The 72,089-nt window shown below is 43.4% G+C and overlaps 3 protein-coding genes and 1 pseudogene across 7 annotated transcripts; 2 read left to right on the plus strand and 2 right to left on the minus strand.

The window, feature by feature from the left end:
• Nucleotides 1–23,087: 23,087 nt before the first annotated feature.
• LOC311358573 lies at nt 23,088–25,362 on the minus strand (annotated as a pseudogene). Its single transcript has 3 exons — nt 25,262–25,362; nt 24,885–24,923; nt 23,088–24,372 (listed from the first exon to the last, which is right to left on the minus strand). The product of its transcript is annotated as an uncharacterized misc_RNA (transcript).
• A 1,065-nt stretch (nt 25,363–26,427) lies between these two features.
• On the plus strand, nt 26,428–35,211 carry LOC311358572 (uncharacterized protein). 4 transcript variants are annotated; one of them, XM_084478654.1, is made up of 4 exons: nt 26,428–26,833; nt 30,054–30,126; nt 30,389–30,461; nt 31,394–35,211. In XM_084478654.1, exon 4 carries the CDS (start codon nt 31,894–31,896, stop codon nt 34,006–34,008), a length of 2,115 nt encoding a protein of 704 aa, XP_084334780.1. In that variant the 5' UTR covers nt 26,428–26,833; nt 30,054–30,126; nt 30,389–30,461; nt 31,394–31,893; the 3' UTR covers nt 34,009–35,211. The 4 variants fall into 4 exon arrangements, with proteins under 4 accessions (XP_084334780.1, XP_084334779.1, XP_084334781.1 ...); XM_084478653.1 differs by lacking the exon at nt 30,389–30,461; XM_084478655.1 differs by lacking the exon at nt 30,054–30,126.
• Nucleotides 31,059–40,499, plus strand: LOC311358574 (uncharacterized protein). Its single transcript, XM_084478656.1, has 10 exons — nt 31,059–31,131; nt 35,461–35,651; nt 35,869–35,989; nt 36,133–36,239; nt 36,354–36,419; nt 36,774–36,854; nt 36,960–37,085; nt 37,259–37,479; nt 37,811–37,970; nt 40,315–40,499. The coding sequence occupies exons 2-10, from the start codon at nt 35,462–35,464 to the stop codon at nt 40,452–40,454; spliced, it is 1,212 nt and encodes a 403-aa protein (XP_084334782.1). The 5' UTR covers nt 31,059–31,131; nt 35,461; the 3' UTR covers nt 40,455–40,499.
• Nucleotides 40,500–41,084: 585 nt separating this feature from the next.
• LOC311358231 (G2/M phase-specific E3 ubiquitin-protein ligase-like) lies at nt 41,085–43,471 on the minus strand (the record flags this gene model as incomplete). The annotated part of the gene is made up of 6 exons (XM_084478234.1): nt 41,085–41,249; nt 42,172–42,372; nt 42,483–42,706; nt 42,809–43,098; nt 43,135–43,196; nt 43,463–43,471. The coding sequence occupies 6 exons, from the start codon at nt 43,469–43,471 to the stop codon at nt 41,085–41,087; spliced, it is 951 nt and encodes a 316-aa protein (XP_084334360.1).
• Between the last annotated feature and the right edge of the window lie 28,618 nt (nt 43,472–72,089).

Below are 72,089 nucleotides of genomic sequence, written 5' to 3' on the forward strand. Positions count from 1 at the left end.
AACGTGAAATGTCAGTTGAAATCAGAGGCGACGCTGCGTGAGGTAAATTGCGTTGAAGGGAGACACCGTCGGCCGTAGCCTAATCTACATTTCAACTGGTAAGTTGATGATCATTGAGGGACTGATGAACTAATAAGGAGATAGCAAATTAAATGCCTACCTTGGTCATAGTAGATGTATGATGTGTGTATGTATGTATAGCCTACTACATTCATTCGTAAATGAACTTCATCCTACCATTAAGTAGTTATTTCAGTGACTGTTGCTGTTTGACTTACAATCTGTTAGGCTATGGTATATGGTCTATTCCTCTGTTATCTAACTAAAAATGCTCATAATCAGTCATCCATCAGCTTAGCCTACAACTATGTTTTGCTTTTCCTGTTTCTTCCATTGACATTTGATCAGTATAGCCTACATGGCACTAGAAGTTCTGACTCTTCCTTAATAATACTTTTACCTTGACTGCAGTGACTGGCAATGAGTAAAAGTAGTAAAAGCAAAGATAAGATAATGTGTGCCTTACAGCCATGAACGTGAAGAGAGATCTTCAAAAGAGACCTTAAGTTCACTACCAGCTGAAGATACCTACTCTGCTATGATTTTGTAGATGGACAGTTTTGAGATTACTGGAAGCAGAGTTGAAGAGCAAGCAAGGTTGGCAGCAGAAAGGTAATCGTTGGATGAATCGTATCATTTAGATCATTAAGATTTCCTCTAAGCAGTTTTAATATTGGTTGTTTTCATATTCTTCCAGTCACTCTGCAATTTAACAAAACCACTTTTTTTGACAGTGAACACTAGGGATCTGACAGCAAAGCAGAGTAGAGAAGTGACTGCAAGGAGAGGGAGTCCAAAGACAGGCAGGAGCATCCAGACAGAAAGAAGACAGGCAGGAGCTTTCAGACTGAGGGAGAGACAGAAAATTTTCACTTTAATCATGTCTTATCTTTCTGAATATGTTCTTCAGTTGGACAAACCTGATTTAAATAGGTACATTAGTAAACTCTCGTTTGATGATAAGATTCTGCCAGATCCATACAATATAAATGATGGATGGTATGCTGCTGATGCAGATAAATTGCCCCCTGTACAGTATCTTGACCTGTATAGCTACCTGATTACCACCCCAGGGCCTTGTACAGGTGAGGCTTTGCGAGCCTATAGGTCACTAGAGGCCTACAATTATTTTGTTTGGGGTCATGTCCAGAACATCATGCAGCATGATCTGTCAGAAACAAGTCCTGTTGTTTTTGTCGCTGCCACAGTGGCCCCAGGACAGCGGATCAAAGAAGAAAAATACAAACCCTGGGTTTGTGTTAATAGAAATGGCTGTATTGTTGCAACCCACTGCACTTGTGCAGCAGGTTTAGGAGAGGCCTGCAGTCACATTGCTGCTCTACTGTTTGCCATTGAAAGCATTACACAAAGCAGAGACAGAACTGAAGTGTCATGTACTGATATCCCATGTCAATGGAAGAAATGTGAAAAGCAAAACCTAGCTAGTTGTACTGCTGAAAATCTTGATATGTCACATCCAAAGCATGGTAAGGTATTGAACGGCAGACAGAAGAAAAAAAAGAAGGAAGTACCAGGGTTATCTATCCAGGAGCAACAGCAAGCCTTTGCAGAGCTGAGAGAGATCCTGCCCACTGCAGCAGTTTTAGTCAGGGACAGCAGTGACACCGACACCGCTTCAGAATCAGAGGATGCTGTAGACTACCCACAACTCCCATACAGATTAGCGAGACTAACTAATGTTGACAATTGCTCTCCACAGACTATAATTGATGATGCCATTCCCACCAAGGCACAGATTGACAATCTGTCTCAAGCAACTGTTGCTCAGTCCCAGTCACACCTTTGGAGTGCTCAGAGAAGAGGAAGAGTGACTGCCAGCAACATCCACAGGGTCATCAATCACAAAGCAGATGGAGCTTCAGCTGTAAGGACCATCATGCAGTACGATATCAAGAGCATCTCTCACATCCCCGCCATAAAATGGGGTGCTGAGCACGAAGACACTGCAAGAGACGAGTTTTATCGGCACATGACAGCAGTACACACAAACTTTGTTTTGAAACGCACAGGCCTTGTCATCTACCAGCCTTTCCCATTCCTTGCAGCATCACCTGATGGGATCTCAAAATGTGACTGTCATGGAGAAGCAGTTCTGGAAATTAAATGCCCTTTCAAATACAAGGACTTGTTCTCTATGGAGATCCTACAAATTCAAGATCCAACGTTTTGCGTTTTGTCACGTTCCATGTTCCAGGAACTGGACAAAAGGTGGAGAGACAACTGAGTTTTGCAATTTTAACAAAAATAATTTATTAATGAACTTAAAGACAACTCGAACCAAGACAAAACAAACCAACAAAACAAAGAAACAAAGAAACAAAAGAGTCCACAGGTGGAGCAGGGCTTCCACCCCAGCCGGAGTCTAGAGGGAGCATGAATGTTCCAGTGCTGAGCCTTTTGCTCCGGCCAGGCCACACCCCACCAGGTGCCATTCATCAGCCTGATGAACTGGCTGATGAGCTGCTGCAGGAACTCCTCCAGCCATCACACCCCCCCGGCTAAGACAGAGGTACCACCTCTGACCTCCGACCCTGCAAGACACATACCAGAGACAAAAAAAACACAACTTCCAATCCAATATACTCTACCTACATCTAGGCAAATCTATAACCCAACTGCCAGATCATAGTCCAGGTAAGCACCTTATTAAATAACATGCAATGCAGAACCCCTCCCTCCTCCCCATTACCTCACCAACACCCCCAAACCCCATGACTCCGCAACTGTGGATCCAGAAGAAGCATCTTTAAGAGCACATACGGATGGGAGCCCGGCCTGGATAGAAGCAGAGAGAAAAGTACATAGCACAACAACCAGGACTCACTGTCACCCACTGAACCTCGTCACACAGACGATGGTATCACAACCAGGACTCACTGTCACCCACTGAACCTCGTCACACAGACGATGGTATCACAACCAGGACTCACTGTCACCCACTGAACCTCGTCACACAGACGATGGTATCACAACCAGGACTCACTGTCACCCACTGAACCTCGTCACACAGACGATGGTATCACAACCAGGACTCACTGTCACCCACTGAACCTCGTCACACAGACGATGGTATCACAACCAGGACTCACTGTCACCCACTGAAATCAGACCCAATTTATTCTGCTCCACTTCCAGTTTCATTTGTTCCATCTTGTACTTCATTTTTTCTAACTCCTTTTCATGTTCAAATTTCAACATTAACAATTCCTTTTGCTGTTCAAAGGTTAACCCCGGCACAGAAGTAGTAACACCACTCTTACCATCATCGACCATCAGGACTCCTTCCTCCTGCAGATTTGCCTGTACAATACTCATGATGGTCTCCCTTGTACGTCTGGCATCCACAGCAACCGAATAATGATGTGCCACCTTGAGAAGCTGCTCCTTCGTATATTGCTCTAGTAACTCATAAGAGGGACATTTAATGAAATCTTCAACCCTGGCAGCCATACCTGAACCCAACCCAACAGTCTAGATAAACAATACAGAATGTGGCGCCCCCACTGGGTCCCCCCTACTATCTGCCTAACCAAAACCTACTTAAACTCAACCCTAGTCTTCAGTGGCATTGCTGAGTTCGCCAAGGGCCCTCCCAGGATACCACCCAAAACAGTAAAGGCAAAAAAAACTGCAGCAGAGCCTCTATTAGGGACTGCTGCTACGCCTAACAGAGGGGAACACCAGTGAAACAATTTGCCACACTTACTTTATCTCCAAACTCTGTACTTACCAACTCAGTATACGTCTCCACCAACCTGCATCAGCAGACCAACAATTCCTACCCAAAACACTGGCTTTAGACGAGCCCCCATTTTGTCATGTTCCAGGAACTGGACAAAAGGTGGAGAGACAACTGAGTTTTGCAATTTTAACAAAAATAATTTATTAATGAACTTAAAGACAACTCGAACCAAGACAAAACAAACCAACAAAACAAAGAAACAAAGAAACAAAAGAGTCCACAGGTGGAGCAGGGCTTCCACCCCAGCCGGAGTCTAGAGGGAGCATGAATGTTCCAGTGCTGAGCCTTTTGCTCCGGCCAGGCCACACCCCACCAGGTGCCATTCATCAGCCTGATGAACTGGCTGATGAGCTGCTGCAGGAACTCCTCCAGCCATCACAATACCTGTGGTAATCTGAAGAAGGCACACCAGTATTATGATCAGGTTCAAACACAAATGCTAGTGACCAACTGTACCCAGTGCAACTTTGTTATTTGGACAGAGCCTGGCCTTGTCATCGTCAATGTGTCACGAGATGAAGCTCATATCACCAATCTGTTACACCACACTAAAGTTTTTGTTGAAACACACCTTATCCCAGAACTCCTTACGAAGAAAATGGAAACAAGTCAGGATGATGATGCTGTCATTTGCACTTGCAGCAGACCAAAGTTTGGAAGGACCATAATCTGCTCTAATGAAAACTGCAGTGTGAAAATGTACCACTACAGTTGTGTAGGCATCAGAAGAAAGACAAAACAGTGGCTATGTGGCAGATGTAGATAATTCAGGCATAAATATGTATAGCACTTTTTCAATGTAAACACATTTTTACATTTTATATTAGTAGTATAGTTGATCTATTCTTGCCTCTTTCTCATCTAGTAAATATTGTAAATATATATATTTTAAAATTGTGCTTTCATGAAATATTTTAACTTGTGCTGAAAAGAATTGAAAAGAGAAAAAGAGAACATTTACCTAATAAATGTTTATTGAATGTTTCAAAAATCTTTGTGTACCTCTATGCTCCAAGAATGAATAATACCTTACTAGTTATGTTAGGAGAGGTGCTGTTTATCTAGTTGTGGTTTAGACCAGTTCTAGGTAGGGCATTAAAGGGGGAAATAAATGACAATGAAACCAAGTAAAATTGTATACAAAGATAATGGACATTTATTAAAGACGTACATACATATTTATCTTAAAAGAGAAAAGAAGAAAGAATAACAAGAAAAATACAATAATAAATAAAATAATCCAAAAATATAAGTATTCACAAGAGATGCAGGCGTATGACAAAGAGTGAGAGGAAAGTAATATAATTATTTTTTATTCAAAGATCTTTTCTCAAGAGTAATCACAAAATATTCTAGCTGATCAATTTGTTAAAGAGTGAGAGGAAAGTAATCGAAGTCCAGTAGCAGTATTATTTAATGAGTTTAGGTCTAAGATTACTTAGAGCACAACAGACGGTCAATATGTCACTGGAGAGAGGAACAAGGGTCAGAGGGAGCGTGTTTTTTAGAATCCTAAAGATCTTGATCCGTTCAATAGCTCACTCCACATGAATACGCAATGCTGAAAGTTGGCGGGCCCTCCCAACATGTAGCCCAGGTAGCTGCTTTCTCCCCTTCAAGAATGGAGGCATGACCAGTGTGGCACCAAGCCTAGCCAAGTCGTCGCTAATCAGAAAACCTCGATCTGCCATCACCTGATTGCCTGGATTAATGTTACTGTAAAAGCCAGACTTACCACTGATCTCTTTATCTGATATCCTCCCTCCCCACATTTTGGAAATAAATTATATTGAGCCATAGGGCGTGATACCTATTAGAGCCTTAAGAGTATTGTGGTGTTTATAATTCGACCAGGTCTGGGCTCTAGCCCTGAGATTGAATGGCCTGTCAATGAAAAACTCTGTACAGTCAATGATAACTACGCATTTCTTAAACCTCTTATTGAACTTCTGTGGCATGTTTCTCAGAAGAACCTCTGCAGATGGCCAGGAGATTAAAATTTGGAGACGCTTTGCAAGGACAGGTATGACTTCATTGATAACATTTGAAACACATGCAGAGGACACACCAAACCGGAAACTAAGGTCTAAATGGGCAAGTCCGTGTCGGAGCTTCATCAAAGTTAAAAGAAGTTGATTCTCCTTGGAGATAACCCTTCTTTCTGAAATAAATGGTGCAATTAAATTCAAAATCCAAATAAACGCAGCAAACGATGGCAGTCCAAAATAAAATGAAAAGAATTTCTGTTTGCGCTTAATTTGAATAGCTGCATCATTCTCTGTGACAATGAAATTTTCTGAAGAGATGGACAATTTTGACAGCTTGTCTTTGTAAGAGTCCCTCTCTAAACGCAACCTATGTACCTCTTGCTGTAGCATTTCACACAGATTACATTGTCCCCCCCTGTCTTGGTTGTCCCCTTCTTCTTCCTGGTTGTCTTCTATGTCAGGAACAATCTCTGGTTCGGGTGGTTCAGGTACTGGTGAAGCTGCAGAATAAAGCAGTCTCCTTCTCACTGCTCGATGGTACCGACCCTGTTTATCTGCTGCTCTCTTAGCAGATGTGGTTGGATTGGCTGACTCCAGTCCCAGGTGTTGTGAAGGAGAAAAGTCAGGGTGGTCGGGGTCAGGATTCGGACAACCTGCATAATAAACATAAAGACATAGACCATTTAAGCATGTGCTCTTAAGTGACTATATTTGACCAAATATTTAGAGAGAGTTCAAGTTTGGCCTTGCAAAGCAAGCTTTACAATGAACACTGCTGTTTGTTAGCCTGGGCCTAGACCTTAATTGTAGAAAATGTCCCCTCTATAATGTAGGCTACAGCATTTCATTTTAATGGAGTAGGGCAGTTCAGGTTTCATCCTTTTTAAAGTGTAAACAAACACTTGACGAAACGTTAGTCAAATTTTAGTTTGCTTCCACTACATCAAAAAAAAGATTGCACGCTTCCAGTGTGTTACAGCTCCTACTTTTGCCCTTACAATAACACATTTACCTTGATCTTGTACTGTGTAAGTTGTTAAGCATATCGATGGAGCCAAGTCAGACGGTGACAGCTAGTTTATGCCATCAGTAGATCTAGCTGTTGGCGGTTATTTACAGTTGGGCACTCAAAACTAGAGCTGACGTTAACAGTTTTGCTAAATTACTAAAAGACAACCAAACATTTTATACATTACCTGTGAGAAAATGTCTTCCACAAACACGATGATTGAGGTTTGGTTTCCAGTCTGGTCCGCTAGAAGTGGCTACTCCTCCACCAGGCAGCCTTGCTATCTTCTCTGTATCCACTCGCTTTAACCTCCTCACCCACAGGTTCCGCTGGATACATTTCGTTTTTTCTGAAGGAAATCGATAAAACCCTACACCGTTTGCTGTATACCTGGCAGCGCAACCCCACACACAACACGTTTTCGTCATCTTCAGATGAACAACAATGTTTCTAACTGTAATGAGGCATGTAATGTAACAATGTTTACAGTAGCCGCGCTTCAGGTCAGTTGTAGCCGTTTGCGTTCTGCCACCCGGAAGTGTCGTTACGGCTATTGTTTACTAACATTGTGAAATGCCGTATAGAGTTGCTCCTACCATGCCAGTGACGTCACCGAAAATGGCGGCATTCTAATACTAATAAACACATTTTTTGTGTTGCTTAAAAAAGCTATGTAGGCCTATTGATTTTTTTAAATATTTTTTTTGTGTCGTTTTTTTATAATGGTCATAACTAACAAGTTATCAATGTTGATTATTTCAGTTCAGTTCATCTTTAAGATCCTCGCTTAAGGAACTGCGGCCGCCATCTTGGATGCCCATCCTCCGAGTTGCGTAGCGGCAGAAGACACAAGATGGTGGAGCACCGTGCAGCATATTCCTGCCTGGGGGATTACTTTTCAGGAGGAGACACGGTTTGGCATCGACAACCAGACTTGTTGTCATTGGTTGTGTCTGTGTTTCACAAGTTAAGGCTGCACCACATTGCCAAACTCGCCTCTCTTGAACTGCAGAAAAGGAGCACGAGAATGATGCTCTGCAAAACAGTCCTCTTTCAGGAGTTTTAGCTCATAAAAAAAACTTTTGTTCTTATATATATATAGTTTATGTAGGCTATGTATATATTTACATATAGCCTAATCATATATTAATTGTTTCTTCAACATATTAAAATAGCTGAATTTACTGCCCCAGTTTCTGTTTCTCTATCATATTTATAGTGTGTGATTTGCAAAATACCTATCATCATAGACAAAGAGTAGACGCAGCATTGGCTCATAGATGTATATACTGACTAGATATCACATTCGGCTTCTAAGCATGCGTCAACAATGCCGCCATCTCGAGGCAGGGTAACCACCCACCTGACTGAATGAACGTCGATGGGGCAGAGGTCCTTTCCCAGTCTAAATCACTCTAAAACGCCTTATTAAGGCAATATTCAAGCCGGTTGGTTTCTGACATTGGTCAGACGTGTAATGTCGGACGTGTAATATATATATATTTACTAGCATTACCATTAACACACGTTTGACCCGACCCGATTGAAGATTTCCTTTAAAAAAAGCGTTTTAGAGTGTGAAAGGACTTCTGTCCCATCGACATTCAGGTGGGTGGTTACCCCGCCGCAAGATGGCGGTGGCATTGACGTACTATGTTCCACTGAACAGCGCAGCTCAGGCGACATCTAGTCAGGCTGCTTAGACGCAAGAAATACGGCTGCCACCTTAGACCGGCCATACTCCCGAGTTGCGTAGCAGCAAAAGCAACCATGCTGCTAATTCAGTGCACCTGCCACCTGCTGGCAATCTATGGGCAAGACACCTTCACACCAACACTGTACTCAACCCAAAAACAACGATTCAACATTTGGAAAATGTATACACTACATTAAATTAAAGAAATACTGTTATATGAGTCAGACTTATTGCGCCTCATTAACATTTTCCCTGTGGAAGAACCTCAATCTAATAACTAAGGCACTAAGAAATATTTCTGGAGATTAAAATTAAGTTCTAAATTATAAAAATGTCTTTTCTACTGATATTATGTTAAGAAATGAAAATCTCAACAATTCATATATTTCTACACATCCACTTTTACATAACTACAACACACAAATAGGCCACACTAAAAAAGTTTATTAAATAAAATATGTACAAGAACGGCAGGGTCCTCTGAGCCCTTACGGCTCCAGGGTAGCGTCAACGTCGTCGGGTTCTTCCTCCCACTCCCCTTGAGGGTCCTGCCATTGACCTGCACACATACAAACAAAATATATATTCTCAATTGTGACAGTAAAGGATTTATTACATCTAATGTCTTGTTCAAAAAAATTCACCAACACACATTAATAAAACATAACAAACATACCATCTCTAGTAAAGAGGAGCTCCAACTCTAACTCCCCATTCTTTTTAGTGAGGTCTTCTGTGGTTGATCGCATGGCCTCGAGCTGCTGCCGTAGCGCCGACACTTGAGTAAAGTCTTTAATAATCCAACTCTTTCCTTTTTACCTACAATCATATTTTTACACCAATATTTATAATTAATAATAATAATTAATTGAATTTATATAGCGCTTTTCAAGACACTCAAAGCGCTTTACAGTGAAGGGGGGACCTCACTAACCACCACCAATGTGTATTTACCCAAATACAAATCAAAGCAGATAAATCACTAAAACTTCACTAATGTAGCACTAAACATAGGCTATATGGAAAATGTAGCGACATCATTGTACACATTGCTGTTGAGAACAACTGCAAACAAACAATATAGTTGTTTAAACACTGTCATAATAAAACCCCTATAAAACAGAAACACATTTAATACTTACAGAAGACAACTGGAGCTCTCGCCTGACGTCATCTACAATATTTCCGGCCATGGCGGGAAATTTGGTTGGGGAGTCGTATTTTTGCCATTTTCTGTAAAACATAAAACCGTAAATAGGTTAACCCACCAATGCATACTACTTGTAATGAAGAACTTGTGTGAAGGCATTGTGGTGACTGTCTTGTGTGGGGGGGGGAGGGTCAGAAGAGCCGGTTGCGTTCATTAATTGGTCGCACCTGATCACTGATGAGGGGGAAGGAGCAGGTGAGCAGGTGATGGTGATTGAGGAATTTAAGGAAGGGCACAGCGACGGGTGGTTGAATCTGGGAAGGACGTGTTAACGCTAACGCCGAGCTGCACTGCACTGGGGTGGGTGCCGTTCGCATGCTGATAGGGCTGTCGGCGGTAGTGATGGCAAAACGAGGCTTCATGAACCAATGAGGCTTTCCCGTAGCCTGGCTCCGCCCGCCCACCTACTTCCGCCCAAATTTCATTTTCCCTTCAGTAGTCAGTCTGGGGCTGGGGCTTGTTAGTGGGATTTTGCCCAAACAAATTTCTGTGTGACCAATCAGCGAACAGAGGAAGTGGCTGAGAACGATGACGTCGAAGTAGCGACGTATTGTCAATGACAAGACCCAGCCTCGACAGTTGACTGCAAACATTATCTCTGTCCTTACTATCGAATATTAATGTAGAATTTGTAATTGTTCCTTGAACTCTAAAATTAGATGAACAAAACCTGCAGCTATCGTTGACAGACATCTTCACGCTTCATCTTTTGTTTGTGTACACAGCCTGCGCATGCGCGCAACGTAGTTTCCGGCCGGTCCCGGCGCATGACAAACGTCACGACCAAACGCTATTGCGATTGGTTATGGCAGATCCAGAGTGGCACTGGGCAGATCCAATAGTTTTAAACTTCAACAGACACCCGCCTCCAAGTGAGTGAACGTTTGCCAATTACAGCAGTTCCAGACCTTCTGTACAAATGAAATGAAGTACGATGGTCTGGTAGCACCAGGCTAGCTTTCCAGCCCAAAGGTTCACCAAAAGGTTCATTACCCGAAGCCTCATTGAATCGTTCTCTCTAGTGACACCTGCTGTGCAATATGTATATGACAGACTAAATTAAGCCTGAGTCAAAGTATCCTGCAATGTCTATAAAATAATTTTTTTTGCCACTGCTACTCAATGAATATAAAGCGTTTGTATGGAAATATAATTTTTTTGAGTGCTGTGACATTGATCACTCAAAATAAATACATCAATGATGTACACTGACACTGAATGCAATAGTGGTTATAAAACTGGGAGTGCAAAAGTGCTTATGGAACTGGGAGTGCAAAAGTGCTTATGGAACTGGGAGTGCAAAAGTGCTTATGGAACTGGGAGTGAGGAACAAACTGCAACAACGCAGAATCGGCAAATAAAAGTTATTGGTTTTTATTCAAAAAAATAAGCTTTTTCACAGTGTTGGGGTTTAGCCGATTTCTTTTCTTTGACACAATCTCCCCAGCTTTAAAAAATACCCTTTCACATGGCACTGAGGATGCTGGAGTGCATAAATATGTCAGTGCCAGCTGATATAAATTGGGATACTGGTGCTTTTGTTTGCTCCAGTATAAGAGCGGATCCTCATGTCTTTCCAGGTTAACTTCTCTCAAGTAGCGGTCTACTTCGATTGTTGCATTCGCTGTTGCACTTGAGCTCTGTCTGCTCTGTCCCACCGTGGTATCCAGCAGATGCCAAAGGTCACCTATAAGAGTAAAAGGGGAAAAAAAAAAACTATTAATGACTGACATTACATAATATTACTACCTTGAATTAACACAATTAACACTTACTATTGTCAGTAGATTGTAAAGTCTCTGGTTACTGAGGAGGGGTTGAAGAGGGAGTATTCCTAATGATCTCAGCACAATTCCCTTTCAGCCTGGTTACTGCCTCATCCAATTTTGAGGGCCTCAAGAATCCCAGCTTTTTAAACCTCGGGTCAAGGAGAGTGGGCATGGTGGTCATCACTGTTATTGCCTCTGCTTTGATGGATCGGTCTATGACCCGGCACCAGATTGGCACCTAGTTGCCTTGCCATGTGAGTTGTTAGGCTCTCAGTCTTGGTCTGGGTTGTGTGGCTAAGCATCTTGAGCAATGGAATGACTTTAGATGCACTCACCCATTTCTCCCCTGAGAGCTCTACAGTAGCCTGCTGAAATGGAGCTAGAACCTGAATGGCCTCTTTTATGGTGGCATATTCCAATGATGTTGGTGGTGTGATATCAGTCCTCAGAGAGGCCAGAGCTGCTCCAACTGGCTCTCTTACCTCATAGAGGCGCTGCAGCATACTGAATGTGCTGTTCCATCTGGTGTCCACCTCTATTATCATCTTCAGAACCGGTCTTCCCATCTGCTTCTGTTCAGCAAGTGTTTATTTTGCCGTGGTGCTTGTTCGAAAATACGTCACCATCTTGCAGCATTTGGCTCGCAACTCAGCCAGACCTGGCACTTCATCAAATGACTTTCTCACTATCAAATTTAGTGAATGGGCAATGCAAAGTGCATGTCTGACATTCAGAAGATTAACACATGCAATCATGTTGGCAGCAGCATCTGTTACTAGGCACTTTGCTTTGTCTTGAATGCCCCACTCCTCCATTAACTTTGTGTGTGCCAAAGCCAAGTTCTCAGCAGTATGGGTGGTGGGAAAATGCTCTACGCCAATAGTCCCAAGCTTGTCCTCTCCATCAATGTAATGACAGGTCACTGCAAGGTAGGCTTCCATGTTGATAGATGTCCACATGTCTGAGGTGAGGCTTACAGACACAACCTGTTGGAGTTTCTCCTTGGCCTTCTCCTTAGCTTCCTCATACCGTTTGCCCACCATTGTAACCTGTAAACTGTAAACACAAATATGCATAGCCTATATTCATTTAATGTTCAAGTAGCAAATTAAATGTAATCCATATACCATGCATACCTGTCTGGTTGGTAGAATGTATGTGGGATCCAGTGCATGAATGAGCTCCTTAAAACCTACATCTTCCACAATGGAAAATGGTTGGGAGTCTTTGACAACCATATTTACCAGAGCTTCATCCACCATTGTCTTTCTGAAACCTGAAACAAAATGTAATGGAGGGTATTAGGCCTATAGGGGCCAACCACATGATATAAATAATTCAATAAAGATGATCTATTACTTTGACTGGTGTCTGGACCACTGGACCAAACAAAAGAAAACTAACAAAGAAATTAAATCAAAAGTAATGGAGATTTATCCAAACTGATAAATCCAAATAAGTAAGTAAAGCAATTAAGCCAAACCAAAATAACTAAGAAAACTAATTAAACCAAAACAAACATGCAAAGCAACCCACAAAACACAAATAATATCATCAATAAGATCAGTTAGAAGTCGGCTAAATTAATAGATTAAGATAATGAGACTGAGGCTGAGGCAGCAATCACCATACTCGGTGGCAGGTACAGCACAGTAGGAGATGCAGAGTAGGATGGATGTGTTGGCTATATAAACCAGTGGACAAAACAGCAGCCGGCCAACAGCAGCCAGCCCACAGCAGCCGGCCAACAGCAGCGTGAAGAGGGGGGGGAACGTGCTGGCAGAAACCGCCCACACACACGTCAACCCTGCCATAGAAAAATACATTTGTTCTAGAAGCTGAACAACTGTAATAACTTGAGTTAGCGTCATCTTATCCACATACAGTCAGTTGAATGAACATCACTAAAGGGGATCACTTGATCACTCAGCTGAAGTGCAACTCGATCACTCAGCTGATCGCTCCCCGCTGCAACAGGTGGAGGGGGAAAACACTCGCACGCCCTACAACTGCAGCCGATACGGGAGAGGGAAGACCCGGCCAATGAACTGCCTGAGGGATGGAAGCCAATGTTGAGGACTTGTGCAAAGTTTAGAAGGTACACAGATGCACACAACTACTACATACCAACCAACGGCGAGCTGCGCGATCCAGCCACAAGGCGATCAGGTGAGGCGGCCAGGTGCGGTGATAACAGGAGGCGGGGCAGCCAGGAGCTCCCAGACAAGAGGGCTCCCAGTGCACCACCACTCACCTTTATAGGCAGCGCACCCAACAGTAATAGGCCGGTACTGCAGCACTAATTAAAGGCCCATACTGCTACATTCTACCCTTGTGGAGAGTGCGATTAAAGCGTTCACATTGGCCGTTACCGGCGGGATGGTATGGAGTGGTGCGTGATTTTTCAATACCGTAAAGTACACAGAGCTGTTGAATGAGGGAACTTTCAAAGTTGCGGCCCTGATCAGAATGGATACGGGCAGGAACGCCAAACTTATAGAACCACTCAGAGACCAAAGTCTGAGCAACAACTGGGGCTCGTTGATCTCGGGTAGGAACAGCCAAGGTGTATTTACTGAAAACGTCTGTCATGACTAAGACATTCTCCAACCCGTTGTGGCTGGGTTCCAGCAAGGTAAAATCAATGGCCAAGATTTCATTGGGACGCGAAGCCAACAAATGCCCCATGAAACTGGGAGGCGGTCTGGGTGTGTCCTTAGCAACTTGACACCTCTCACACTCTCTGCACCACTGTGCCACCTCTGAGGACATACCTGGCCAGTAGCACCTTTGCCGCACTAGCTCCAATGTCCTCTCCACACCCTGGTGCCCATGCCCTTGATGAACCTGAGCCAGCACCTCTTGCTTTAACGTGGCAGGCAGCAGAAGCTGAAGCACCACTTCGGCGCCATCAGGACGGAAGATGCGCCGGAAGAGAACACCCTCCTGCTCAACCAGCCGGTTCCACTGACCTATGATGGTCAGTGCAGGAGGAGACAAGTGCTTCCGCTCCTGATAGTTGGGACTCTGCTGCCGCCCCCAGAATGCTAAAACCTCCTGAAGGACAGGATCAGCTTGTTGAAGTGCCTGGAGGTCAGAAGGTGCATGATGGGGCAAAGCAACAATAGCAGCTTGATTGGCGGGAGCGGTTTCACGCTGCAGGACCTGCCGCAAGGGCTCAGGGACTGAGGTACCGGGAATCATCACCTCTAGGTCCTGTGGCCCAGGTGGATGCTTCCGAGATAAAGCGTCAGCATTTTTATTGCTCCTCCCAGAGCGGTACTTTATTTCAAAATCAAAAGCTGCCAATTGTGCTGCCCAACACTGTTCGGTGGCACAGAGTTTGGCAGAAGACAAGTGACTGAGGGGATTATTGTCGGTGTAAACAATGCATTTATAACCAAGCAAGTACTCCCTGAATTTTTCTGACATAGCCCACTTGAGAGCTAAAAACTCCAATTTCATGGAGCTGTAGTTCGACATATTTCGCTCTGTGGGCCTCAACCCCCTGCTAGCATAAGCTATAGGTCTGACCTTCCCATTCTGTTCCTGTGAGAGCACAGCTCCAAGGCCACCATAGCTCGCATCAACCTCCAGGATGAAAGGTAAGGAGAAGTCGGCGTAGGCGAGCACAGGTGCAGTGGTAAGTTTGGTCTTCAATGCTTCAAAATTGCGATGGCACTCATCCGACCAATGCTCCGCCACTATTCGCACCACACCCCTAGACTTCCTACCAGCTAGTTCTGCTACCAGCTTGTGTAGAGGGGCCGCCAACTTGGCAAACCCCTCCACAAAGCGGCGGTAATAGCTGGCGAAGCCAAGGAATGAGCGTAGGTCAGCGATGGTGGTGGGAGGCTGCCAGTTGGCAACTACCTCTTGCTTGCTGGGATCGGTGGAGACTCCCTGGTCAGAGACCACATGGCCCAAGTACCGCACCTCCGGCTGGAAGAACGCGCATTTGCTTAGCTTAGCCTTCAGGCCTTGTTCCTGCAACCGCCCCAGTACAATCTCCAGCCGCTCCAGGTGTTGTTCCACCGTGGAGGAGAAGACCACGATGTCATCCAGATACAGGAGCAACGATTGACATTGTTGGTCACCGAACAGTCGCTGCATCAGCCTCTGGAAAGTGCTGGGGGCGTTGCAAAGCCCAAAGGGCATGCGGTTCCATTCGAATAAGCCGAACGGGGTGCAAAAGGCGGTTTTGGGCCTGTCTGCATCTGTGACCGGGACCTGGTTGTACCCGCTGGCCAAGTCAAGAGTAGAGAACCAGCGGGCACCTGTCAGGGCGTCCAAAGATTCCTCGATGCGTGGAAGGGGAAAAGCATCCTTCCGCCTTTTGTTGTTAAGCTGGTGGTAGTCCACGCACATGCGTAAACTGCCGTCTTTCTTTTTCACAAGCACAATCGGGGAACCACCTCCCGCCCCCAGGGAACCCCTCCCGTTCCCACCGGATCGCCTCACCCCGGACAGCAAGCAAAGTAGCAGTAGCCTGCCTCCTGACCAACTGCTTCAGCTCGCGACGCAAGGCACCATCCAAAACATGCTCGACAAATTGGTCGCGCAGCAAAACGTCTGCATTCGTCATCCCACCAGGTGCACTTACTTTCACCGACTCCATCAAGCTCAACAACGCGAGGGAGAACTCGTGCAGTGTCTCCCCTTCTTGTTGTCGTCGGGAGAAGAATGCCTCCTGTAAGGCTACATAAGACTTTGAGCACCCATACAGTTCCTGTAACACAGAGATGATTTTAGCTGAGTCTTCCCTCTCCACAACAGACCGATATTTGATCTCCTCTCGAGCCTCACCCTCAAGATGATCAAACAAGAAAAAGGCTTGCTCAGATGTGGATAAGTGACGCGCCCGCATGCAGGCTTGAACCTCCTCAAGCCACTCAGTCAACCCCATACCTGATTTTCCCCTGAACATAGGACACTTTCTATCCCTTGGCACAAAAACCAGCCTCTCTGCTATGGGGTTCCTAGTAGTAACAGGGGCCACAGGTGGCACAGAAGAAGTGGAGGATTCAGAACTAGGACCGGGCACGGCCACAGCCTGCTCCTGCCGCAACCTCTCATTATCCACCTTTAACTGCGCCACCAGCTCCCTCAACTCCTGTAGGCCGGTACTGCAGCACTAATTAAAGGCCCATACTGCTACATCATGTATAGCTCTGTAATGCCTGATCATGGAGGTGTTGTTGCTGTAAGTGAGCTCCTTGTGACACAGCAAGCACTTTACCTTCATTATGACAATAAAACACGTAAGGAAAGATTATATATAGGCTATGGAGGAGATCATAATGCCTTTATGAAAATCAAATACAATTATGACCTACCTTGTTTTGAGCAACCAATTTGAAATGTTCCCAGACAGGAGAAGTCCTCCTCTTTCTGGGTGGCTCCATGGTGACAGGCAGAAACCTACCTAGCCTACAAGTAGCCTACACTCTATAATAATAATATAGATAACAATATAGACAATAATATATACTGATACTAATAGATAACAATATAGCCAATAATATAGATAGCCTATGTATAGCCTATAGGCCTAAGCTTAGGCTATATCATACTAATACTATGCTAATAATATAATATTAATAGATAATGATATAGATTATATAGATATGTATAGCCTATAAAATAATAATATAATATGTAATACTAACCCTAAACTCAACTAGCCTACAACTAACACTATTCTAGTATCTATCTATCTATCTATTCTAACCTAATATAATATAGTCTAATGCAGTATAATAATAAGAATAATAATAATAGCTGATATAATCTATGATACAATGACTGAACTTAACCACTAACTCTGACACTTAACCAACGCACACTCTATCTGATCACCAATACCAAACGCCAACTCAAAACCCACAAAGTGCCGCGAGGTTCAAACCCTTTTTATGCAGTAGCGACACTCAAAATGAATCAGTGACGTGTACACTGAATCCGAGGCCTCGTTTGTCATCAGTCACGTGATTTTTACGGAAACGATACAAGCCTCGAATCGAGGTTTCATCTGGAACGCCTTTTTTTGCTCGACACATGCTCCGACGCCTCGCTTCAAACGTCACATCACTAGCCGGCGGCGAAGATAGATTAGCGGGCTGCACTAGAGCTAGGGCCGGGGAGTAGGAGTGCGTAGGCGGTGCGGCTTCCCAGCGAGGGGTGCTCTGGTTCCGTCACTAATCGGAGGCCTCAAGAGTGCTGGACTGGCGTCTCCCTTCTCCTGTTGGCCTACCAGCACCGAAGCCTAGACCCCGGGGGAGGGTCCCGTATCCCGGGAGAGTTAAGTTGGAAACCACTGTTCTGTCTGTCTGTCTGTCTGTCTGTCTGTCTGTCTGTCTGTCTGTCTGTCTGTCTGTCTGTCTGTCTGTCTGTCTGTCTGTCTGTCTGTCTGTCTGTCTGTCTGTCTGTCTGTCTGTCTGTCTGTCTGTCTGTCTGTCTGTCTGTCTGTCTGTCTGTCTGTGTGTGTGTGTGTGTGTGTGTGTGTGTGTGTGTGCGCCGTGTGATTCCTTGACGTGGTGGGTTAGGGGGTCGCTTAGGCCGGTGGGGTAGCTCAGGAGCCTGACCCAGTCTGAGCTGTTTGGTAGTGGAACTACTTATCGTATCAAATAAATATCATTGTTTGTATCTTGATGGTGCTGCCGTGGTTGTTTGTCATATTCCTCCAGCCGCAACAATCTGACCTTGCGTTCTAGGTTTATTACACTATCAACAACACTGAATACAGAGGAAAAAACTTTGCAAATTACTTTCTCACACAAACATAAAATACAAATCATGGAAAACACAAATGCGTCTTACCGGTGAGAAAAAAAAAAAGCTGTGAGTCTTTACCTGTGTGTTTGGCGGTCTCGCAGTACTTGGCGAATACACATTTCGGTTACAACCATTGGCTGCTTAGACTGTGACTAATATCAGCACTAGGAAGTAATATCCTCACATAGCCACAAGAGGTCAGCACCAGCACACATAATGAACTAAGAGGCGGGCGCTCAACACCATGGCCAATAAGAGCACATTATACGTCATACAGGCCACACCTGCCAAAACACTAGAGAGAGCCCACAAGTGAGAAGAGTCAGAAACTCTACATGCAGCGTATCGATCAGATATCCAGCTAAGAGTTGCTCCACGCGTGAATTATACAATTCCTCTCCTTTTGCTTCATAGATAATAGACCAAAACCTAGACCAAATAAAGTGAGTTAAAAGCGATCCTGTTTCGGCTGCCTTTTTTGAAAAAGAACACAAGACGCAAGAAATGCGGCCGCCATCTTGGATGGCCATCCTCCGTGTTGCGTAGCGGCAGAAGACACAAGATGGCGGAGCACCGTGCAGCATATTCCTGCCTGGGGGATTACTTTTCAGGAGGAGACACGGTTTGGCATCAACAACCAGACTTGTTGTCATTGGTTGTGTCTGTGTTTCACAAGTTAAGGCTGCACCACATTGCCAAACTCGCCTCTCTTCAACTGCAGAAAAGGAGCACGAGAATGATGCTCTGCAAAAACAGTCCTCTTTCAGGAGTTTTAGCTCATAAAAAAACCCTTTTGTGTTCATATATATATATATATATATATATATATATATATATATATATAGATAGTTTATGTAGGCTATGTATATATTTATATATAGCCTAATCATATATTAATTGTTTCTTAAACATTAAAATAGCTGAATTTACTGCCCGTTTCTGCTTCTCTATCATATTTATAGTGTGTGATTTGGAAAATACCTATCATCAAGACATTATAAAGAGTAGACGCCGCATTGGCTCATAGATGTATATACTGACTAGATATCGCATTCGGCTTCTAAGCATGCGTCAACAATGCCGCCATCTTGCCGTGGGGTAACCACCCACCTGAATGAATGAACGTCGATGGGGCAGAGGTGCTTTCCAAGTCTAAATCACTCTAAAATGCCTTAAGGCAATATTCAAGCCGGTTGGTTTCTGACATAGGTCAGACGTGTAATCATAGTAAAAATATATATATTTTTAATAGCATTACCATAAACACACGTTTGACCCAACCGATTGAAGATTTCCTTTAAAAAAGCGTTTTAGAGTGATTTAGACTGGGAAAGGACTTCTGTCCCATCGACATTCATTCATTCAGGTGGGTGGTTACCCCACGGCAAGATGGCGGTGGCATTGATGTATTATGTTCCATTGAACAGCGCAGCTCAGGCGATATCTCTATGGCAGTATAGTATACACATCTATGGCATTCCTTGGACGCTAGAAATGTGGCCACCATCTTGGACCAGCTATCCTCCGAGTTGCGGAGCAGCATAAGACACAAGATGGCGGAGCACTGTGCACACAACTTGTTTCCAGGTGTTTGTGTTGATGCCCCGCCCACTTCCATCCCTGTGTTGTGATTGGCTGAATTCAATCTGTGTGGCGGCAAGGGTATAAAAGAATTGTTCAAAGTACAAATCTGGTCTTGCTTTCAAACTGTGTTTGCATTTGCAAGGCTTAGAGAGAGTGTGCGAGATATATTTCAACCCTTTTCAAGTATTGGAACTACGTGTTCTTTCTCATACTTCATTTATCATTCCATTTAAACTTGTAATGAGGTCTAAACTGTTGTCAGTAGTTGATTATATGTGAACTGTTGTGTATTAAATAATAAACAGCAGCTGTTTTTGTCATTGTTGGTTACTAGCACTGTATGTACTCAGCACATTGTCTGATAATCTGAGAAGAATGCAGTTATTTATAAATATCTAACTGTATCTGGTATAGTGTATAGTCAGGGGTGCACATAACTTTTTTAGTGAGTTACTCAGTTGAGTATCAGGAGATGGTGTTCGGTACGCACTCCACACGTAGCGTCGTTTTAATAATAAAGGGGATTCCACCGCAGGGGGGGAAGGGGGTGATGACCTGACGGTGAGTTAGTTACGCAAAAGCACTGTAGTGGCACAATTGACGTTACGCTTCACTGATTATGGATGCGCATGCGTATTGCGTACCAGTTATGTGCACCCCTGTATATTATCTATCTATCTATCTATTTATCTATCTATCTATCTATGGCAAAACTTACCATAATAAATGCGCTTTAGGTTGAATGAAATTCTCACAGTACCATCAGAAACATAGATTAGTATACACGTAATTATTAGTTATTGCCATAATTATTAACTACAACTGGACATGTTTCATTTGAATTATTTTTTGTCTTTACAACTAATGTAATGATGAATGTTAATCACACAACCATTAGCATAGCTAAAGCTCATTGTTTCAATAATTGTGTTTGAATAAGTTGTAATTTGTGTATGAATGAAAGGTACACTGTCTGAGTGTCACACCCTATCACACCTTGTACAAGTCATGGCCACTTTGGGTCTGCTCTCTTTGTTTAAGTGAATACTGAAAACAATGTGTAATGTGCTGTGTACATGCAGGACTTTTGTCAAGCAATCACAGCAGCTATTATTAGCATGTGTGTGTCAAATCTGTGAATGTGTACAGCAACTCTGTTTACCATGGTTTGCACATGGCAGCTCACTTTTCTCATAGTAAAGATGCGAATATGTGTCATTTGCATACAGTGCATACATGTATTACCGTTGATATTCTTTGCCCAGATGGGCATCGTTTCTCTTCGGTCACCTAAGTAGTGTGTAAAAAGCATGTGTTGGGTTAGTATAGACAGATAACTGTCATAACCTGTGGATAAGAGTTACTAGTTTGCTTTAAACCACCCTCTCCACCCGCCACTTTACCGTCACCAGCAGATAGGCGATGGTGGTGCAATTGAAGATGGAATTGAATAATCTACAGAAAGTACAATAGTTCATTGTCATTTTTTCTTTGTTGTCTTGGCTCATAGAATTACTGTTATGTCATCATCATTCGTCATCAATATCATACATAACTTTACCATCATTGTCTGTAAAAAGTTGCAGTGATGATGGAAGCGAGTTGTCTACAGAAAGTACAAGATAAGAATTTAGGTTATGTGTTTTTCTTTCAAACCATAGTGTCTTCTTGACTTCTATACAATTATTTGTATTTGTTTTTAACCATCATTCCCTTGCATAACTTTACCATCATCAGTCACAGGGGGTGAAGTTAGTTGTCGAGGCTGTGGGTTAGGCCGTGTAGTGGGGTATTCTGTTTGGGGTGGAGGTGGAAGGGAAGTCCTGAATTGTTGACCTGGCTTTTTTGTGTTTTGTTTCTTTTGACTTATTTTCTGTGTTTTCTTTTCACCTGAACAGAATCATATTAGCCGAACGTAAACAACAGTGTTACAAGTTAACACATTCTTTAGAATTGCTGCTTGCACTTTTAACACTAAGTTACTGCAGTACACAAGGATGTGCAGATATACCATTGTGAATAAATCTTTTGGGTTTCACAATGATGCGCCTCCCTTTGTCCTCCTTTCCTGTCTCCACACAGGACTTTGTCTCCGCCCTCTTGTTCCTCCTGACGGCCTGATCCCAGTCATCTAAACAGGTTAGGTTGACCAAAACAATTTGTGGGAATTTTTAGCTAGAAATTACTCTTTTAAATGTGTTGCTTTTGTGTTGATACAAATGTGTTGTTACATCACCACTTGTTATTGCCGCCCATTAACACACCTGTTGAGTTAATGATTTTTCCTTTGCCCTCTGTGTGGGGTTGTGGAGTGGCCAGTAGCTGCATGTCTTCTGAAATGGAAAACAAAATAAAAAACGTCACAACAGCATTGGTGTTTTGCAGAACTTGCAGAATGTGTGACATGATTGACATAAAGGTTTTTAGCATGTACTTACATCTCCCTCTTTTGCTATCCAATTACTGGCCACAATACCAACAGTCTTCTCTCCTAAAAACTCCATGATACTATACATTCTGTAATCAAGAACAGAGAATTTAATTTGATACAGTAAATAATTATTGTGTCTGTATAAAAAATTGCAATGATAATACACTGATGAGAGCACAAATGACAACATACTGCAATGTCATGAAGAATGGCCATGAAGATGATTTTTTCTCTAACAGGAATCTTGATAGCACTTTCTTTCAGGTTGTCTTTTGGGATCCATCTCAAAACAGTGTCATTGTTCTTGAATTTCAGTACTCCGATTAATGTGGAGTCACAAGGGACACTGAAGTGGCTCTGGGTGCTGGAATACACAGCACAGCTGGCTTCCATCCCTCTCCTCTATGACCTCACAGCATTCGCGGTGATTCAAAATGAAAGAAAAATTGGAGCTCTGCCTACCATACTCCATTGGCTGTCCAGCGCATTCCTCAAGCCTTTTCACCACTTGTGACAGGGGGCATCTTCCACTCCTTACCATCCTCTTTATTTTCTTGAGACAGTTTTCAAATTTAAAAGCGCTACAATTGTCCAATCCTGCAAAAGTCACGCCATCCTCTGCAATGTGCAACATTGACTGCACGTTGTAGACAAGAAACTGGTTTCCATAAAGTTCTCGGCCTCTCTCAATGAAGAATCTGAGGAGATCAGCAGCATATCTCCAGTGATTCTCAACCAATGCTGGACTTACAAGAATGTTCATCGCCACACTGAATGTCATGAAGTGGCCGAAGAATTCATCTTTAAGGACCCCCTTCAGCACAAACTTTCCGGTATATAACATAAACTGCCTATATTCCGTTGCCTTCCATCTCTCCAGCTCTTTAAGATCTCTCGGTTTGCGTGCAAAGCTGGAAGGGATGTGTGGACGGAGGTTGATGAGCCTGCTGCTGACCTCCTCTATTTGGGTTTCTGACATCTTGAGGCCCTTCACTCCTCTGCACCACATGAAGAGAAGCCTCTTCATTACACCCAAGCATGCCTGGTGCATGTAATCAATGGGAAATGCTCTGATCATGTTTATGGGCAAATCCAAAAGCGGGGTGCTACCATGATGATGCTCGCCCTGTGTCTGTTGGCGGAAGGAGTCGTCGCTACGAGCCTCCACCTCTGTGTCTTGGTAAGTAACTTTCTCATACCACTCCCCCCTCTGCACACACCGGTCACACCCATAATAGCCTGTGCAAAGTTTTACATTCTTCACAAAAGCCTTCGCAGGAGCATCGCACACAAAACATAGAATGCAGAATTTTATTGTTTTGTTCCTATGTTGCAGGCCACCGGACAGGAGGTTGTTGACGTCCATCACCATGTCTTCCATGAATTCTAGATTCTGTGGCTTCGCACCTCCACAAGTCAGGGTGATGGGGAAAACTGACACTGGCTTTAAATGGACAGCACAAAGGATGGGCCACATTGTTCTTCCTGAGCTCTTAAACAGAGGTAGCAGAGGTAGCATCTACGTTGAAGGAAAGGTCAACACAGTCAGGGACCTGGTCTGCTGGGTATCTCAATAGAGTCTGTTGCAATTTGTCCTTGATAGGAAAATGGACATACTCCATACCAGACTTTGATGTGATCCTGACCTCCCTGGGTGTCTTCAGCAGTGTCCTGGTGGTGGATGGCAGGTCAGTGTGTCCGTGACTTCTCAAAAGTTTCAAAAGGTCATCAACAGCATTGTGTTTCACCTGAAACTGGCAAGCCCAGCTAGCGAGGTCAGACGCAAGCAATGCCGGACGCTGGTCGGATGCCTCCAGGTCATCCCCTAAAGCCTCTTCCTCCTCATCAGAGGGATCAACATCCATCCAGTCATCCTCCGAAGCAGAACGATCCTCAAAGGACCCATCCAAGTCCAAGGAGTTGTCCATGTCACAAACAGGCGCAAGAACACCGGATGGACTGCTGGACGTGCTCTTCTGTGACACAATCACTGGCAGTGCTTTCAGCTATCCTACTCATAACTTGTTTTTAGCTGATCTCCATGAACGCAGGTACTGCCTTGCACGTAACTGTTTTTCCTCACTCATGCTGTGAAATAAAATGTTTCACATTTTACAGTGCGATTGAGGTTTCAATACAATCTAGCCATAAACAATGTATTCTAGCATGCTTCAGACCAAAGATTCATGATGCAAATGCAGGCTTCAGACCAAAGATTTGCAATGAAAATACATGCAACATTCTACAAACCGGCAATATTTTACCACAGATTCCAAAATTCAGAAGGGTTCACATCCATGCAACCTCTATCAACATCACTACCGTTTCCATAACGACACCTTTACTATACCACTCGTTTTTACTAACTAGCTTGCTGGTCAAGTTAACCAATAAAGCATACTTGTTACGTTCACACAAAGTGGATAATTATTTTCTCCTAATCACCGTAGAGCCTCTGCTGACTTGATTGGCAAGACGTCATAAACACTGAAGTAAAAGTGTTGTAACTGTAATTCAACATGTAAAATATCTTGCGATGAATTGCAACGTTCAATTCACACTGCAACTTCTGTCTGCAACGGAAGGCTTTTTATACATACCTGACAAGAATGAGGTCAACAGGGACTGGGGGTAATGATCTATAATGCAAAAAGAAATGTATAGGAAATTAATGTAATTGTTTTGATTAAGCTTTTAAACAGAACAGTTCATGATACATGTGACGGTCCAGAGGACCGCACAGGAGAAGTGCCGGCTCGACACTCGTCTGGCCTCCCGGTCAGCTGTTTACATGCACGCACGCACTACATACATGGATGGTGACATTTATACTGATACCGTGTGAAATCCAGAAGAGTAAAGAAGATCAATACACTTACTGATAACACACAGAGTGGCACTTTACTTTGCGAGTTTTTGCACAACATCAATGGACATTTTTAACCAGTTATAAGAATGACAAAAACAATTAAGTTACCTCAATGCATTTCGCACATATTTATTTTCGTGAGTGTAAGTAGGGCGCCACGCTTGCATAGCGAAATAGATAGGAGATTAACACCTGTGGGTTCTTGTGCGGCTCCAGCGTCGACGGGCAAAGGATGCCGGTGAGAATCAGGGACGCGGATATTGGTTCCGGGTGGAACTAAGTCCGGACCAACAGCGAATTGACTATGGGAGAGTTCCCCGTGGAATCGGCCGTGATCAAGCCTTCTGTGGCGAATTTCTTCCGTATGTTTAATTAACTGAATGTCAACTAATATCGTAATGTTTATAAGGGCAGGTGTAATCTATGTGTTTGGTCTCAGAGTTTGTTTTGTTGTTGGTGTCACAGTTGATTGTTGAATGTTCCCCTCTCTATTGTTAATGGTGCTGGCCACCTTGTATATGTCTCCCCTGGTTTTTGTTGCATGTTGGTTAGGGTTAGGGTCTGGCAGTGGCCAGTGGGTGACACCTACTCTGAGAGGTAACAGCATTTTATGCAGAGGTAATGAACTGTTTAAGTTTTATAGTTAATTACTTTTGTTTGTAATTTCTTTGCTTAAGTTCCTTTTCCTTATTTTTGCATTTTTTCATGCTTTTGGACCTTCAACCGCTTGATCAATTTGTTCAAGCCTTAATTTATTAAAACATTGTCCTAAGCTACTACTGCCTCTGCTTCCTTGGCCAAGCCCAGTTTATGTGTATACGACCCCGCTCGGTTCCGTTACAATACACACAGTGTGTGACAGTAAAGGACTAGGCCTAGGTTTTGTGCAGGTAAAGAAGATCAAAACTGAAAGGTCCTAGAAAACATTGGGCCAGGTGGTTTAAAGGTGCCATGACATGCCACCAGGTGTGGTGTGATTAGCTGTTACAGGGAGTTTTGGAAATCTGCCCCTTATGACATCACAGGTGGGCGTGTCCACCTGATATCGGCCTGTTAAATAAGCCAAGTAGCCTGCTAAAGTTTAATCACTTCTTGTTGTCTTCATCATACTTCCTTCCTTCCCTGTCCATTGATGTTGACTTTAAAAAAATTACTAGACTTGAGTATTTGTTAAGTGTCATTTGAGTAACATTAGTGTTTAACTAGCTAGTTCATTAGCTATTAGCACATTAGCTAACGCCAGGATATCGTTGTCATGGTGGTAGTAGCCCACACAGCAGGAGACTCCTAGGCGGATCCGCATAGGAGTCACCAAACCCGCGTTACTGTCACATCCGTTTTGGCGCCGCCCAGCGGATCAGGCCCGCCTCCGAAAATGTTACGATCAAACCGCGGATCCTGAGCGGACCCGCGTCGGATCCGCCAAGAGCTGAGACGATCATATAAGTTGAGATTTTCTTAGCTGGAACACGGTTGCGTAAGTATGATTTATTATTGATTCATTATTGTTATTTATTATTTGATTTATTTTTTGATTATTTATCGATATATTGCGGATCCTGAGCGGACCCGTGTCGGACCCGTGTCTGATCCGCGAACGCGGACGCGCCAAAACGTTTGGAAGCTGAGACGATCGCGTGACGATATCAGTTGAGATTTTCTTTGCTGGAACACGGATGCGTAAGTATGATTTATCATTGATTTTGATTTATTTATGTGATTATTTATTGATATATGGCGAAATTCACAGTAAACTGGCTATATTGGCTTTTGTGTTTTTTTAATCATTATTTACGTATGATTGTAATGACGTTGTTTGATATTAGGACTAGATTAAGCCCTAAATAATTTTTCCGTTGGGCTATCATTTTTTGCAACATGCTAATACTGTATAGCTTACAGGTTAGTTGAGAGGCGATAATCATGTGAGTCTGTAGCCTATTTGATTTCTTTATTATTCCATTTAAAATGGAATAGCAATTTCGGCAGGATATGTTATGGTAGTTAAGTTAAGTTAAGTTATCCTTTATTGTCTCTTTTTGGGGGAAATTCTTTCGCTGCTTTTGACCGGGAGCCGGTGAACACACATACACACACGCACACGCACACGCACACACGCACATAGTCTGATTAAAAAACACACATTGTTATTTGGTCTGTCCTGGTCTGTTTTAATGTGTCGCTGTTACGTAAGGGATAATGTATAAAACGCCGGTCATTATTGGGGAAATAAGCCCCGACAGGGTGAACCGGACTTCGACGCGAAGCAGATCTTTCGACAATGACCGGCGACGTTCTTTATTATTATCCCGCTTATTACACGCCAAAACGAAAAAATAACATCACACGGTGTGTTTTTTTACAATTTATTTTTTACCAGCATTCGTAATTGATTAGCAGAGAAATAGTCTGCCAAAGACGTTGACGTCGCATAGTAACCGAGTAGGCCTACGCTGGGGTTTATAAACTACTTGCGGAGTAATACGGAGTGATACCATATAGTCTCTGGTGATACGAAAGACGGCAAAAAAAATCCACTGTCGTTGACAGCGGTCAATTATACTTATGTGTGTTCACACCAACATAAACATTTTTTGCCTGGTCGGACTGTCGCCGAAGTTTTGTCGTGCGACAAATCATAATCTGTCGCTGTGCAGCAGTGACGGACTGGGATTAAAAAACGTCCCTTCTGGCATCTGCCCAAATGCCAGACCGTCCAGTCTGGCATTTTGGTGACCGGACGCTGATTGGCTGTTTTACGTTACTTCACCCAGAGAGTGAACGCTGATTGGCTGTCGCCACGCGAATGCCGCGGAAAAGTTGAATTATTTCAACTTCAGGGAAATTTGTCGCAACATCTTTTGCCCAGCAACAGTGCTTTATGCCAATTCATTCTCATCAACCATGGCCGAGATAACCACCATTGCATGTCTTTGCCTGTTGTGGGAGACGTCGGAATGCCCGTCGTTTATGGGTTCATAATATCATCCAGAGGCGCACACAGCTTTGTGCCGAGTTATTATATATATCGTATGTATTATATTATATAGATATTCATATATTATATATATATTATATATTATAATATTATATATAGAGCTTCGAGAGTAACAAACAATCACTTTCTCCCCCAAGCTGCGTTTCACTGCGGAGTGCAGGGAACGGTTGGCCCGGCCGGTTGAACGCTGATTGGCTGTTTTACGTTACTTCACCCAGAGAGTGAACGCTGATTGGCTGTCGCCACGCGAATGTCGCTGAAAAGTTGAAACATTTCAACTTCAGGGAAATTTGTCTCGCTGCAATCCACGTGAACGCGCTTGCCCGTGGCAGGGGAAAATGTCACGCCCTCTACGTTGACTTTGTATTGAATCGTGTCGCACTGTCGCGTTTGGTGTGAAAATTACCAACAAATATTTTTTTCTGAATAAAATAGCTTTTGACTAGCTTAGCTCTTTCACTGACCAAGTAATGCGGTATCGTCAATAAAAGTTACACTTTCTCAAGCATTTCTCAAGTTCAAGCGCAGCGGTGTTTTTTTTGCTGCACAAATAAAACTGCTTAGGATCAAAGTGACGCCTCCGCCAGTGTTGCCAGATTTGGCCGGAATCTGGCGACGCCCATGACGGCAGAGGGAGGATTATTATCATTTTGAAATAATCTTAATTATAATGTGTAATAAAAAAAATAAATAATAATAATAATATATATATAGATATATATATATATATATATTACTTATGGCAAATTCTAATCTTATAGACAATAATACAGTTTTAACATTTAACAAAATTCAACAAATTCACAAATTCAATTCTGAAAATTCATTGCAGAATTATCGCAAAAAGGCTCTTCAAGATGCACAAGTGTTACACTGTTTATTAAAAAGGTGTTAATGCTTTGAGAAATGCATGTCTATTCAAGTGAAATCAAAATCATGTTTTTAAACTTATGGCCTTGATGCCCTGGCATTTGGTAGCCTGATGCATCAGCCGCTTACTTCATTACATTTCATATAGCGTCTGAACACGAGCCGTAGAGATTCGTTTGCTTCCGGGAGGCGGTTGCTTCCGTTTGCTTCGACTAATCGCTGCTGCTTGGCGGTGACGTATGCTATGCGTTTATTTATTTCCGTTTATTATGTCCTGGTCATCACTAACGCCAAGCTGGCCTGCTGTTACACCCAGTATCCCTGCCTCCTTAATCTGGTCTTCTATCAGGGCAAGCAGGGGGGACACAACGATGACAATAGGGTTAGCATTAGCGTTTGGCTTGCATAATGTCTTCGCCACTAACGGGGCCAGCTGGTAAATTAAACTTTTCCCAAACCCGGTAGGAAGAAGTCCAAAAACGTCTTTGCCCTCCAAAAAATTCGTCAAACATGCTTCTTGTTCTGGCTTTAAGTCTTCAATATCCGGAATAGTTTCAAGCACAGAGCGTATAGCTTCGCCGACATCCATCTCGTCAACTGTTATCGCCCGTCATCGCCACATCTGCTCGCTGATTGGTCCGTCCGCTCTGGCGGACGGAGCAAACCGAAACGCATTGCTAGTTCCCTGACTATATGGTTGAGGCAAATTAAATTTGCCGGAACCAGTAGGCGGCGCTAGCCTGGCTAGGCATTTGGCCTTTGTGCCCTCAAAAAAAGCTGCTGTGCCCCTCATATCACGAAATCCCAGGCATGCATACCATACAAATGGATCGCAGCTAGTTAACATTTTGGCAAGTTTGGTCTCATGTGTAGTGGTTATCTGCCATCCTCTTAATAATAAAAATTAAGCTTTGGCATTTTAATCACTGTTTAAGTCGGTTCATACGACTAATGGGTATTCACGCCTGTTTCTGATTTCTTATGCTACTGTATGGAACTTGGTCCGCATCTTCTATTTTGTGTGTTCCGCAGCATCCACTTTTCTCAGCTGCATTTGCCTGTTGCCTGGCCCCTACGATTGCCTCTGCTGCGTTTGCTAAATCAAGTAAGATACTTTCTGGTTCGTTAAATGTTGCTTACACATTTTCTAGCAGTTGGAGCACTGGGACATAGAACAAATAATGATACTACTACTGCTACTACTACTAATAATAATAAATCATTTCCTGCAGAAAATGCAGTTAAAATGGCTTAAATCAAGTGAAGGGATTTGGTTCATACGACTAATGGGTGTTCACGCCTTTTTCTGATTTCTTATGCTACTGTATGGAACTTGGTCCGCATCTTCTATTTTGTGTGTTCCGCAGCATCCACTTTTCTCAGCTGCATTTGCCTGTTGCCTGGCCCCTACGATTGCCTCTGCTGCGTTTGCTAAATCAAGTAAGATACTTTCTGGTTCGTTAAATGTTGCTTACACATTTTCTAGCAGTTGGAGCACTGGGACATAGAACAAATAATGATACTACTACTGCTACTACTACTAATAATAATAATTCATTTCCTGCAGAAAATGCAGTTAAAATGGCTTAAATCAAGTGAAGGGATTTGGTTCATACGACTAATGGATGTTCACGCCTTTTTCTGATTTCTTATGCTACTGTATGGAACTTGGTCCGCATCTTCTATTTTGTGTGTTCCGCAGCATCCACTTTTCTCAGCTGCATTTGCCTGTTGCCTGGCCCCTACGATTGCCTCTGCTGCGTTTGCTAAATCAAGTAAGATACTTTCTGGTTCGTTAAATGTTGCTTACACATTTTCTAGCAGTTGGAGCACTGGGACATAGAACAAATAATGATACTACTACTGCTACTACTACTAATAATAATAATTCATTTCCTGCAGAAAATGCAGTTAAAATGGCTTAAATCAAGTGAAGGGATTTGGTTCATACGACTAATGGGTGTTCACGCCTGTTTCTGATTTCTTATGCTACTGTATGGAACTTGGTCCGCATCTTCTATTTTGTGTGTTCCGCAGCATCCACTTTTCTCAGCTGCATTTGCCTGTTGCCTGGCCCCTACGATTGCCTCTGCTGCGTTTGCTAAATCAAGTAAGATACTTTCTGGTTCGTTAAATGTTGCTTACACATTTTCTAGCAGTTGGAGCACTGGGACATAGAACAAATAATGATACTACTACTGCTACTACTACTAATAATAATAATTCATTTCCTGCCGAAAATGCAGTTAAAATGGCTTAAATCAAGTGAAGGGATTTGGTTCATACGACTAATGGGTGTTCACGCCTGTTTCTGATTTCTTATGCTACTGTATGGAACTTGGTCCGCATCTTCTATTTTGTGTGTTCCGCAGCATCCACTTTTCTCAGCTGCATTTGCCTGTTGCCTGGCCCCTACGATTGCCTCTGCTGCGTTTGCTTAATCAAGTAAGATACTTTCTGGTTCGTTAAATGTTGCTTACACATTTTCTAGCAGTTGGAGCACTGGGACATAGAACAAATAATGATACTACTACTGCTACTACTACTAATAATAATAACTAGACAATGCATTTCCTGCAGAAAATGGCAACAAGTAGCTAATGGGATCAAGTTTTAATACATTTGAGATAAAATATAGAATAGTTGTGCTGTTCTTTTTTGGCAATTTCCAGCTGAACTATAGACTAAAAACCTTCCAATCAACCAAAAACCCGCCCAAGACGTATATTGCCAGAAATCCGATACATCATATACTTAAGCTTGACTAATAACATCATGAATCAAATCTCTATGTTCTTGTCTAGTTTATAGCAATGAACCAGACACCACCACCATTCAAAAATGTGTTTATTTAAATCCAACATTAGAAACAATGATTAATGATACATTTTTCTGTCTTCTTTTTTTCTATCTTTCTGAAATGTCTTTTAGAACCAAAATGAATAGAAAGACTCTGCCTGTCTCATCATCAACCTTAAGACGTAGGGCACGTACAGACGTTCAAAAAAGGCTTCATCAAATTAGGACAGACATGACTGACATGACTGACATGACTGACATGACAGGTATAGGGGCAGATGACAGAGTTCTTTCTGAGAACACTGCCAGACCCTCTTCAGCTGCACATGCAATGCCAGAGGTGCAAGTTTTTACTGAAGAGGACATGGAATTGGAGGCAGATTTTGATGATGTGTATTGGGATGGGTGTGATGGGGATGGGACAGGTTCAGGTTCAGATTCAGATTCAGGTTCAGATTCTGAAAATTATGACCCAACATCACTTTCCGATAACATTGCCAACTGGGCAGTGCGTTTTGGCATTTCCATGGTTGCCCTGACTGCACTGTTGAGTATACTCCATATAATCCATCCCAATCTGCCAAAGGATGGTAGGACCCTTCTCAAGACGAAAATGCATTATGCTATTCAGGAGAAGGCTGGGGGGAACTACCATCACTTTGGCATCCTTTCCTCCTTGAAGTCCACCCTAAGCAAATATGCCACAACACTGGCAGAGGGCATGACATTGGGGCTGCAGATTAATATAGATGGTCTACCTTTATTTAAAAGTTCCACTGTACAGCTGTGGCCCATCCTTGGCTTACTGGTTAGTGTCCCCATGAAGGAACCTGTGGTCATTGGGGCGTACTGTGGACCAAAAAAACCTAGTTCGGCCACAGAGTTCCTATCTGATTTTGTCAGAGAACTACAGGAGCTAGAGGCTGGGTTTTTCTTTGGAGATAAGAACCTTAAAATTGAGCTTCACACGGTAGTCTGTGATGCCCCTGCACGGGCCTTTGTGAAAAAAACAAAGGCCCATAATGCTTACCATGGGTGCGATAAGTGCCTGCACCCAGGGCAATACCAGAACCGCCGTATGTCGTTCCCTGGACCAGAGCACCCCCTTAGAACTGACATCTCATTCAACCTGAAGGTTGATGAATTACACCACCATGAGGGGCCACATCCATTTCAGGAAGTCAAGGTTGGCATGGTAACACAGTTTCCCTTAGATTATATGCATCTAGTGTGTTTGGGCATTGTAAGGAAACTGCTCCAGACCTGGCTCCGGGGTCCGTTAACAGTAAGACTGCCGGCATTAATAGTGGACAGGATGTCAGGCAAACTCCAGTCCATGAGGCCCTATGTGCCAATTGAGTTTGCCAGGAGACCACGGTCACTTAGGGAGTTGGACCGTTGGAAGGCAACTGAATTCCGACAGTTCTTACTGTACACTGGCCCTGTGGTGCTGGCAGGATTCCTGGACCGGAACATGTACCACAATTTCATGCTCCTGTCAACTGCTATATCCATTTTGGTGAGCACATCTGAACATCTCAACCTTGCTGACTATGCTGGACAACTGCTAAAATCTTTTGTGAACCATTTTGGGGAGCTTTATGGGACGGACCAGATTGTGTACAATGTCCACTGTCTGGTCCACCTGGCAGACGAGGTGAAGAGGCATGGCTGTCTGGACTCTTTTTCAGCGTTCCCATACGAGAACCACCTCGGGAAAATAAAGAAACTCATTAGAAAACCTGAGTTCCCTCTAGCTCAGCTCATTCGGCGCCTTTCGGAGGTTACAGCTACCAAATTGGATGCTGATGCAGACATTAATCTGAAAAGGGAGCATTTTGTGGGCCCAATTGTTGTTGGTATGGGAGTTCTAGCGCAATATGGGGAAATGCGATGTGAAAGGTGGACGGTAAAACTATCGACAGGGGACAACATGTTTCTGGTCGGGGATAAAGTCTGCCTTATCAAAAACATTATCCAAAATGATAATGGTGTGTATGCTATTTACACAGAATTTTCCCAGCAGTCTCCATTCTATACCTACCCCTTCAACTCTGACAGAATGAACATATTTGTTGTAAATGATGCATCTGATGAGCTGAAGTCGGTTGAGGTGTCAGCGCTGCAACAGAAATGTGTAGCCTTGCCGTACAGGGATGGTTTTGTGGCCATGCCCCTCCTCCACTAAATGAAATAAAACAACAAAAAAACAAAAAATAGTTTAACCAATCAATCAGTTTAAACAATCAGTTCAAGTTAAGAACTCTAATTATATAGTTGACTACTATGAATCAGTTCGATCAATCAATCAGTTTAAACAATCAGTTCAAGTTAAAAACTCTAATTATATAGTTGACTACTGGCTATGAATCAGTTCAATCAATCAATCAATCAATCAGTTTAAACAATCAGTTCAAGTTAAAAACTCTAATTATATAGTTGACTACTGGCTATGAATCAGTTCGATCAATCAATCAGTTTAAACAATCAGTTCAAGCTAAAAAACTCTAATTATATAGTTGACTACTATGAATCAGTTCAATCAATCAATCAGTTTAAACAATCAGTTCAAGTTAAAAACTCTAATTATATAGTTGACTACTATGAATCAGTTCAATCAATCAATCAGTTGAAACAATCAGTTCAAGTTAAAAACTCTAATTATATAGTTGACTACTATGAATCAGTTCAGTCAATCAGTTGAAACAATCAGTTCAAGCTAAAAAACTCTAATTATATAGTTGACTACTATGAATCAGTTCAATCAATCAATCAGTTGAAACAATCAGTTCAAGCTAAAAAACTCTAATTATATAGTTGACTACTATGAATCAGTTCAATCAATCAATCAGTTTAAACAATCAGTTCAAGTTAAAAACTCTAATTATATAGTTGACTACTGGCTATGAATCAGTTCAATCAATCAATCAGTTTAAACAATCAGTTCAAGTTAAAAACTCTAATTATATAGTTGACTACTGGCTATGAATCAGTTTTCAATCAATCAATCAGTTGAAACAATCAGTTCAAGTTAAAAACTCTAATTATATAGTTGACTACTGGCTATGAATCAGTTTTCAATCAATCAATCAGTTGAAACAATCAGTTCAAGTTAAAAACTCGAATTATATAGTTGACTACTGGCTATGAATCAGTTTTCAATCAATCAATCAGTTGAAACAATCAGTTCAAGTTAAAAACTCGAATTATATAGTTGACTACTGGCTATGAATCAGTTCAAGTATTTCACAAAAGTTGGTATTATTTCATGTATACACTACACCCATGATTTCATGTTTTCAAAATATGAGATGACATTATCCCTCAAAATGCCTGGGGAAATTATATTTTATGCTGAAGCATTGAAACATGTCCTACCTTTATTATACTATATTATCATTATGCAATGATTTGTAAGATTATGAAACAACACCCAATCACACTCTGCCAAAAATAAATTCTTCCTGACTCTACCTTATTATGACCTGTACTTTTACCTACCTTCTTCCCACCTTGGGACACCATTTAGGTTAACTTTCAGCACACCTTATCAGTATACACTGTACACTTGTGCATGCTTTAGTCCATGTTATTTCTTTGACTATAAATTAAGTCCCCTTTTCTTTCTTTCTACATTAAGGATGCCTTTTCATCTCATTAAGTTTCAATTAAATGGGGACATTGCTGTTGTTCCAAATGAGTGGTACGATGATGGGATGGTGTACTGGCCCAGCTACAAGAACACTGACAGGATGAAAAGGGCAGCTTGTAATGGGGAGAAGCCTGAGCCAAACTGGCCAAGCTATGATGTCAGTGTCATCCGAACTTGTGGTATGCCAATTCATAAAATTCTTGTTTAAAAATAATTTCATGGTTGCTTCTCCTTCTGCTTGGAATAACCTATTCTGTATATGTTTGTATACTATTCTTGGCCAGGTCTCTCTTGTAAGAGAGACCTGAGACATCATCATCAATAATAATAATAATATTCTGTGTAGCTCTACAGCTAATTTGAAACTCATGTTAATATTAACATATTCAATTGTAGACAACTACAAAGATGCCTTGAGCATCTTAAAGCAATACCAGAACGGCTGCAACACCTCAGATCTTCAATCTGAGGCAGAGCATGAGGTTGAGCTGCCTGATAAAAGGAACAGGAAGCCAGTGTAAGTGTGTTTCTATCTTGTTTCTACAGTAATAGAAAGGTTTTTTCCCGTAGCATTCAAAAATAGACCAAAGATGATTGTACTATATGTATATTTGGCAATTTTGGGATTGCAATAACCCTAATGATATGATTACTTAACAGCCATCATTTCGGAGACTCTGACGAAAGCGAAGACGAAGGAAATGGTGCTATAGCGTCTGTGGGATTGCCAGTACTGAGCCCAAGCACAAGCCAATTGGCCTGGCAGAGTAAGGAATAATCTCTTAACATTGAAATAACAAAATCATAACATTAATATTAGAGATATGGTTAACATTCTTAGTGCTAAAGATATTCCCCTCACCTTGTATCCATTCCTCCAGCTCCACCATCTCGCCGAGTGTCAGGCAATAGAGTCACTGCTCCTCAACCTGGAGAAAACTCTCTAGGTAAAGACTGATGTCGTAACCATCTATCGTAACACAGCAATGGTCACTCATCTCAGATTTTCTGCATACTCTACTGAAATTGTAACTTTCAAAATCTCTAAAAACATCTGCATTCATGCAATATTGCCTGGAAAGTCTTAGAATCCAGCATGTAATATTAAATTCAGTATTAACACATAACATGTAACACATTGTCAATCCATTCATGGGGTTGAAATAGGTAGTGCATACCAAAACGAAACATACAAATGAATGGTCAGCATGATTTTTTGTTTGCTATTGTTTGGCCCTGTAGCTTGCAGCCTACCATGGTTAACAGTTCACAACCATTTAACACCAATTTATCTCCCTTAGCACCTCACCATGGGGCAGGGCCTGTCCCTTTCTCGTTTCAACTCCCTGCATCCACATTTAACATGCAGAGAGTTAGTCAAGGTAGGGACTGATCTCTGAAACATTAGTGAATAGAAAGGCCCCATGGTATTATCAGTCATGGTTAACAGATGACTCTTGCACACCGCCCACCTCACTATGGGCCAGGAACGGCAGTCCCTCCTCAACTCCCTCCACCCCCCGCACCAGCCCTCAACATGGAGCCTTCCTCAAGCCTGGCCTACAGACCAACATGGCGAGGGGGAAGAACGGCCGAAACAATTCCCTGCTCTGGTGAGCAATAACTGACAAATACTGGAGGGTCATTCTGTGCCCCACAGATTTTGGAAAAAATTCTGACAACCATCACATATTGTCCTCAAACTTTCTCAATAATTTTTGTCATTATGTGAAATGTGATATATTTTATACACGACATTTTAGCTTTGTTTCATGTTTATCAACAGCCGCAGAGTACCAGATCCTAAGCCTGCTGGAAACACTTAAACAGCAACAGGACCAGCTTGTGGCTAAGGTGAATTGGCTAAGCAGCAGGATGAACAACACCCCGGGGCCAGATATAGAGCTGCCCGAAAACATTCAGTTTCCTCTGGAACAATTGGAGGCAGTCGATTCCTTCGAATTGTTTTTGAAGGAACCGTCAAATGGCCCAGCTCGACAGAGAGTGGTGAGTTTTCATAATTAATTAGAATGGTGCCATTAGGTTTATTGATTGTCTATTATTATTGCAAATATTCTATTGAAGCAGTCCTGATCAGGCCTGTCCTGAACCGCGAGTGGACAGTCAGTGAGCGACAATCTCCTTGGTTTGACATTGTGTGTAAAGGTGGCACAGGTCCATGAGGGTGTGAGCCAAGTACATGTTAAAAAAAAAAATATTTTTTTAGTTTTTCTACATTTCTGGATGCTTTCAACAGGAACCAAAACATTTTAAATGCAACCTAAGCTTAGGAATGTTTACCTACCTGTCTATTTAAAACATTGACATTGCCTTTTAGATTTCTTCTTTGGCGACCATTGGAGGCCACGATGTGAAGAGGGTGACCTGGAACATCCTGGGCAGGCTCTTCACTGATGAGGTGTCCCATCAAATCAACTGGAAGGGTGTCAACAGCAAAAAGCCTTTCAGTAGGATGGCAACAAAGACCTTGCTATTCAGTGAGTATATAATATTAAATACGTTCAAAGTCAATAGTTTGAAAATGTTGGGGCAGCCTTAAAAATCGTAGCAAACGTCATACCAATATGACAGTGTAGCCTTTTTTAGACTGTAGGCTACTATACCATAGACATTTTTTGGACGTTTGATGTATTTATTTTGTTTTACTCTAAATCATACATAGTATGATGACACCCTGAGCAGCTGATGGCTACTTTGCCTACGCAAATTTTCAGTCAGGTAGGCCTATGCCTGATGTTATGTTTAACACAATGCAATAGCTAGCGCGTCAGTGAAAACCTGACACGGTCACTTATTTAGTAGGGACAATAGGCGCTTTCGCACCGGCAGTACCTTTTTAGTTCCTGGAACTAAAGGTTCCTAGTACCTTTTTGTTTGCGTTCGCACCAGACGATTGGGGGATTTCTGGGGGATTTTTTCTCCCCCGAAACAGTAGTTCCAGGAACTATTTTAGCTCCTACTTCGAAGCAGGGACTTTTTTGGTTCTCCCTTTCTCCCCCGTTTCGAGGTCTGCGTTGATTGGCCCAAATCATAAGTCCCGCCCACTGCCGACCGCTGGCCCAGCCTTCCCAAGCAGTGCGACATGTAAAAATGTCGCGCTGCTTGGGCAAAGCAGTGCCCTGGGCAATTCGTAGCCTCACACAGTTTCGAGCTCTACATTTAACATTCCAAATTTATGGACGGTATGGAGAACTCGGAAAAGTGGAGCGACAACGACGTGCAAGCTCTCCTTGCCCTTCGGTCTTGAAGGCTGCACTCGCAACCTGAAGATATTCGGCAAGGTCGCTGGGGAGCTCGCCCACATAGGAGTTTATCACACGGCAAAACAATGTCGGGAAAAAATAAAAAAACTAAAACAAGACTACAAGAAGATTAAGGACCACAACAACCGGAGTGGGGCGCCGCGCCTACGTTGCTCCTTGACCGCTCCCACAAGTTCCCCCTGGCCAGCGCCGGTGCGAATGCAAACGTGAAAACAGTTTGGGGGAAATTTAGGGGAAGAATAGTCCCGGTACTATTTGGGTACTAATGGTTCCTGTTGTTTAGTTCCTGGAACTACTCGGTGCGAAAGCGGCTAATATGCTCGTGAAAAAGTTCCTGTTAACTATCAGACAGTGCAATAATGATAATAACAAAAATCATTTTACCTTACTGACATACTCTGCTGTGAGACTTCCTCTTTTTGATTCCTTCCGTTTGTCGCAGGTAGGCCCACTGCAAACGGCGTTGACCATGGGTGCGATTCTAGAAAGTGGATATGCCAATTGACGGCACAATCCTGGGCAAAACAGTGGCGTACCAGCACTTATGCACTGCGAAATAGAGCGCGTCAAAGTTTGGGGATTGGAATCAAAGTGGATTGCCGTGTCAAGAGAAACGCACCCCAGGTGTGGGCAACAGGCCCATCATGTTATCGAAGTAAATGCATGCAAACGTATTGGCTGCCTGGTGGTTGCGATAGCTTTCAATAATAATTCTCTGCCGTATCGATACACAAATACCAGCTGCGCTTTCTCGCTCTATTCTCAGCGGCAACATAGCCCCGCCTCCCCTCATTCCCGGTCTCTGGCAGTAATGGTGCGTTTTATTATCGTCTGCGAACCGACTCGGACATCGGATGTGACGCCACGCTCAATTTATCTTCTGGTAGCAACCCTAGGGACTTTTAGCAAACACCCATTTGAAACAAGTCTTTGTACAATATTGGCCTCACCACAACACCGACTCCCATACCCATAGGCAGAGATACGGAAGTTATTACAGTAATACAAGTGATTGAAATTGCCATTTAAACCACCAAAGCGGTCCAAACACAATGAAAATAGTTCACTTACAAGTCACACGGGCGCAGCCATCTTGAATACTGTCTCGGAATCCTTGCTCGGTCTGCACTATTCAACCGAGATGGCAGTTCGCCGTCCGAGTAAAAGGGGCGTGTTTGTGCTTGTCGCTAGGCAACGTCCTCGGACCTTCGAGACGGATGGATAATAAAACGCACCATAAGGACACCCTCTACATTAGGGCTCGTCCTTCGCCGTTTTAATTTCTCAAATAATACTGTTATGCTGTTGTTCAGCTGGTTCTATTTGCCGTTTAGGCCTATTGCTTCATTTTCAAAATGTTTAAGGTGCTTGCTCCAGTACAGTCTTCTCCTTGCTGCTATAGGCCCAAAACAAAAGACTCGAAGCAGTTTATCGAAGCACTTTGCATGTTTGCATGTCTAACAGTTGACATTAATGCACCCTGTTGTTCACCAAATGTGTGCATTCTTCTTAAAGTTATTAAAAACCTATTACATAAAATCTGTCTGTTTGATTACAGGTGCTGTGAGGAAAAACGTGGTGACACGGTCAGCCACGGACGCGGAGGTCACCAAGCACGCCATCAGGTGGTTCAACCTGGCGGCGGATCGGGCGGCGAGGAGACGTGTCCCTCCTCCATCCACTCCTACCATTCCTTAAAACGGTCTAATAGGATAGGAACCATTAAACAATCTTTTGATTGAACTTCTTGTCGTTCACCAGTTATTCATTTTCTGATATCTTAGCTGTACATAGTGCAGCATTTCATGTTGTAGCCATATAGATAAAATATTTTATGTCTGCCACGACCTATGCCTAAAGCACTAAATTAGGCTTTGACCACCAAATTAATGTAAAGTAACGTAGACTACTTAACAAAAACAGAATAGGCTATAACCTATACTTTTCCATAAATGTAAATGTCAATTTTATATTTATATTGAGTAGTGATTACTTAGTGATTGTACAGTAAATTGATATCTTGACTAGAACCTTTTCTGTTATTGTTATTGACAATATTGTTAGGTTAAAATACACGGCAATGCATCCTATTTAAACTTCTGCCTATATTGCTGTAGTAGCCTAGGCTAGGCCTAGTGAGAGTTTTTCGTTTTATCCTATAGTTTAGTTTATCCTATTTTATCCTACAGCAAGAACAGAAGGGATTTTGAAAGTAAGATAAACGGGTCCAAAACGGACCTGCCAGGTGAGTCCGTTACGGGTCCGCGGCGGATGTCCTGTATAAATGTGCGGGTCCCAAACGGACCCGCCGCGGATCTAAGGTTTTAATCACGGATGCGGAGCGGATGCAGTGCGGAGCCACTGCGGGTCCTCGATCCGCCTTCGGAGCGGATCCGTCACTGAGGGCAAGTGGACGCCGATACGGGTCCGTTTCGCGGGTCCGTCCCGGAAGCCGCAATACATCCGCGGCGGATCCCCCGCGGAGTCCTTTTGCTGTGTGGGAGGCCTACTATAGCTAATTTAAGATTTTGTGAATGTTATCGTTATCAGAATAGTATGTACTACTTAAATTAAAAATGCAAACATTTAAACTAAATAGCTACTTCAAATTAACTTACCTTGCCTAATGACTAATAATAAAAGTAATGATGATTTTCGAAATTATTCTGTATTCTCTCTCTTTATTCTGTATTCTCTCTCCTGTCTCAAAACCCACAAAGGCAACTTTGAATGTACTGGATATTTAACTGACTATATCGCTCAAGAGTGATTTATTAGAGGTCTCGTGCGATAAAGTCAGTTAAATATCAAATTCTATAAACGTCATCGCATTCGCGGGGGTCATATTCATACTTTGCACGTGACGTCACAACCACTGGCTGGCGGGCAAGAACTCCAGCAACAGTCGAGTCGAGCTGATACTGTCGGTGGAAAAGCGGCGTAACCTAATCAGGACGTCGCCAGTTTTACCACACGAACGGTCCTTAGGTTCCTCTCAGTCCAAATACCGCCATGATGGAAAGATTAGTTCAACGGGATGTAACATATTTCAGCCATAATATTCTCCCATAGCCACAATACTGAGTAAACATAGCATAAGCTGTAAGACTTGCGTCATAGATGAAGGGGGCAGACTTTTAAAGCCACAGAACACGCCCACCTCTACCTGCCTATTTAACTCGGACTCCGCCATGTTAGAATCAGAATCTCTTGGGCGGCGTATCGATTAGATGTAAAGCTAAGAGAGACGCTCCACGCGTGTTATATACGATCCCTCTCCTTTTGTTTCATAGACGATAGACAATAGATCAATAACCTTAACCAAATAAAGAGATCCTGTCTCGGCGGCCTTTCCTGGACTAAAATATCGCAACAACACTAGAGTGCAATTAGTTACATTTAAGTCTAAACTTACCTCGTAGTACTTCAAACCCTCAACTAACTGATCATAGCAGCTCTGTCGTTGAATGAGGACATGGAAAAGTATTGCATTCTGCACAAATGCATCTTTGTTGTCCATGCTGACTGGGTTCGGAAGACCTTTGAGTTGGTGTCTCCATGAGTCACAGCATTCCACTGCTTGCTCCAGCTCATCTGTGGTTAATGCTTGATCAACCTTAAGGTGCAATCGAAAAATAAGGATATGATAGATGCATTCAGAATTAAAATAAATGCCTCAGAAACTGGGATTGAAGCGAATAAAATTTGATCACACTCATATTATACCTTCTTCAGGGCGTCTCTCAGTACCATGTCAGCTACATCATCTGGAGTGACCTTCAACTGAAAGATGCATCCTGTCAGAAGGTAGTCCACTACCAGAGGAGAAAGGAGGGCTGGAGGTTCACCACCCTGGACGATGATGGTAGACATCATCTGTCCAATAGTGCGGTACACTCCATTCTGCACATGAGAAATGTTCATTCTTGGAGTGAAGCTATTTATAAACTCTAGGACAAAAGGACAAAAACAATTTTACAGTATTTTGTTTATACAGTAAAGAAGTACATTTTATGTGAAGTACAAACAATTATGCAAAAAAAAAAGATTACCTTCAAATGCTCTACTCTCTTTGAAGATGGCTTTCACAAGCAGAAGGAAGAATTCTCGCCTTGGCCCTCCGAGGTCTTCTCCATCTTCGTTGGTGCCTTCGTCACTGGCAAAGGTGACATACAGCAGATCGGTGCACTGAGTGAATTTCCGTCTACTAAACTGTCGGAGGGCAGTTGTCCACACGTTCCCTCGGCTGATGTAGATCGGTCTGTATGCTTCTGTGACAACGCTCTCACTGTGAGCTTTCACAATTCCTGTCATTTCTTCTTTGCTCAAACTTTCCGCAAACCTTCAGAACAAAAAGGATAATGATTATTACCAACACACATGATAGCCACACTGACAGGACTGCACAGACTCTTCTAAAAGACTGTGTCTGATGGCCTCCTCAATGGAGGAGGATCACATCTCAAACTACTCAGCCAATAGGCCTATAATTGCTCTTTGTATGACAGGTGGACGATGAAAATATTCCAGATTTGTCACCTGAAAGAACTGAGGTAGGCCTAGCTTTTTCTTGCCAGTTCCAAGTCATTATTGATGATTATTAAACTAAACTAAGTGTTCTCAAACTCACTTCTCTCTTAACAGACTGGTCGAGGAAGCGGTGGGTCCGTCTACATCTACAACATCTTAGCTCGCAATATGAGCACGTAAGACATATCCCTAGGCGACTCACTTACTTTATTGGCCAAGTATGTCACTTGAATGTTAAAACAATATTTTCCTCTATTTCAGGTGTAAATTAAAGAACTTTATCGTGTCCATCTTCTGCGGGAAATCGCTAAGGCAGATTTGAAGATGAAATACTTGAAGCCGCTGATAGAGGAAAAAAAAGAGGTTGGGCAGAAATTCAAAGTGGACATGATATTGCTATTCAAAGTAGCCTACTAATTATTCTTTTCCCTCCCTCAGCAACTAAAGAATAAAAATGATGAATGAAAACAGTGTTTGTTTTTTTTTGTTTTTTTTATTGAAATGATTTCTGCAAATGTGATCTCGCATTCTTTGTCCAGCCCTTGCATTAGTGGTGGATTTCATGATTCATTTGAATGAATCAGTTCGCGTCGGTCAGTTCGCCAAGAAGAGTCGTTCGTTCGTTCGCATTTCCGGTAGCGGTGAATCATGATACTCAGTCACTAAGTCGGTCAGACTCGGCTCCTCCCTCGTTCTCGTTCAAACGAATCGCGAATGCACGTTCTCAGCCGAGTCGGTCAGACTCAGCTCCTCCCTCGTTCTCATTCTCAAACGAATCACGATCGTGCAATGGTGCAAACGGTCAACAATCAACACAACATTAACTAAGTTCCTTTTAGCTGAGGAGTGCTTCATGTTCGGAATCGGGATGTTGTTGCCCGGCTGACTCTCGAGACTTCTCAGTCCTCGAGTCTTCACCGCTAAACACAGTCAGTGAACGAACGGCGACTCGCGAGTCAGCGCGACTCACCAACTAGTGGGTGGAGCTGGGAGTTGAGTCTCGGCGAACGAACGAGAGCGGCGAATCAGGTCGGTTTGTTTGTTTTAAAGAGTCGTTCGTTCGAACTGATTCGTTCACGAACGAGCCACCACTACCTTGTGTAACATATTTCAGCCATAATATTCTCCCATAGCCACAGTACTGAGTAAACATAACATAAGCTGTAAGACTTGCGCATAGCCACAACCAGGCAGCAGCTGATCATACATAGATGAAGGGGGCGGGCTTTTAAAGCCACAGAACACGCCCACCTCTACCTGCCTATTTAACTCTGACTCCGCCATTTTAGAATCAGAATCTCTTGGGCGGCGTGTCGATTAGATGTAAAGCTTAGAGACGCTCCGCGTGTGTTATATACGATCCCTCTCCTTTTGATTCATAGACGATAGACAATAGACCAAAACCTTAACCAAATAAAGTGAGTTAAAAGCGATCCTGTCTCGGCGGCCTTTCCTGGACTAATATATCATAACACTTGCATCCATTTGCGGAATGTGTTCCTCCTCGAGGAACGGGTCAAAGGGGGGAGGCATCTCTTTGCGCAGAGTGGCTATATTGTGGAGGACGGCGCATGCAACAATGACATTGCATGCCCGTTCCGGACAAACTCTTAGTCCACGCAAGCATTGAAATCTGGACTTCAATATCCCAAATGTATTTTCTATCTTAACGCGGCTTCTGCTGTGTGCCCGGTTAAATGTTGTCTGTGGTCCAGGAGCGGGATTAGGGTACGGGGTGATGAGCGTCGGGAGGCATGGATACCCTCGATCTCCTAGGAGATACCCATCGAATTGCCCTGCGATCAAATACAAACTTTGAGCTATCTTGCACAAGCGCAACAATTATATGAGGTCTATATGTTCATAATGCAGCGCACCCTGTTGAAATTTATTGCTCAAATTGGATTCACGATACATCCTGGCATCGTGGACCGAACCAGGCCATTTTGCCTCTACATTCGTGATCATGTGGGAAGCATCACATATCATCTAGTAATGATAAAAAATAAAAAAGATCACCAGCGATTAACAAACCATCATGGAGATATTGGAAATAGCCAATATAGGCTGCGTATACATACCTGAACATTTATACTGTGATATGTGCTGCCTATGTGCTCAGCATCTCCTACACTGTACAAAAAGCTACCCGTCGCAAAAAAACGGAGAGCTATGCAAATTGTTTGGAGTGAACTGAGGGCAGATCCACGATTGGTAACATTTGCAATGTAGGGTTGGAGAAGGCTATTTAAATAAATCAAAGAATCACGTGAAAAATTATATCTCTCCAGCAAAAAGTCACCTGGAAAGGACAATATGTCGAGCCGTGGTCTAATTAATCTCTCTCTGTGAATTGCACAAATTATTTGCGCTCCGATATCAACAGGCCTCTCGTCAAAAGGGCATGCCATTGTGAACACGTAAAAGCTGCGATAAACGCGCGTTTAAATACCCTGAGCAAAACCGGGTTATCTTCCAAACTTAACCTGTGCAAAACCTGCTCCGACCAGGTTTGGTTGAGAGCATATGTTTCTATAGCAACTTGCATACCGTGTTCATTTTGGAATGGAAAACCTAGGGTTGCCGCTAACCCTCGGTTAACTTATCTGGGTAAGTGATAAAACCGGCTTTGTGGAATACCCCACTGGACAGATATGTCCAGTTTTACCATATACACTGTCTGTGTAGGCACTCTGAACACACTGTAAACATGGCTGGGTATCAGGAAAGCCTGTGCCTCATCTGAAATGATGTAGATAATGTGGATCTGAAGGACCGCACTGGACTAGTTCACCAGGAACACTGACGAGGGGCCTCATGTACTAAGACTTGCGTGGATTTCTGACTAAAACTTTGCGGACGCCAAAATCTGGAAAGCTGCTGCACACAAAAAAATCTGGATGCATCAGTACTTGCGTAAGCACGATTTCACGCAGATTCTCTTTGTACATCCCAATTAACGTGAAAGCCAGACTCTCCGCCCAGTCTCCTCCATCATTTAATATGCTAATTAGTATAAATAGGCCTGCAGTAGAGTGCTTGTTAGGAGAAAGAAGATAATGGAGAAAGAAAGAAAAAAAAACTTTAGTGAATGCTAGGTGGAGGTGCTGATTTTGGAGGTAGAGGCCAGAAATAAGGTGTTGTTTGGCTCTCTTTCCTCCGGAATCAGCACCAAAAACAAAAAACTGGTGTGGGAAAACGTTGCCAAGTCGGTCAATGAGGTTGGGGCGGAAAGCCGAACTGTGGCTGACATCAAAAAAAAGTGGTCGGACACAAGGTGGACGTAAAAAGAAAGGTCTCTGCCCACCAGAGAAGCGTGGGTCAGATGGGCAGCGGAGTCGGGGAGCTTGCCCTATTTGAGCAAAGGGTGGCCGCTGTGATGGGGGACCTTTTTGGCGTGGTCCCGCCAGCCGAAGGGGATTCAGGCTTAAAATCCGATCTCAAAGTTATTGGTAGCCAGTGCAGTGCAGCAACGTGAACAACGGCTGAGAACAGGACGAGCTGCACGCCTACTTCTTCACCTGAAGAAGCATAGCCTCAGAAGTAGCCTTAGGCACATCCTTCACTAATAAAATTATTAGATGTATGTGTATATTATAGATTCATCATTTGACAGTGCTGAAAAAGAGACAAGGTGCAAACTGGAGAAGATGGCTGATATCAAGAAACTTCCAACGGAAATGCTAAAAGGTAACTTCCTGTTTGTGGTACAAACATGGTGTTTCCTTTCAATAGACATAACTGGCCTTCAAATCTGTACACTCTTGGAAAAATCAGTGGAACAATCTTATCAGCAGCCTAACATGGATTGTGAGTCTTGAACTCTTGGGGCTCTAGCTTATTTTATTAACATTCAGCGCATATGACTGGTTTTCTTCGTTTTTTTATTTTCACTCAAGTGGCCAGGGGGTTAGTATACTCAATCTATACCTACACAAAACTCTGTGAAAAGAAAGTGTTTTATTGTTCTTTTGCTAAATAAACAACTATCAACCTTAGACTTTAAGGAGATTCTCCTCACTGGGGATTTTAACTGGGACTGGTTATCCTCTGCCTCTGACAGTTTTACATCCACCTGTGGACACTCAACTTTACTCAACCTTACTCAACTAATCGATAGCCCAACTTGTCCAAATATTAAATGTCCTGAGAAATCTCCCCTTATTGATTTATTTTAAACACATGCTCCTCATAAATATTCACATATTGGCATTTTTGCTATTGATACGAGTGACCATTGTGCTATAGCAGTAGTGAGTGAGGTAAGCCAAGCTCCCAAAATCAAGACTACAAACTATTCTTAAGCAAGATTTTAACCATTTCTGCAAGCAAGCTTTTCATCATGACCTATGGGACTTTGATTGGTCCAGGATCTCTCTTGTTAATGATGTAAAACTGGCATGGAAATACTTCCATGATACTTTTGGCAATATTATTGATAGACATGCCCCTTTCCGCAAATTTCGAGTGGAAGGTCAAAACAATCCTTGGTTTTCCTCTCAGCTGTCTAGTCTACAACAAGAAAGGGATATTGCCTGGACTAAGGCCAGAAAATCCAACTCCCAGGCTGACTGGCTGATTTTCAGACAGCTGCGAAACCACTTTACCTCTCTTGTCAGAAAAATTTAATCTGAGTACTACCTCTCAAAAACGACTAGCAACTTAAATGATCCCAAAGAATTCTGGAAAACAATCAAATCTTCCATTTGGAAATGTGGACACAAATGACCTACCAACATGTATTGTAAAAGACTCATGTAGGCTAACTTAGAAATAACTAAGTTAGCTAACTTAAATTAGAAATTCTAAATTGCTTCAATGAACATTGTCTCCTCGGGTTCTCTATTTGAGTCTTTACATCCAGATGCTAATAATATGCAGAATACTTCTCCATCTCCACCCCCAAATAATTATTCTGTTCAATATTTTATTTCCACTGGACATAATTGAGGTCCAGAGAGCCCCAAAACATCTGGACCCTGCTAAATCTGAGCCATTATTTTTGAGGTTGGCTGTAGACTTTATAGCAGAACCTCTGACCCATATTTTTAATCTGACATTTCTCAACAATGAGATTCCTAACATTTGGAAATGCGCCTATGTCCTGCCTCTGTTGAAAGGAGGTGATCCTACAGTGTTAAACAATTACATGCCAATTTCTAAACTGTGTTTTAGCTTAAGTCCTTAAAGTGTGTCAGTGACCAACTTAAAGAAGTTCTAGACATGAATAATATTTTATCCCAACACCAGTCAGGCTTTAGAAAACAACATAGCACAATTAGTGCAGCCTTAAAAGTTCTAAATTATTGAATCACTGGACTATAAAAAGTATTGTGCTGTTGTTTTTATTGATCTCTCCAAGGCATTTGATACGGTTGACCATGTCACCTTTGGCAGATAGACTACACAAAATTGGTTTATCAAGGCAGGCTGTAAACTGGTTTTCAAATTATGTGTCAGTGAGAACAGTGTGTCCCGTTTGCTGGGTCTTCGTCCTCCTTTCTCCCTCTTTCAAAGGGCGTGCCCCAGGGTTCCATACTAGGGCCGTTGTTGTTCTCAATATATGTAAACAATCTTTGTGACAAACTAAACTAAATATTCAATGCTGCCTGTCATTTCTATGCAGATGATACTGTTATTTATTGTTTTTCCCCTTCAGTGGTAGAAACTTTTTATTTCCTGCAGTCTGCTTTGGATGTTTTACAGTCACAGCTGTCAGAATTGAAATTAGTTTTGAATACAGATAAAACAAAATTTAATGCTTTTTTCAAATGGTAAAGAGCTACCAAAAAATCTGCCAAAGCTCTTAACAACCCACAAGGTCGAAATTGAAAGGGTCAATTTGTACAAATACCTGTTATTATTGATGAAACATTGAAAAATTCAAAATCTCATTCAGGTCGGGACTAAGATGCCTTAACGCGAGCGCTTGCCTATCAATGACACAGTGCGTCCATTGCGTATCTGGAGCTACCCTTTTTATTAGGGCCTGCAGGCCATTTCTTTTCCCTGCCATCATCTGCGCCATCCAAGCAAAATCCCAGTTTTCCCATTTAATCTCATGTTCCGCCAGGTAATTGTTGAAAATGTTCAAGAGCTCATCAGCTGTGGCCCTAATTTTGACATACAGAATATCTTCGCTCAGTGTCAAAGAATTAACAAAGTGGACAAAGGCAATGAATAAACAATCTTTGTTACATTGTTTGTTTATTTAGCATATTATATAATACTGTTTATGCTGAGACTGCTTTGCTTTTTACTACCTGTAGGCTGTAGGGGTCTGTGTGCGGGCTTTGCGCACCGCCTGGGTATTATAAGGCGTTGTGTGTTTGTCAGGTAAAAACTAAATGTCAAGGGAAAGAGGCGGTGGTTAAAAAAAGTCTGTCGACCGCTTATTATGTTCACTCGTTGCTTATAATGGTTTATTTGTTTCCCAGTATAATTTCCTTAATTTAGAAAACAGGGCGAGCGCGTTCACGACAAGTTTCGCTGAAGTTGAAATATTTTAACTTTGCCGCGGCATTCGTGTGAGACAGCCAATCAGCGTAACGTGGGTGAAGTAACGTAAAACGTAACGTAAAACAGCCAATCACCGTTCAACCGGCTGGGCCAACCGTTCTCTGCACTCCGCAGTGAACCGCAGCTTGGCGGAGAATGTGATTGTTGCCGTTTCCGACTCCCGGAGCTCTATATATAATATTCTATGATATTATATATATAATATATAAATATCTATAATATAATATATACGATATATATATAATATCACAGCACAAAGCGGTGTGCGCCTCCGGATTATATTATTAACCCATAAACGGCGGGCATTCCGACGTCTCTCCCTCTTCCACATGCAATGGTGGTTATCTTGGCCATGGTTGATGAGAATGAATTGGCATAAAGCACCGTTGGCGGGCAAAAGATGTTGTGTGACAAAGTTCGCCTGACATAACTGCACAGCGACAAATTTTGATTTGTCGCGCAGCAAAACTTTTGCGACAGCGTGACCAGGCAAAAAATGTGTCTTTTGGTGTGAACCCAACAGTTAGGAGAATTCAAAGTAATGGTGAAGGACAGGGAAGATTGTTCTCGAAAATTCAACTGCTTGTAAATTTCTATTTTGATAACAGCCAGGTGTATTCATTTCTGTCACGGTTTATTTATTTTTATTTGAACTGTACAAATTTTTCATTTTCATACATAGTCGTGTCTCTAAATCTTGTACTGTACATTGACTGGTGCTGAGTGGGGTTTGTGAGAATTGTATGTGTTTATTTTATCATGGTGCTGCTTTCTTGGCCAGGTCATTCTCGTAAAAGAGATTTTAATCTCAATGAATTTCTACCTGGTTAAGTAACGGATTGATTGATTGACTAATTTAAATATTATGATGTCAAAGATTGTTCATGTGTGAAACTGCATAGAAATAGCATATGTATTGTGGAAACAAAGTACACCCGAGGCAAACCAATTAAAATGCCTGACTATCAATGTAAATGTCTATAATATTAGAATAATATTAGAAATAAAACTATCCTTGTATCGCAATGATCACATTACATTTTGGGGGCACTTTGCGCCGGTGTAGCAACCAATTCACTACAGCAGAAGGTAAACAGAGAAGCGCACTCCAGGTAATATCAGTCCGCCGCTGCCGTAGCTTGCTTCGAACTACAGGGATTGTAAATTAAATGCAATGCGATGCAAGGGTAAGTTTATTTCTAACACTATTCTATCAACACAGACATTTACATTGATAGTCTGGCGTTATAATTGGTTTGCCTCGGGTGGAGGGGGTCATCCCTATGTTCCCCGGGTCCTATGTTCCCCGCTTTGTATGTGACCGGGGAGTGAATGTGTTTTTCGTAGGCGGAATCCAGAAGAATAATGAATATTAGGGTAAGGGTTAGGGTCACGGTTATGGTTAGGGTAAGGGTTAGGAGTCAGCGTGCAAGTTTGTCGTGACCGGGGAACATAGGTACGCTCCTCTTTGGAGTGGGTAAAACTGTTTTTATTGGCAAGCAGTTCCCCTCGACTTGCGCTAGCCTAGCACCAGTGATTTCTGCAACTGGGACTGAATGAAAAGTGTTGAAAACGGTCTCCAATGATAAATAACACACTGGCTCACTTGGAAATGAGGTCCGATGTCCAAAATCCTAAACTACCTCTTTAAGATCTCTTTGGCAAAATTGACATGACGACGACTGTGTTTCTGAAGTTGTAGAAGAAAACGCTATTCCATGTGTGAATTAGGCCTATTACTTAAAGGGGATGGGAGATGGAACTCTCATTGGTTTATTGCACATTACGCCCAAAACACACCTACGGGTTTCAGACCAACCCATTTAGATTTGCGTCGGGCGCAAGAGTCATTTATCCTCCGTCATAATAGCAACATCGCCATAGAACCGCCCACAGAGCTACTTCCGTTTCGCGCTTCACACTTGCGCTTCAGACTGTTAAAATAGCGCCCTTGGTGTTCTTCTTCATCAGTGACATTTCGAAGAAGGAGGAGAAGCTGAAGGAGTATCAGGAAGTTACCTCTTAGGTAAGAAAAGGAAGATAGAAAAGCATATTATCAGCAACAACCCACGACAGGTATGGCAAGGGGTGCAACACATCAACAATTTTAAATCCAGCAACCTCGCAGTAGCCGATGGTGACGCTCAGCTGGCAGAGGAGCTTAACCACTTTTTCGGCCGCTTTGAGGTCGAGTCACCTGAGGTGGAAAAACTCCAACTCCCAGCCCCCAGCAGCCACATCCTCAAGGTGCTGGCACATGAGGTGAGGGGCATACTGCAGGCAGTGAACCCGAGGAAAGCTGCTGGACCAGATGGTCTGCGCAGTCCCTCAGCAACTGGCTGGTGTTTTCACAGAGGTATTCAACCAGTCCCTGTCCCGGTGCACAATCCCACCCTGCCTGAAGTCCTCCACAATCATTCCACTACCAAAGAAAACCACTGTTGGCTGTCTCAACGACTACTGGCCCGTGGCTCTTACACCAATCATTTTGAAGTGTTTTGAGAAAGTGGTCCAGACTGTGCCTATTGTCTGTTTGTCTCGTGTCTTTTTTGTACCTTAGGAGCACTGATGTAAGAGTTTCTACCTCAATTTTGTTGTGCTTGCGCAATGACCATTAAAGATATTCTATTCTTAATTGAGAATATTCTCCAGTTTGCACCTTGTCTCTTTTTGAGCACTGTCAAATGATCAGACATGGCAAGGGAAATTACATCAGAATTTGTTTCCTAGATAATGATATTATTTATTTCATCACCTCATATTCATGCTTAACAGACATGTCGTTAAAGGAGAACACAAAGATCCCAAAGTGGGTTGGGTTTGTAAATATGTAATGCCCCGTGTTAATACGGGTGATAATCTTGAGTCCCAACACACAGGGCCGCATAGTAGTGATGGGTCGGTTGCGAACGAATCAGTTCGAATGAACGACTCTTTAACAAGAACGAACCGACCTGATTCCCCGTTTGTTTGTCTCGTTCATTCTCCGAGACTTGACTCCCCTGGCTGACGCACTGACTCGCGAGTCGCTGTTCGTTCGCTGAATGTGTTAGTGGTGAAAGGAATTTAGTTAATGTTGTATTGTTGTGTTGATTGATGATCGTTTGCACAATTGCACATCCGTGATTCGTTAGAGAATGAGAACGAGGGAGGAGCTGAGTCTGAGCGACTCAGCTGAGAACGTGCATTCATGATTAGTTTGAATAAGAACGAGGGAGGAGCTGAGTCTTAACGACTCATCTGAAAACCGATTCACCACTACCGGAAACGCGACTGAACAAACTAACGATTCGAACGATTCTTCTTGGCGAACGACGCAAACTGATTCAAGCAAACAAATCATGAAGTCCATCATTACCTCATAGCTCAAGCGTCTTCTATGTCTTCACATGTGAGAATCACATCTGAATAGCTTCCACCAAGTTCTGGTTGTTCTCCTTCAGGAACTTCTTAAACTCTGCTCTGCCCTCCTGGCTGCTCATCCAGGAGGTGGGCCTCTGGATCTCTGCCCGCTTCACTATCACAGTACTGGGAAAGGGAGGAGGAAACCATCATCCGGGTCTCCCCCTGGACTGGGGTCTCCCCCTGGACCGGGATCTCCCCCTTGACTGAGGTTGAAGTTTTATGAGGTGCACCTGCCCTGCATGGGTTCTTCTGCCCTAGCAGCCACGTCCAGGACCCTTGAGGACTCTGTATACTAACACCACTGTGGCTTTGGCAGCCTTTCACACAGCAGTGTGTTGCTGTTCATTTTTAGGATGATACCTTGTTCTTGGTCATGATTGTTTTCTGAGGACGTTTCTTCTTAATGTGCTGTCAAACCAAAAAATCTGATCATCCGAACACAATGGACCAATCACCTTCTCCTGGTCCTTATCTTGTACAGGAACTCCTGCATGCTCTCTTTCTTTATGTTTCCTGGGGGAGGGACCTCATGGATATATATCATTAATATAAATTAATTCAGACCAACCCCCACTACCTCCCCCCACACACTCACTTCGTCTGATCATGGCCATTCTCATGGCCGGGTTGCCCAAGGCCAGGCTGTTGGCTCCCGGTCTGGCTCCAGCTCCCTCCTCATCTCCCTCTGAGAGGCCTTCATGCGCCTCATGTAGGACAGCTTCTCATGGACCGGCAGCGCCAGGTAGCGACGCATCTCCTGGACGGATGAAGTCTGTCATTCTCAAGAAGAAATCATTCTCAAGAAGTTGCCGAAGTGTTACGGTGTTTTGTTTTGTTTTCTTTTTAGATTTCAAATTTTCATGGTTTTCAAATATTTTTGGTGCAAAAATAGGCTACCTGAAAAAATAACCTATTTTCATTGATGGGTTTCTAACCCCTCTACCATCTCAGCTACTTGTAACTGTCTATGCTCAGTGTGACAGCGGTCATACAGCGCGGTTCGGTCCTGCACACGCCCGGACTTCCGTTACATCAGCTATCGTCATGATCTTGGGGGGGAGGGGGCGCCAGAGGATCAGGTTAAGGTCGGGGGCGTTTGCTCAAAAAAGGTTGAGAACCACTGACGTAGGCTGTAGACCAGGGGCTGCGTTGGAAACAATGATTTTATTCTACATTGTTTTTAACATGGCGGGATGGCGTTAAATCAACGAAAGGAAATGGAACAAAACAGAAAGAAAACCCTAAATAAACCGAACCCCATAACCATTAATAAAAACAGGGAGGCCGCCTGGCAAAAAAAAAAAAAATCGCCATTCTGTTGGATGCATAAGTAGTATTAAGCGTAACATATTTTAATTGAATATTGACCATGGATTTTGAATCAGGGAGATAGTCTTCAGTTAACGTGTCAGACTTGCACTCGGTCGTCCGGGGTTCAATCCCCATGCAATTAGTAATATAGGAAGCATTACTGGAGAAATCAAAAAACTTTTCATGCCATTTATTTTCCATTTCTTTGAATATTCTAAATTAGGGAATTAATAAATTTAATTAAGGGAATTACAAAATTAAGCCAACTCCAAGAATACTATGAAATAGCCTACTCTGGACGCAAACTCAGGTCGCACGTATCACAGGGCAAGTGCTAGACCATTCATCCATCTGCTGATTCCTGATTTTGTTATAATACATACATTTGTATAAGAATGTGTTGAGAAAATAGCCACGGTAACAATAGATAGCAATTCATTAAATTGTTTTATTTGCATCATTTAATCTTAGACCCTTAGTGAAAATATACGCTGTTTGTACTTCATAGACAGTTGCACCCAAAATTATTCAACACCATTGCAAATTAGGTTTATTAGCAAAATTAACAGATTTTCAGGAGTTTGAAATAAACAAAGCAAACAAGAACAAGTTAAATTGCTCAACACAACTAATGTTACAAGCAGTTTCTCTAAATTAAACAAATAATGTCACTTTTACTGCCTACTACAGTTTAAAAATGATTCAACCCCTTCATGAGAGACATATTTAGTAGAGCACCCTTTTGCTCTTACGACTTCCTGCCAACATGATTTATAGCCAGACACCAGCTTCTGGCAGCTCTCCTGAGGAATCTTAGCCCATTCCTCATGAGCAAAGGCCTCCAGTTCTACAATGTTCTTTGGTTTGCGCGCTGCAACCGCCTTTTTCAAATCAAACCAGAGATTTTCAATTGGATTCAAGTCAGGTGACTGTGATGGCCACTCTAATACCTTCCAGGACTTCTTCTGCATCCAAGCCTTGGTGGACTTTGAGGTATGCTTTGGATCATTGTCCTGTTGGAAGGTCCACTGACGTCCAAGCTTCAGCTTCCTCACAGATGGCACAACATTTTTGTCTAGGATTTCTTGATACTTTATTGAATCCATCTTGCCATTCACACGGTACAAATATCCAGTTCCAGAGGAGGCAAAGCAGCCCCAAAGCATCACTGACCCACCGCCATGCTTCACTGTAGGCCGGGTGTTCTTTTCAGCATATGCCTCATTCTTAGCCTGGCTCCGCCCGCCCACCTACTTCCGCCCAAATTTCATTTTCCCTTCAGTAGTCAGTCTGGGGCTGGGGCTTGTTAGTGGGATTTTGGCCGAACAAATTTCTGTCTGACCAATCAGCGAACAGAGGAAGTGGCTGAGAACGATGACGTCGAAGTAGCGACGTATTGTCAATGACAAGACCCAGCCTCGACAGTTGACTGCAAACATTATCTCTGTCCTTACTATAGAATATTAATGTAGAATTTGTAATTGTTCCTTGAACTCTAAAATTAGATGAACAAAACCTGCAGCTATCGTTGACAGACATCTTCACTCTTCATCTTGTTTTGTTTGTGTACACAGCCTGCGCATGCGCGCAACGTAGTTTTCGGCCGGTCCTGGCGTATGAAATACGTCACGACCAAACACTATTGCGATTGGTTATGGCAGATCCAATAGTTGGCACTGGGCAACTATTGGCACTGGGCAGATCCAATAGTGGCACTGGGCAGATCCAATAGTTTTAAACTTCAACAGACACCCGCCTCCAAGTGAGTGAACGTTTGCCAATTACAGCAGTTCCAGACCTTCTGTACAAATGAAATGAAGTACGATGGTCTGGTAGCACCAGGCTACCTCATTCTTCCTCCTCCAGACATACCGCTGATACATAGGCCCAAAAAGTTCTAGTTTTGTCTCATCAGTCCACAGAACATAATCCCAAAACCCCTGTGGCTTATCTAAATATTTTTCTGCAAACTGGAGCCAACTTTTTTTTGTGCCTTTGGGTCAGCAGTGGTGTGCGCCTTGGGGTTCGGGCATGGAACCCCTCTGTGTTTAGTATGCGCCTCACCGTAGAAACTGACACCTCAGTCCCTGCTGCCAGCAAGTCTTGCTGGAGGTCTTTTGCAGTCTCACAAGGGTTTTTGACCACCTGTCTCCTCAGGAATCTCATAGTAGCCTCTGATGTCTTTTTCTTCTTGCCACGTCCAGGTAGTGTAGCCACAGTTCCTTTGACTTTAAACTTCCGAACTATGCTACCTACTCTATCCTTTGGGAAATTCAAAGCCTTTGCTATTTTTTTTATATCCTTTTCCTTGTCTGTGCAAGGAAATAATCTCCCCTCTGAGCTTAATGGATAACTCTCTTGACTTAGCCATGTTTCTAACATGCAAACAAATGTCACCATCAACAGTTGAGATATTTAATGTGTTCTATATTAAGGACACCTGGTACAACTACTGAAGCTGTTGATTAGTTGTGTCAGGTGTGTTTGAAACCACTCTTAATTGCTTTCTGTTCAGGGGGTGAGTAATTTTGAAACAGCAGTAAGTAAGTAAAGTGGCATTTTGTATTGAATATGAAGAAACAGCTTGTAATGTTAGTTGTGTTTAGCTATTTAACTTGCTCTTGTTTAGTTTGTTTAATACAAACTTCTGAAAACTTCTGTAAATTTTGCCAATAAACCTAAATTGCAAAGGGGGTTGAATCATTTTGGGTGCAACTGTATGTACATTTATGACAAAATCGTGAGGACTAGGCTTGGCGGAACCTTCTGATGGTACACTTGTTGCAGACAGATGGACTTCTCTGCAACACCACTCAAGTTTGCCTGACAGTTAACCTTCTCCTGACCAGGTTAGTTTGGTCGAATAAATTTCCATGGAAATTTCCAAATTTCCATAAATTTCCAAATTTCCATGGTTCCATCAAACATTCCATGGTTGATGGAATACCAGGTATCAGGTAATATCAGTCCGCCGCTGCCATAGCCTGCTTCCAACAGGGATTATAAACTAAATGTGATGCAAGAGTAGTTTTCTTTCTAATATTATGGAGTTATTACTGTGGAGTGGGTAAAACTGTTTTTATTGGCAGGCTAGCAGTTCCCCTCGACTTGCGCTAGCCTAGCAGCGATTTCTGCAACGAACTGAATGAAACATGTTGAAAACGGTCTCCAATGATAAATAACACACTGGCTCACTTGAAAATGAGGTCCGATGTCCAAAATTCCGAACTACCCCTTTAACAAATGAAGTTGGATTGGATTGTATGGAGTCGCGTCACCCCGTCGCTTTTGGTGTGAATGGACGGTTATTCCCGATGCCACACCTGTGACGAATCAGCACATATGAAAGCTAGAAAGTAATATCCTCACATAGCCCCAGGGAGCAGTACCGAGCACATATAATAGCCAGCTGTAATAACCACACATAGCCACAAGAGGTCAGCACCAGCACACATAATGGACTAGGAGGCGGGCACTCAACATCATGGCCAATCAGAGCACATTACACATTAGGCCACGCCTGCCAAAACACTAGGGAAAGCACACAAAGCGAGAAGAGTCAGAAACTCTACAGGCAGCGTATCGATCAGATATCCAGCTAACTGTGCGTTCACACCAAAAGACACACGTTTCGCCTGTTTGCACGAACAGGCAAATGTTGTCGCGCGACAAATCAAAATCTGTCGATGTGCAGTTATGTCAGGCGAACTTTGTTGCGCAGCGAATTTTGTTGCAGAACATCTTTTGCCCGCCAACGGTGCTTTATGCCAATTCATTCTCATCAACCATGGCCGAGATAACCACCATTGCATGTCTTTACCTGTTGTGGAAGAGGGAGACGTCGGAATGACCGTCGTTTATGGGTTAATAATATAATCTGGAGGCGCACACCACTTTCTGCCATAATATTATATATAGTATATATTATATTGTATAGATCAGTGGTTCTCAAACGATGGTACGCGTACCACTGGTGGTACGTGATGCGCTATTAAGTGGAAAGCAAAAGCAGCATAAGCAAAAATAGACCAATGTGTGGCGCAGTGCCACAGATTCAACAATGAGCGCCACAAATTGATTCCGCCTTTTTTTTATTTTAACACGATTTTTAAGTATAAATATCTTACGCACACGCAACAAATGTCACACCAAAAAAAAGAAAAATACCCGTTAGATCTCTCGTTCCCCCGCACCCCCCTTCAACAACTCCGCCAGCCCGTAATCCCGTCAAAATCAAATCAAAAATCAAAATACTAGGACGAATGGAAATACGTTAACCAAGAGATCATTAAAAATGGAGTTTAAAATAAGTTATGCCTTTCCTGTAATATTTTTGTTTCAATATCAGCTGACCACATCACATCAGTGCGAGAAAGTCTTGTCTTCACTTTCCATCATAAAAACAAAATACAGAAGCAGGTTTGATGCTGAGCCACACCTGAGACTGAAGCTGACCTCAATGTATCCAGACATGGCAGGACTGTGTTTGAAGAGGCAGGTGCGCCCGTCTCATGAGGCTTATGGAAGTTCAGTTATCAGCAGGCTGGCCCACTTTCAATATTATTTGTATTTAGCCTTACATTTTCAAACAGGTTGTTGGTACACAGTTGTTATTCTTAATGTTCTCACTTGTTGTGTGCGTGTGTGTCTGTGTCTGTTCTAGTGTTACCACTTTGTACAGCTGACCACAGTATGACAACAACTAAATGTGCCTCCGGCGTGAACTGTGTGTAGCAGAATAGGGCCGCAGGCCTACGCTACTGTAGTTTGTTATATTTTATAACATTGTTCCTAATGATGGTACTTGGGGAGACAAATATTTTCTGAGGTGGTACACGGTATAAAAAGTTTGAGAACCACTGGTATAGATATTTATATATTATATATATAATATCATATAATATTATATATAGAGCTCCGGGAGTCGCAAACGGCAACAATCACTTTCTCCTCCAAGCTGCGGTTCACTGCGGAGTGCAGGGAACGGTTGGCCCAGCCGGTTGAACACTGATTGGCTGTTTTACATTACTTCACCCACATTACCCACAGGGAGTGAATGCTGATTGGCTGTCTCACACGAATGCCGCGGCAAAGTTGAGATATTTCAACTTCAGTGAAACTTGTCGCGCTGCAAATCCACGTGAGCACGCTCGTGACAGGGAAAAATGTTGCGCCATCAATCAAATCTTGCCACAGGTTTGTGCCGCGACAAATTTCGCCAGATACGCATCTCTATGTTCACTTTGTATTGAAACGTGTTGCCCGGTGACATGTTTCAATGTGCGGTGTGAACGCACAGTAACAGTATAAAAAAGTGCAGACTCTGATAGATATGCAGAACAGTTCTTTTTTTCAAGTAAAAGTCGTCTTTCCCGTCATTACGTCATTTTTTATTCAGGCCATGGTTCTCAACAACTTGTCGAGGTCCCTGCCGACGTTCGGGGGCTGGGAGGCAGCGCTTTTGACCAGGCCGGGCCCCATCTGATCGTGTAGGGCTTGGCACAGGCTGGTGGTCGCTCGGAGCATGCTGCCGCTGGATGGGCCCAGCACGCACCACAGCAGGGGCAGCACCTTCTGCTCCACCAGCTTGGGCCGGCGGGGGTACAGCTCCGTCACCAGCTCTGGGAGGGGAGGGAAAGGGGGAGGATAGGAGACAGAGGAAGAGAAGGAGGAGGAAACCAAGGAAGAGACAAAAGAATGGGAGACAAGAGGAGACAGAGGAGAGGAGGAGGAAGAGGAAGAGACAGAGGAGAAGTTGGCGGCAAAGCACAGTGTATCAGATGCCTCTTCATTGGCCACACAATGGTATACGTACGTTTGGTGCTTATTTCTAACATCATTGCTTAAAAAGTAACATTTTAGCCATTAACAAACCTGCAACCTTCTCGATCAGATCCACCTTTGCTTGGCCGCTAAGAAGCCGTGCCTTGTAGCAGAACGGCTGCAGGAGGAGGCTGCCGTCTGGAGAGGGGAAGGGAAGAACACATGAGTAACAACAAGGACAGACTGGACCATGTTCCGGACAGCTCCCCACCGGGCCCTCACCGAGGTTCAGCACCAGCTCGCAGAGGGCCCCTGTGGCGGCCGAGTACACGGTGCGGTTCTTGGAGTTCAGGTGGTTGTCCACGATGGCGGGCACCAGGTGGTTGAGCACCCCGGATATGTCGTCCTTCAGCAGGCGCACCATCTTCTGCAGAGACTCCAGGGCGTACAGGTTCACCTTACGGTTGGACTCCTGCAGGCGGTCTCTGAGGGCGTCAAACACCTGGGGGAGCGGGGAGAAACGGGGAACAGATTACCAAAAAGAGGACAGGAGGTAGTCTCATCAGGAAAGGGGATAAGGGCGAGTGAGAAGTAGTGGGCGTTTACGAGCGGTGGGGGTGTTTTACGGACCGGGGACAGGCTGTGGATGATCATGCTGGGGTTGTCCTGGCAGTCAGCCACCAGCTGATCGATGCCTTTGATGCGCTCCCTGTAGTCCTTGGACTCCATAAGAGCGCTGAGCTGCCTGATGTACTCGGTCTTGTCTGCGGTACTGTGCCCCTGAGTTTTGGAGCTGTACTTGGTGTTGGGCGCCCTGTAGGGTATCACAAAATATAACGTCATGAAATTACATACTTACGTACTACATATATATATATATATATATATATATATATATATATATATGATCTTGGAAATAAGATCAAAGACATTCTTAAAGTTTGCTTGAAGTTGAGAAAACAAACAATTGCATAAATAAATATAGGAGAGACACTTCTAAACAAAATCCATCATGTGTGTTCTGGAACACGACCCCGAGAGAGAGGAGCTGACCTAATAGCATAAGTGAGTGTTTTACTTTTACAAACATATTTCAAAGGTGGCTGTCATGTGTCTGGGAGGAGTCTCACCTGGTGGTGTTGGTGCGGGTGGTGGTGGTGTTGGTTGGGGTTGGGGTGGGCGCTATTGTCTGTTTGGGGAGCTTCCTGTCGAGCGTCGAGGCCCTGGCAGTGCCACTGCCGGGAAGCGAGCCTCTGCCCCGAGCTGAGGGTGGGGTCTTGGGCATCTCACCCGGACCCTGACCCTGACACAACAACAACGTTCACAAGACCTGTCACCAAGCGGTAGGGGCGAGAGGGTGGGGCCTGGGGCATCTCACCCAGACCCTGACACAACAACGACGTTCACAAGATGTGTCACCAAGCGGTACGGTTGGGCGAGAGGGCGGGGCCTTCCGTACCTTTGTCTTGAGACCGCTGACCATCTTGCGGGTGGCAGAAAGGTCCTTCGTGGAGATGTGCTTCTCCAGGAGGCTATCAAAGTCCCGGTGGGAGGACAGGAACAGCAGCATCCGGCAGCCAAAGGACCTGAAGGGGGAGGAGTGAGAGCGGCACGTCACGAGCCGTTGGACAGACGCCAAAGCCTTCACCCAACACAGGAAGTCACTGGGGGCTCTACGTGCCTGGGTTCCAGGGAGGAGTCCAGGGCCAGCTTGAGCACGGCCGGGAGGATTCTGTCCGTCACGTCCTTCCCTCCGGACAGCATGCGAGCCACGCCCACCCTCTCCAGCAGGTCGGCCAGATGCTGGGCGGCGCACTTCCTCACCACCGCGCTCAAATGGCTGCAGACAACACACACAAGCTCAAACAAAGATACACAGGACAGAAATACACAACGGATGGAAATAAGGAAACATAGGCTAAACCTCTGGAGTATCCTACCTACCAGTCCAAAGCAGATGAAGGATTTTAGAAACAATTTCTTCAACATTTAAGTCCTGGTTAGATGTCTATTTTTTCTGTTGTATGTTTGTCTGTGTGCCGTCATGGATGGAGAAGCTGTTCTCGTCTTATTGTCCAATGCACAGATTTTAAAATGTAACCTGTACCTTAAATGACTGTTTGAACTATCAATGCCCATTCAAGGCTTTAGAAATTAGCTTTGGCTACACACATACACACGTGTACAACACATCGGACACTGCGTTTGCATCTGCTGCTGATTCTTTGTACTTAACAAATGTACTGTATTTTTTTTTTTTTTTACAAATCTTGCAATACAGATTAAAAAAACAAAACAAGGAGAAAGGCACTGTGGTAGAAAACATAACAAGGCGGAATACAGCGTGTGAGTGTCTGCGTTGTGTGCGTGCGTGCATTAGGCCTGGGCGATATGGCTGAAAGACATATCACGATATAACTTGGTCATATTGATCGATATCGATAACTATTGATCATTTTAATGACCTAAAAACACTATGAATTACCATGCTGGATTTAAACACTTCTGTTTAACACTTAATATGACCTTCCACTGTTCTTCATTGATAAATACTCCAATGTCGATACAACAATGAAAAACACTCAAATATTGTAAATAAATATGGAAACGTGTTTGTGTAACAAACCCAGCTGCTAGATCCAGTGGTCCAGTCTCTTATCGATGTATATTGAACATGTTTTATATTGATATTGATCAAAAGTCTATCACGATACGATAATTTATTGTTTTATTGCCCAGGCCTAGCGTGCATGTGTGTGTGCAGCACCCTGACCTCAAATCCCCGACCAGGAAGGCGTTGACGCAGCGCGCCGGCGTGCAGTGCCGCACCATGTGGCCCAGCGCCGTGTCCACTTACTGCCGGATGAAGGCGTTGCTCTCGGCCGCCTTGTGCAGCAGCATGCTGGCCGTGGCCTCCACCTGCCGGTCCATGGCCCGCTGCAGGTGGCAGTACAGGACGCCCAGCGTGCAAACCGCCACGCGGGACACGCCCGAACGCAGGTTCTTCACCTGAGAACCAGACACAGACACACAGACAGACACACACTTGGTAAACACCGCTCTCACTCTCTAAAGGGCTTTGAGTGTCTTGAAAAGCGCATGCAATGCATGCGTTACATTATAGTACGTTTCACACTCCTCGCTTCATCAAGGCTGTGTTTTGCTAACTTTGTTTATGTCGAATCAACCACATAGCCTAAGCTGTAGACTCTGATTAGACTTGGATTGTAGACTTGGACTAGGATTGAGTTTGTTTTACACTTGCAGACAGTGACGGACTGTCCACACCCAGACGCCCGCCCGCCCACTCACACACCCACCCACAATTACAGATGCTTGGCTCCATGTTAAGCGGTAGATGGAGAGAGAGAGAGAGCACCAGTGAGCAGGCCCATAGAGGGTGAGCTACCTCTTGCACGAGGGGCGTCGCAGACGTCGCGGAGCCTGGTGCGCAGCGTGTCCACGTGGTTCTGGGCCAGACTGCGCAGCACCATGAGCCCTTCGATCTTCTTCTCCCTGCGTTCATAACCACAGCAGATCAGTAAAATGAAACACAAGTTTGGATTGCTTCGACAAATTCTGTGTGTGTGTGTGTGTGTGTGTCACCAGTTATCTGAGCTGATGAGTGTGAAGCCCTTAGTCATCGCCAGCTCAGGTTTTTGGAAAGGGGTGGAGCACGGGGGGCTGTGGGTGGTCTCGCTGGGGGCTGCCCTGGGCCAGCTCATCTGCATACACACACGTTTTGAAAAATACACGCCGGTCTCAATTAGACGCCTTGCCAGGGTCGCACGACAACATCAGACAGAAGTATTTACGAGAATTACCAACTTTCGCCAGTAGATGGCATCAGTGGACCAAAAGGAATATCAAAAGGAATTAAAGGCCTGTTCCATATAGACGCATGTCCCAAACATAAGCCGGTTGAGTTCAGTGATTGAAACAAATAAAAGCCTGGGCTATTCATTTAAGTTTTACGGTATGCAGGCTCAATCATAAAAAAAAAGACAGTTACATTGAATTAGTTTATTGGTGTAAGAGATGCCATTCTTACCTCTGCTATCCAACAGCATCTCCTCCAGCTTGGGCTCAGCGGTCGGACTCTGGTTGGGGAAACGGCGGCCCCCGTTCTTCTGCCACTTTCCAGAGAGCCCGGCCTCTTCCCCTACCTGGTGGGGGGGCTGGCCCCTGACCTTCTCCTGGTGGAGCCTGCCGTTCCTCAGACGCTCCTGCACAGGGGTAAATGGGGTGGACTTACCTCTGCCCACCACGCCTTCAGCAACGTCAGAGGCCGGCGGGCTGCCTGGGGCCTGGGACCTCTGGCCATCATGGGACTGCCAGCGCTCCATCCCAGCCTTGGCGCCTCTGAGCGCCCGGCGGTGGAAGGAGGCAGCGGCGTTGGAGGACGAGGCAGAGGAGCTCACCGGGGCGTCCCGCAGAGGATCGTTGTGAAGGACACTATTTAAAAGGACAGGTTAAACATACTTTAAAAGAAGCACAAAAAGTATACTTGTAATAATTTCTATATACTCAAATTATATTTGTAATACACTAAAGTATACTACTTTCTCACCTGGGGGTTTATAGCCCGGTGGCTTGGCCTCCGTAGGGCGGAGGACGATCCTCTCGTTGGAGCCATCAGCTGGGGCAGCCAACCGGGGCAGCCTAGACCCACGAGGGTATCTAGGGCTATTGCCCGGTGGCTTGGCCTCAGTAGGGCGGAGGACGATCCTCTCATTGGCGCAAGCGGCTGGGGCAGCCAACCGGGGCAGCCTAGACCCACGACGGTGGTCAGGGTCAACCACTTCTAATGAAGGAAATTGAAGTACACTTTAATAAAACATTTTAATAGTGTATTACAAAGGACTTGGAAATAAGTGTACTTTTCATAAGTACACTAAATTACCACATACAGTATTTACAATTTTGCATAATTTCTCATCTTTGCGGTATGTCTATCGCAAGCGTTGATAGTGTGATGGTGATAGATTTCCGATATATTGTGCAGCCCTGCTTAAATTATATTTGTAATACACTAAAGTATATTTTTCACCTTGGGGGTTATGGCCCGGTGAAGTCTCCTGGGTAGAGGCGGCAGCCAGAGCCCGTGCACGGAGGGACACGGTGTCAGAGTGGGCCGCCGTCATCCAGGCTTCCTGGCCGTCAGCCTCCTCAGCCGCAGCCTAACCCCGCGAGGGTAGTAGGGGGTAGGGGGGCGACGGACCATCCTCTCATCGGCGCCAGCGGCTGGGGCAGCCAACCGTGGCAGCCTAACCCCACGATGGTGGCCAGGGTCAACCACTTCTAATGAAGTGAAATTGAAGTACACTTTAATAAAACATTTTAATAGTGTATTACAAAGTACTGTAATACAACTTGAGATTAACCTTCTGTAGGTATACTTAAATACACTTCTACTTTGCTATTTAGTATACTTCTTCTAAGTACACTTACGTACAATTTAAAATACACTTGCAATAAAGTACACTTTTTAAGTACAATGCAATACCACTTTAAGTATTTCAGAATTAGTGTACTTATTTTTAAGGACATTAAAGTTGAACTTAATGACATTTATTGTGAAGTACACTTTTGAAAAGTACATACGTTAAACATACTTTAAATTAAGCACAAAAAGTAAAAGTATACTCGTAATAACTTTTGTATACTTCAATTATATTTGTAATACACTAAAGTATATGACTTTTTCACCTTGGGGGTTATGGCCCGGTGAAGTCTCCTGGGTAGAGGTGGCACTCAGAGCCCGTGCACAAAGGGACACGGTGTCGGAGTGGGCCGCCGTCATCCAGGCTTCCTGAGAAGCCCCTGACTGCTGCCCGCAGACGGAGCCCGCATTGAGGGGCGTGCACTCAGTCCACATTGATGGGCGGGCACTCAGCCCACATTGAGGGGCGTGCACTCAGTCCACATTGATGGGCAGGCACTCAGTCCACATTGAGGGGTGGGCACTCAGTCCACATTGAGTTCAGGTGAACGGGGTCAACTCAGAAACGACTTTCTATATAAATGAAGAAAAGAAGAAAGATGCTGTTCGACACATGAAACATGCAAGTTAGTGAGACTGTCAAAATGCTTAATATATTTAGTAATATTCCTGCCATTGTGTATTGTGTCTTGTTAACTACTTAATCGTCAAATCCTGCCGGCGGGCAAGTTTTAGTTACACCACCCCTTCCCCCCAACATGCTAGATCAATTTTCGGCATCATAAGGTTGAGTGATATAGTCATATCATACACCGTTTGAAAGCTTAGAATCTCAGGAATGTCAACCAATGTCAACCATTCGGTGGAATAAATATGTTTAGCGAATATAGATCAAATATATCCTAGTGTCTTAGGTCAAAATAGCCCCCCTCACCCTCCCCCTCCCTTGGTGCATTCTTACTTTATTGTCGTTGTGGATATCCTTAGCAATGAGTTGATACTACATGTTGGGTCTTGAAATGTTCATAAGAGTCCACAGAAATCGAATATCAATATGATTTTAGTCTAATTACATTGTGTATATGCACAAGCCATCTTATACAAAGCAGCCGAAAAATAGAAAACCGAAACGCTGCAATGTTTTTTTGTAGAAAACTGCTTTTATGTTTATACTGGTTTTCTTTGACTTTTAGAGAAACGTCAGTGTAATTGTGGATGGCGAGAGCCCTGAAATACAGCTGGACAGCAGCGGTCTTCATCACTGCCCCTTCTGCAGATATAAAGGGTCAAAATATGAGATCGACCATCATATTAAATGCCATGCCTCGGTTAAATATGGAGGTACATTTTCTTAATTTTTTTATTATTATTAGATATATTTGATACCATTTTAAATACACAATTTAAAATATGTCCGTAATGAAACCAGTTTTTATTAATTGTATTGTATATATTGTATATTTCTTCTTTCAGAGTTCACGATCATAAAGTGCGGTTTAGGTTGCAGGAAGACTAGCCACTTTCATTGTTATAATTGTGCAATTACAATTATAAACCGAAAACAGCTCTTAAAGCACCTGGAATCTCACGACACCTCACAGGCCCCTCCAGTCACCCCAGTGGCCCCTCCAGTCACCCCAGTGGCCCCTCCAGTCACCCCAGTGGCCCCTCCAGTCATCCCAGTGGCCCCTCCAGTCACCCCAGTGGCCCCTCCAGTCATCCCAGTGGCCCCTCCAGTCACCCCAGTGGCCCCTCCTGTGAGACATGTGGCCCCTCCAGTCATCCCAGTGGCCCCTCCAGTCACCCCAGTGGCCCCTCCAGTGGCCCCTCTAGTCACCCCAGTGGCCCCTCCAGAGAGACATGTGGCCCCTTTAGTCACCCCAGTGGCCCCTCCAGAGAGACATGTGGCCCCTCTAGTCACCCCAGTGGCCCCTCCTGTGAGACATGTGGCCCCTCTAGTCACCCCAGTGGCCCCTCCAGTCATCCCAGTGGCCCCTCCAGAGAGACATGTGGCCCCTTTAGTCACCCCAGTGGCCCCTCCAGAGAGACATGTGGCCCCTCTAGTCACCCCAGTGGCCCCTCCTGTGAGACATGTGGCCCCTCTAGTCACCCCAGTGGCCCCTCCTGTGAGACATGTGGCCCCTCTAGTCACCCCAGTGGCCCCTCCAGTCATCCCAGTGGCCCCTCCAGAGAGACAGGTGGGCCCTCTAGTCACCCCAGTGGCCCCTCCAGAGAGACATGTGGCCCCTCCAGTCACCCCAGTGGCCCCTCCAGAGAGACATGTGGCCCCTCTAGTCACCCCAGTGGCCCCTCCAGAGAGACATGTGGCCCCTCTAGTCACCCCAGTGGCCCCTTCAGTTATCCCAGTGACCCCTGTGAGACAAGTAGTCCCTCCTGTGAGACAAACAGCAAAGGTTTCACACTGCAACCTGCAATTAAACCGGAAAAACTACAAGACACACATACGCCGAAAGCACGTAGATTCTTTCGAGGTTGTTTCGAAAGAAAGACATTTGGCATGCCAGTGCATCGATCCAAAAAATGGTGTGTTTGCAGTTGAAAAGTCGTTTCATGGTCCAGCAACACCCATACACGTTATAAAAAAAACATGGGGACCTACACAGAAAATTGTATGTGAGTTGAACCAATGCCAACTGAATGCAGAATTTGCCGTACGATCCAGGATCTTACCCTTTGAATGTCATCATCTGAGGTCACTGTCATACTGCCCATGGTCAGAGAGCAAAGTTCCTGTTTTATCTGAGGAATCCTTAGTTGAGATGGTTCAAAACAAATGGTTTGGAGAGGAGCGGAAAGCAAGCCTCATACAGCGGCAAAAGGAGGCAGATGCTGAAGGTGTGCCCCTGTCTTTAGAGCTTACAGTTGGTGGACCACCAGCCAAATACCACATTTCTGTGTACGAGCCCAAGGTGTCCTACTATAGCAGGCTTCAAAGGACCATTATAGCCTATGACAGCAAAATAAATAGTTGGCATTGTCCTTGCGCCAAACCAAAGCAGTCATGCGAACATAAAGCCATAGGTAAATGGCACCTTTTTGAAACAAAAAGGCACTTGTTTAAGAGACTGAAGTCCACCGATTCAGAGGGAACCCTACCACCACAACTGACTTCAGAGCAGGACGGCAGTCAGCCGGAAGAGGGAAACTATCCACCAAGAGACAAAAGGTAGAAAGAATGCTCAAGTACATTGCGGTGAATAAAAAACTCCCTGCTGAAATACCACAGGCTCTCATATGACAGAGCAGAGATGCCCATGTGTTGAATGGCTTTCCAAGGCATTTGATTCCAAAATAAACCAAATGTATGGAATGTGACTGCATGCTCAGTGACCCTGTACTGATAAACTCTAAAGGGAGGATTCTGTCAGCCAATAGTGTCATTGAAGGTAATTCTTTCATTACTTCTTGCTTCTCATACCTCAAATCAGATCATGATGCCACATTAAATTAATAGTAAAATAATATTCTGTACTGGTCTGAGAAGGCAAGCATAAAATATTCAACAATTGTGGTATTACATTTTCTTTTAAGGAATATCAACCTACAGGAGAGTATGCCTGAACTGCAGCATGGTGTACAGGTACCAGGAGTGGGAGGATGGTGTCCACAATTTTGACGACCATCTGATCCTGTCCCTGCACTTGGTGGTTGTCGTTAAGGAATGCAATACAGGTGAAACCACATCACTCTGTGTATTTTGCGTTAACTTAAATACATAAACTATGATACAGTAGAAAATTCTGTTTATATTGTCCTTATTATGACCTTATACTCTCTTGTGCCATAGTCACCTCACATGATTCATTATATGGATGAGCCTATTTTATCAGCAACAAAAGGACAAGATTTACACAATCTATTGAAACTGTAAATAAGTATTGTTTATTGTCACAAGCTGTAGTGTTTTAGCCTGGTCCTACCAGACCATCGTACTTCATTTCATTTGTACACAAGGTCTGGAATCACTCAATTGACAAACGTTAACTCACATGAAGGCGGGTGTCTGTTGAAGTTTAAAACTATTGGATCTGGTCAGTACCACTCTGGATCTGCCAACCAATCGCATAACGTTTGGTCGTGACATATTTCATGTGCCGGCTTCTGAGCCACTTCCTCTGTTCGCTGATTGGACTGGCAAAAATCTGTATCTGTCCGGAGAAAACCTAAGAATATACCGCAGGCCCAGACTGATACTGAAGGGAAATGAAAATTGAGCAGAAGTATGTAGGCGGGGGGTGCCAGGCTAGTAGTGTTTCAGGGCTGACCTAAAATGTGGCTCAATAACAAAAGTATCTTAAAATAAAGATGTTTGAATTGTTGAATGAGTAATTGCATTTCTCACCATTTTTCCAGACACACACTGCTGTCAGTAGACTTCTTGAGACTTTTGAAGCTACAGAAAAAAAATTCTTCCCAAACAAGGACAGGGTTCTGCAGGCCTATTTACACTTTGAGGCTTTAACTGACCATGAATACATGTATGTATGTATATCCTGTGGATACAATCCCATCAGTTATAGTAATGGATCTTCACAAAAAAGGGATATTTAATATGCCAGGTGAGCTTGATAAAATGTTGTTCCACAAAATGTATTCACTCAACGCTTTCACAATAGCGCCTTTCTCCAAATTACAGTCATCTCAACAATATTGTAACTATAATGTAGTGGACACATTGGAATTTTTTTGTAGCAGCATGCTCCCATGATTTATTTTTTTCATGTTGATGTACACCAACATCATATCTATCTTTTTTACCAGTCAGTGACATTGAAAGCCCCCCAGACAACTATGACGGTCATGTGGACATCGAACAGTTCTGGGATGCTGTGACCAGAGAAATGCTCAGCAGAGGTTTAATTCCATGTCATGATGAACAAAGTCAAACCAGCTTTTAAGAATAACAATGTTTTTTAAGGGTATGTCTCTGTTTGAGATTAAGTGAAATCATTTTCTAAACAAATTGCTTTACACAACATTTCAATAGTGGGTCAGAAGAACCCCTTTGTTGTTGCCCCGAGCTACCACTACTGGGCACCATGGATCGGTCCCCAAACCAGATGCTCAGCACATGTCCTGAACACTGATTTTGAGAAGTTACATACACCCAAACTGGAAAGCACTGAGACAGATGACAAGCTAATAACTGAAGAGTGCCTGGTTGACGAAGTATTAAACCTGAAGGTAAGTTTGATGTGAAACAACTTAACTAAATATATGTCTTTTCTGTGACACAAAACATAATTTCTCAATAATATATATATATATTTAAAAAAATGCATTTTCCTAACAGGTAGAGGAAGTAAGGGCTCTTTGCAAAGCCTGTGGGTTAGATAACAAGGGCTCAAAGACAGACCTTGTGGTCCGACTACAGCAAAAAATGTCCAATAGGGTTACTTACAACAAAGTCTTTCAGAAGGTGTGGGGGGCTTCTGGTGAGTGAAAGAATATGTGAATCCAATACTTGTTTAATTTAATCTGACAATAATTTTGTTTGTGTAAATGAGCAACAGCTTTATCATTGAGTTATGTATATTAGGCATTTTTTCAGAGCACAAAGATGAATATTGTGAGATTACTAACAAAACACTTCTGTTGACTTGTAGGTGGCTTGGCTGTCATCACTTGCCCGTGTGGCGTTGTGTATTCTGTAAAATTCAATCTCAGAGCAGAGAGCCCACGCGACTATGTTGATATGCTTCTGTCATGGAAACACTTCCCAAACATTTCAGTCTATGACTACGCGAGGGGATTAGCAGTGCATGCCAACAGAAGACAGCCGGACACATTTGAACCATTTTATTGGAGCCAACTGTGGAGAACATTAAGCAGGCATCAGATGGCAAGCTTAAAGTTCACATGCCTTGGTTGAAGAACCCCAAGGTGCCAGAAGACAAAAATGGCCACCCACTAACTGGCTCGTCGGAGCATTATGCTCTTTGTGATGTCTTCCACCAGAGCAACAGTCAAGATCCAAGTGATGTCCTTAGAAAGATCGGACTCGTGCCTGAGCTTGTTGGTCAAATAAACAGCCAGTGTGTAGAACAATTGTTTTCAGGAATGAGGAAAAATAATAATTTCCTCAACATGACAACACCCTCCAACCATATATTTCTGCAAAGAAATATTTTACACCATCACAATGTGGCAAGGAACCAGAAAACAAAGGAAGAATTCTGCAAGATTGTTCCTGCAAATACCGAAATGCAATTAGATAGCCATGGAAAAATGATGGGTAATCTATAAAATACATATAATATAACAATGTTTGGAATTTCAATGTTTCAGTTTCTTTAAAAAAACATTTAACATTTAATTCAACAGTCCCTCCCCCACAACCT

The sequence above is a fragment of the Micromesistius poutassou genome (assembly GCF_964030765.1).
Source record: "Micromesistius poutassou genome assembly, chromosome: 14".
Lineage (NCBI taxonomy): Eukaryota > Metazoa > Chordata > Actinopteri > Gadiformes > Gadidae > Micromesistius > Micromesistius poutassou.

What these genes read in the sequence shown, in the direction of transcription:
- LOC311358572 (XM_084478654.1), top strand. Translation starts at nt 31,894, where the DNA reads ATGATTAATGATACATTTTTCTGTCTTCTTTTTTTCTATCTTTCTGAA.
- LOC311358574 (XM_084478656.1), top strand. Translation starts at nt 35,462, where the DNA reads ATGCCTTTTCATCTCATTAAGTTTCAATTAAATGGGGACATTGCTGTT. An exon ending in AAAAGGAACAGGAAGCCAGT is followed by an intron (nt 35,990 to 36,132) that starts GTAAGTGTGTTT and finishes ATTACTTAACAG; the next exon opens with CCATCATTTCGGAGACTCTG. An exon ending in ACCTGGAGAAAACTCTCTAG is followed by an intron (nt 36,420 to 36,773) that starts GTAAAGACTGAT and finishes TATCTCCCTTAG; the next exon opens with CACCTCACCATGGGGCAGGG.